Source organism: Salmo salar, chromosome ssa17, assembly GCF_905237065.1.
Source record: "Salmo salar chromosome ssa17, Ssal_v3.1, whole genome shotgun sequence".
In the NCBI taxonomy this organism is placed as follows: Eukaryota; Metazoa; Chordata; class Actinopteri; order Salmoniformes; family Salmonidae; genus Salmo; species Salmo salar.
Window position 1 is genome coordinate 18,714,340 of NC_059458.1, and position 68,468 is coordinate 18,782,807.

At 43.2% G+C, this 68,468-nt stretch overlaps 3 protein-coding genes and 1 long non-coding RNA gene across 7 annotated transcripts; 1 reads left to right on the forward strand and 3 right to left on the reverse strand.

Moving 5' to 3' along the window:
- Positions 1-2,849: 2,849 nt before the first annotated feature.
- On the reverse strand, positions 2,850-11,063 carry LOC106575369 (transcription factor Sp3). 2 transcript variants are annotated; one of them, XM_014151860.2, is made up of 9 exons: positions 10,884-11,063; positions 10,522-10,619; positions 8,417-8,650; positions 6,582-7,145; positions 6,160-6,321; positions 5,863-6,064; positions 5,534-5,723; positions 5,129-5,325; positions 2,850-5,010 (listed from the first exon to the last, which is right to left on the reverse strand). In XM_014151860.2, exons 2-9 carry the CDS (start codon positions 10,588-10,590, stop codon positions 4,754-4,756), a joined length of 1,875 nt encoding a protein of 624 aa, XP_014007335.1. In that variant the 5' UTR covers positions 10,591-10,619; positions 10,884-11,063; the 3' UTR covers positions 2,850-4,753. The 2 variants fall into 2 exon arrangements, with proteins under 2 accessions (XP_014007335.1, XP_014007334.1); XM_014151859.2 differs by having other exon boundaries at positions 6,160-6,354.
- Positions 11,064-11,710: 647 nt separating this feature from the next.
- On the reverse strand, positions 11,711-21,911 carry ola1 (Obg-like ATPase 1). Its single transcript, NM_001165356.1, is given in 11 exon segments — positions 11,711-12,822; positions 14,053-14,175; positions 14,266-14,362; positions 14,455-14,595; positions 14,882-14,979; positions 15,085-15,165; positions 15,418-15,593; positions 15,845-15,972; positions 16,129-16,272; positions 21,040-21,137; positions 21,833-21,911. Coding segments are annotated over 10 exon segments (1,194 nt in total). The 5' UTR covers positions 21,833-21,911; the 3' UTR covers positions 11,711-12,714.
- Positions 21,912-33,985: 12,074 nt separating this feature from the next.
- LOC106575370 (oocyte zinc finger protein XlCOF6) lies at positions 33,986-40,354 on the forward strand. 2 transcript variants are annotated; one of them, XM_014151862.2, is made up of 2 exons: positions 33,986-34,396; positions 37,889-40,354. In XM_014151862.2, exons 1-2 carry the CDS (start codon positions 34,367-34,369, stop codon positions 40,352-40,354), a joined length of 2,496 nt encoding a protein of 831 aa, XP_014007337.1. In that variant the 5' UTR covers positions 33,986-34,366. The 2 variants fall into 2 exon arrangements, with proteins under 2 accessions (XP_014007337.1, XP_014007336.1); XM_014151861.2 differs by having other exon boundaries at positions 33,987-34,358.
- Positions 40,355-40,579: 225 nt separating this feature from the next.
- On the reverse strand, positions 40,580-51,956 carry LOC106575372 (uncharacterized). 2 transcript variants are annotated; one of them, XR_006759992.1, is made up of 5 exons: positions 51,548-51,956; positions 44,724-44,944; positions 44,473-44,579; positions 44,290-44,377; positions 40,580-42,591 (listed from the first exon to the last, which is right to left on the reverse strand). It is a non-coding gene; the product is annotated as an uncharacterized lncRNA (long non-coding RNA). The 2 variants fall into 2 exon arrangements; XR_001321735.2 differs by having other exon boundaries at positions 44,473-44,616.
- Positions 51,957-68,468: the final 16,512 nt, after the last annotated feature.

Below are 68,468 nucleotides of genomic sequence, written 5' to 3' on the forward strand. Positions count from 1 at the left end.
CCGGGTTTGGCCGTCATTGTAAATAAGAATTTGTTCTTAACTGACTTGCCTAGTTAAATAAAAGTTCAAATAAATATATAAAAAAATCTGCAGAGTGTGCCGCATCATCCCATGGGATCCGTCAAGTCTGAACACAGCACACATCACCTTCTATATTCAAACAAAATAGGCCTTTTGTAGGTTAAGTTGATCAGCATCATGCTCATGTCAGTCCTCTAGAACGCAAATGTAGTCTTCCTAGTAGGATTCTGTAATAATGAAGTGGTATGTATGTACAGTGAGGGGGGAAAAAAGTATTTGATACCCTGCTGATTTTGTACGTTTGCCCACTGACAAAGAAATGATCAGTCTATAATTTCAATGGTAGGTTTATTTGAACAGTGAGAGACAGAATAACAACAAAAAAATCCAGAAAAACGCATGTCAAAAATTTTATAAATTGATTTGCATTTTCATGAGGGAAATAAGTATTTGACCCCCTCTCAATCAGAAAGATTTCTGGCTCCCAGGTGTCTTTTATATAGGTAACGAGCTGTGATTAGGAGCACACTCTTAAAGGGAGTGCTCCTAATCTCAGCTTGTTACCTGTATAAAAGACCCCTGTCCACAGAAGCAATCAATCAATCAGATTCCAAACTCTCCACAATGGCCAAGACCAAAGAGCTCTCCAAGGATGTCAGGGACAAGATTGTAGATTGTACACAAGGCTGGAATGGGCTACAAGACCATCGCCAAGCAGCTTGGTGAGAAGGTGACAACAGTTGGTGCGATTATTCGCAAATGGAAGAAACACAAAAGAACTGTCAATCTCCCTCGGCCTGGGGCTCCATGCAAGATCTCACCTCGTGGAGTTGCAATGATCATGAGAACGGTGAGGAATCAGCCCAGAACTACACGGGAGGATCTTGTCAACGATTTCAAGGCAGCTGGGACCATAGTCACCAAGAAAACAATTGTTAACACACTACGCCGTGAAGGACTGAAATCCTGCAGCGCCCGCAAGGTCCCCCTTCTCAAGAAAGCACATATACATGCCCGTCTGAAGTTTGCCAATGAACATCTGAATGATTCAGAGGACAACTGGGTGAAAGTGTTGTGGTCAGATGAGACCAAAATGGAGCTCTTTGGCATCAACTCAACTCGCCGTGTTTGGAGGAGGAATGCTGCCTATGGCCCCAAGAACACCATCTCCACGTCAAACATGGAGGTGGAAACATTATGCTTTGGGGGTGTTTTTCTGCTTAGGGGACAGGACAACTTCACCGCATCAAAGGGACGATGGACGGGGCCATGTACCCTCAAATCTTGGGTGAGAACCTCCTTCCCTCAGCCAGGGCATTGAAAATGGGTCGTGGATGGGTATTCCAGCATGACAATGACCCAAAACACACGGCCAAGGCAACAAAGGAGTGGCTCAAGAAGAAGCACATTAAGGTCCTGGAGTGGCCTAGCCAGTCTCCAGACCTTAATCCCATAGAAAATCTGTGGAGGGAGCTGAAGGTTCGAGTTGCCAAACGTCAGCCTTGAAACCTTAATGACTTGGAGAAGATCTGCAAAGAGGAGTGGGACAAAATCCCTCATTTTTGACATGCGTTTTTCAGGATTTTTTTTGTTATTCTGTCTCTCACTGTTCAAATAAACCTACCATTAAAATTAGAGACTGATAATTTCTTTGTCAGTGGGCAAACGTACAAAATCAGCAGGGGATCAAATACTTTTTTCCCTCACTGTACGTATCTGACGGTAGGCTGTCATTGTAAATAAGAATTTGTTCTTAACTAAATAAAGGTTAAATAAAATACAATCTGTTTCAGTGTTGCAAGAGTCGACTCCAAACAAAAGAGTCGGAGTCGAGCGAGAGTCCGATAGTGCAGATCTAGCGCCTATGCACTATCGGCTGCCTTAGCTATCGAAATGAGAACTGAGTGATTTTCAGCCCAGTCTTGAAATCAATGGTTCGATTTTCGCCAACTCGGGTAAAAAATTAGACTACACTACTGCTAGCTAGCAACTTTTTTTGACTTTAGTAAAAGATTATGATAACTAAACCCCTTTCATCTGTTGAGTCACAGACAGAACAATGAGACAGACATTTCACCGGATGTATAAATGTGAAGCCCAGAGGCCAACAGTGGGAGAAGATGGAGCAAGACGGATTTTGGCCGACATTCTGCTAATTATGTCATTGATCTCCATAGTTTTCTGTTTCCAAAACTTGAATCTCTAACAGAGTGGAGTTTTGTAAACTTTGCCTACTTTTTTTTTTTAATGGCGTTGTTTAGAACGACTGTAAAGGCAAATTGAGTTATTGCACACGCGCACTTCAGAGTAGGTGTTCTCTAACGGAAATATGCAAATAAATGCGTGCGACAACATGAGCACACTAGCTCGTGCTTTTTCTGCCCACTATGATTAATTTGCTACCATTGGAAACGAAAGGTTCTGGTTTATCTTGGGTTAGTTATCTAATTATTTGGCTTAGTCGTATACATGGCTAGGATACTTACGAGCTCTTACTATTGCAATGAAGTGACAGTCAGATAACGTTTCAGTTCTCTAAATGTACTGTCTTTGCCTCTTATTTAAATGACCTATCAAGAACATAATGCAACCAACAGCTAAAGATACCAGAACATAATTATTACAACAAAGCTGCGGTTTCTTCTTCGTAAAAGCCATTGTTGAAAACAAACCGTTCTTCATCGTGGATGTCAACTGACGTAATCCTGCAACAAATGGCTTTGCTGCCACCTACCTTTTTCATAAGTACTGCAACCAAAGATTGCTGTAACCAGGAGAGGAATAATCTTTGCTGTTATCATACAATAACTAGTATGACACACACAGTCTGTCATTGGAAGAATTCAGACTTTAATTATGATCCATTTGAAAAAAGGTTTTACAAAAAGTAACATTCAAATTTTACACTTCTTTTAAAAAAACAATTAAAATAAGCTTTTGATACAACAAAATTATTTATCTAAAGAAAATGGCTTCTATAAACAATGTGAATAGAATATAATAATATACAGGTAAGTGGATGCTAAGACATGCACATACTGACAGGAAAGATTACAATAACATTTAGAAATAATAATGGCATGATTGTTTCCTTTACAATGAGTAGCAACTAGCCCGAGAGCAGTAGAAACATTATAGAATTAGAATGAGTAGAACAGAATATTGCGATTCAGATTCTACCCTTCAACCAGATGTGTGCATTGGATTGGTAGAAAAATGTCTGGAGGAAGTTTCCACCATAATCCACTCCAATACATTCCATTTAAATCCATGCAGGTGAGTGAACGAGTACACTTCAGGAGAAGTGTAGAAAATTGGACTGCAGTAAATGTTTTGCAGTGGGTGCGTGCTCCGGCGGCCATATTTGATGTACAATTTGAAATGTTCAATGTACTGGTCAGTGAACCTCAACTGTTCCAGAAATGCAAAAATGACAAGTTCAAAATGTCACCATTTCGGATGGGCAATTGAGAAATCAAGTCGATTTTCAGACCCGTGTCCTTTAACTCATTTTAATTCCATGGGTAGAAGCCGATCTGAGATGCTTCCTTCTGACAAGTCCCAGACTAAGCCAGTCATAGAAACAGAATATAAAATGTGACTATACAACAAAAAGTAAAAAACAAACAAACAAAAATAAAATAAACTAGTTAATTGAAGACACATTTGACTTGAGCAAGCACTGCAAGTGTGCTCGTATTGGCTAGAGTGATGACCCAAACATTCTGCTGTGTGGTAAAAGTTTCCTTCGGGCACAGATCTAGAATCAGCTTACCCTCTCCAAAACATTAGGGGGGTAAATGCTAAACTGACCCTAGATCAGCATGTATGGACAACTTTTATCACCAAATCAATCTAACCGCTAATAATGCTTCACCTGAAACCACAGGGCATGTCACATGACACACGCTTTAATAGCATGAGGTCACATCACTTTCATGGGGTACACTGGGAAAAAGAATCTACATAGAAATAAGTGTCCACACACAGACATACCTTTATTGGTTAGCAAAGTTTCAATCAACCCAAACATTAATTGATCAGAACGTTGTTAACAAATAAAAGGTATGTGTTGGAGAATCAGTGTGCAAGCCCAACTCTACATTAAAGGTCTGACATTATGAAGATATTGGTTGTTATAAACTGTCATAGTGTTCTATAATAAAAATGTTTTCTTTTTTTTAAGTGTTATATCATGGCTATGACAGTGTTCATAAGGTCTTAAAAGGGTGTTATGCTTGTCGCTTCAGGTGAAGAGTTAATGAAGCCACCTGTAGTCTCTCTCAATACAGACACCCACACTCTCTAGAGAAAGCGATTGATGATTCAATTAATCAATCGCTCTAGAGAGAGAGCTTCTACACTTTTCCTATTCCCTGCATCCTGACACAATTACATGATCTGCAAAAGCTTAAAAAACACATGCATCTCCAGCATTTTATACAACAGTATGATACAAAATAAGGCATTTCGTAGTGAGTATTCATGTTTGCGAGAGTGTGTGTGTACATAGTGACAACATTGAATGTAATTTGTTTGCCTGCCTATAAAAAGACTGCAAATAACAAACAAAGTCATGATAACTCTTACTTAAAATATATATATATATTTGTCATATATATTTACGTATATATATATTCATATATAAAAAAATCAATAAAAAAACAAAAACAAAGGGGGAGAAAAAAGCCCACACGGTCCCTGTTTATTGGCCAGTCTATAAGCCACGCCCTCATTCCATGACCTCACCGGGCGCCACGGTGACCAGCTGCAGAGGGATCTCCTGATTGCCTAGGAGGTCGTGGCCGCCAGCAGCTGATTGAAGGATGAGGGTGGTTCCGTCTGCGGTGATGATGGTGTCGCTGGGGGGCGGAGACGATGAGGAGGAAGCCACACCTTTTTTGTTCTGGTGAGTCTTTATATGTTTGGCCAGATGGTCACTACGCATGAACCTCTTTGAACACTGTGCGCACACAAACTTCTTCTCTCCTGGAAAGAGAAAGAGGGATGAAAGGGAGAAAAAGAGGTAGAGAGTGATGAAAGAATAAGTGTGGTGAGGGTAAAGGTTGTGTTATGTAGTGAAGATGGCGTTAGTGTGTATTCCTACCCGTGTGTGTCCGTCTGTGTCTCTGTAGCTCGTCACTCCTGGTAAACCGCTTGCCACAGAACATCCAGTTGCAGACAAAGGGCCGTTCTCCGCTGTGCCATCTGAGGTGAGCCCTGAGGTGAGAAGTCTTACCATACACCTTCCCACAGCCCACGATGTGACAGATATGCTGCTTCTTCTTACCAAGACTCGACCCTCTGGGGGAAGGGGTGACGAGAGAGAGGGTTGGGGTCACACACAAAGTCAACTTCATGCAGTCATTGGAATTTCAATTGTCGTGGTTGAAACTGACCCTACTGAGTATAGAACCCGGTTCAACCACATTAACCCACTGAGCTAAAGCTTAGGATCCACCCTTTTTATATACATTTGTGTTAATATATTGTGTGTCTCTTTCCAACCCACCTCCCTCCAGCCTCTTTACAGTTGGGACAGGTGCAGGCGACTCTCCTCAGCCTCTTGCCCTCCCCGGTGGACATGTCCATGTCTTCGTCATCCATCTGGACACGCAGGTTGTTGAGGTCACTGGGGTTGAGGGTGGAGTCACCACTCAGCTGCCACTCTTCAGAGTCCGGCTCCTCCTTTATCTGGATGTCTGTGGGGAGAGAGAGTTAGAATGTGAGGGTGAGTGAGAGACAAAGTAAGAAAGAAATAGAAAGATGGAGTTTGTGTGTGTGTGTGTGTGTGTGTGTGTGTGTGTGTGTGTGTGTGTATATATGTATGCATGTTCCTACCTGCAGGACTGCCGGCCTCCTCTCCCTGTGTGTATTGAATCCCTGGCTGTCCTATAGAGTTGACTGTAACAGTCTGGAGGTTAGGCAGGGTGATGGATCCTCCCTGACCCATAGAGAGGCCCTGGACTGGGGCTAGAGTCAGCTGCTGGCCCCCCTGGGCCTGGGGGAGCTGGAGGCCCTGCAGAGACTGGACCCCTTGGACCTGAGAGAGAGCGTTAGAAAGAGTTACACACATGTATGATCCCACACACCTACGTACGGTAGTCAAACAGATAAACACACACCCACACAACCTACCTGGAAGGTCTGCCACTGTATCTGTCCTGAAGCAGTGACTGTCTGGGCCTGGATGAGGAAGGTTCCAGGGTTGACGAGCTGGACACTCTGGAGCGTCTGCCCAGACTGGGATAGATCCTGTCCCTGGGCCCCCTGGTTGTCTCCCGACAGCTGTAGGATGGGCTGGGAGAAGGACGAGGCATTAGAGGTGGACACCTGGATGAAACAGACTTAATTCAGTCATGGTATTTTCTTCAGCCATGCTCTTAGAACAGTGTCCCGAAGAGGACCTACAGCAACGTACATAGTAATATGATCTGCTGAAGACAAGTTAAACAAGACTAGTAACTTTTTTCCTGTATCATGGCTCACCGTAATATGACTGTTGTATGTGGTGTGGGGCGCTGGGGAATAAGCCTAGGGAATTCTGTCATATGACTGACCTGTATTTGCTGCAGGTGGTTGTGGGAGTTGTAGTTCTCTGATGATGGGTCTGAAACCCCGGCAGACACGGCAGTAGCTTGAGTCAGAACCCCCGTCCCGTCGATGGTCTCAGGCAGCTGGGATGAGGTTGTTGGCACGTAGAGGTCTGGGTTACCGTTAGCTTCACTAACTAGGGTCGCTAGCTGTTTGGCTCCACCTTCCTGCCCCTCCAGCGCCTGGCTGCCCATGATCAGCTGACCGTCGGTCGTCGTTGCTATGGGAACCGTCTGAGCGCTGGCAAGCCCTAGTGATTCGAGGTCTATGCTGTTGATAGGGAGGAAAGTTATGTTACCCCCCGACAGCCCCATGGGAACCGTGCTGCTATAGGTCGTGCCCCCGGCCAATGACACGCCCTGAATCTGCTGCATATGCCCAGCCTGCGTTAGGAGGTCAGAGGTTGTCGTTGTGGCGACGCTGATTCCGATATTGCCGTGGCTACCGTCCTGGATGAGCTGGATTTGGCCCGAGCCATCGTCCAATCCCTGCGCAGAGAAGCCTGCCAGAGTTCCATCGGAGTTGTGGATCTGAGGGATGACATAGAAGAGAGAGTTCAGTATTTGTGTGTAGAAAATAGTGTGTAAGGGATACCATGATAATCGACCTGGTAATGGACATTCCGCTAACAGAGGTGTGTGTGTGTGTGTGTGTGTATACCTGCAGATATGTGCATGTATATATACACACACACACACACACACACACTACATGTATGTGGACACCTGCTCGTCGAACATCTCATTCCAAAATCATGGGCATTAATATGGAGTGGGTCCCCCCCTTTGCTGCTACAACAGCCTCCACTCTTCTGGGAAGGCTTTATACTAGATGTTGGAACTTTGCTGCAGTTTTAGCCATAAGAGCATTAGTGAGTCCGGGCACTGATGTTAGGCGATTAGGCCAGGCTCTCAGTCGGCGTTCCAATTCATCACAAAGGTGTTCGATGGGGTTGAGGTCAGGGCTCTGTGCAGGCCAGTCAAGTTCTTCCACACCAATCTCAACAAACTATTTCTGCATGGACCTCACTTTGTGCACGGGGGCATTGTCATGCTGAAACAGGAAAGGGCCTTCCCCAAACTGTTACTACAAAGCTGGAAGCACAGAATTGTCTAGAATGTCATCATATGCTGCAGCGTTGATTTCCCTTCACTGGAACTAAGGGGCCTAGTCCGAACCATGAAAACAGCCCCAGACCATTATTCCTCCTCCTCCAAACTTTACAGTTGGCACTATGCCTTTGGGCAGGTAGCGCTCTCCTGGCATCTGTCAAACCCAGATTCGTCCGTCGGACTGCCAGATGGCAAAGCGTGATTCATCACTCCAGAGAACGTGTTTCTACTGCTCCAAGGTCCAATGGCGATGAGCTGTACACCACTCCAGCTGACGCTTGGCATTGCGCATAGTGATCTTAGGCTTGTGTGCAGCTGCTTGGCCATGGAAACCCATTTCATGAAGCTCCCTATGAACAGATCTTGTGCTGACGTTGCTTCCAAAGTTAGTTTGGAACTCGGTAGTGAGTGTTGCAACCGAGGACAGACGATTTTTACAGTTGACCAGGGCAGCTCTAGCAGGGCAGAAATTTGACGAATTGACTTGTTGGAAAGATGGCATCCTATGATTGTGCCACGTTGAAAGTCACTGAGCTCTTCACTACAGGCCATTCTACTGACAATGTTTGTCTATGGAGATTGCATGGCAGTGTGCTCGATTTTATACACCTGTCAGCAACGAGTGTGGCTGAAATAGCCGAATTCACTCATTTGAAGGGATGTGTGTGTGTGTGTGTACAGTACACTACCTGGTATTGTATGCTGGACACTCCATTGGCTGAGCCGTCGTTTCCAGATGCTGTGACGTAGATGGGCTGACTGTCCATGTTCCCGATAGGGAGAACATACTGGCCGTTAGAGGTCATCATGCCAGAGTTAGGAATGTGGACGACTCCCTGCTGCGCATCCTTCCCAGTAGAGACCGGGGTTAACAACTCCCAACGGTCTGAACCTGTTAGCTGGATGGCGGTCATGTCTGTGGTCTGACAGAGAGAAGACACACACATTCATAAATTATTATTCAGATCCACTGTTGCGGAATGAAAAAAGCTGATCTCGTTACAGATATGTAGAAGGCACTGGTCATAAGTCTTATGCTGTTGCGTTGTATTTCACAAAGAATATGAAGCAAAATATTGATTTGGAAATGACATTTCTGTACTATCTGAGAGGAGAGCTAGAGGTACAGAGACAGATACCAGGGTGTAGGCTCCACACTGTGAATAGGGAAAAATGACATGCAGTATGGTTTGATATCACAATGCAGTGTCAGTAGACAAGACAATTATTGTGGATCTTGTTAAAATAGATATCAAATCCTATATTATAGGTATCTGCAACATTGGACTAGTAATAATACAGTAGTATAAAGACATTTCACTTAATAAGGCAAAAATGTCACAACATGAGAAATCAACCATGAACCTAAATATGTCTGAATCCGCTATACAGACTTTGGCTTAGCTAGGTGGTTTGATAACAAAGGATCCAGACTTCCTCAAACATGTAACGCACCTACCCAATTCAGCGCCTATTGACGAAAGTACAGTATATTCTGACAGGAGAGTTTTGTTAAGAGCCCTAAACATTAACATGCATCGCGGAACGTACAGTATCTTTCATATCAGGAAGCCTTTTTTATTTATGGTTTTAAACAAAAGGTTAAATTACTACACATGTTTTATAGGCTTAGTGTTCCCACACGGCCATATCTCCATGTTACATCGCTTGTTTACCAAGACAGAAGAGACATAGGCGGCCACCTGCGCTAATTAGCGAGCTCCGAACATGTGATACTTGATACTACTGTATTATTACTAGTCCAATGTTGCAGATACCTATAATATAGGATTTGATATCTATTTTAACAAGATCCACAATAATTGTCTTGTCTACTGACACTGCATTGTGATATCAAACCATACTGCATGTCATTTTTCCCTATTCACAGTGTGGAGCCTACACCCTGGTATCTGTCTCTGTACCTCTAGCTCTCCTCTCAGATAGTACAGAAATGTCATTTCCAAATCAATATTTTGCTTCATATTCTTTGTGAAATACAACGCAACAGCATAAGACTTATGACCAGTGCCTTCTACATATCTGTAACGAGATCAGCTTTTTTCATTCCGCAACAGTGAGTAACTGGGGATGAGTAACTGGGGATGAAGTGTAGTTCATCAACTGGAGGCACACAGCTTGTCGATCTGTGCAAAACTGCTACAGTTAATATATTTTTTTTTAAATTTGAAAGATACCTTTCATATCAGCGGAAAATTAAGGCGGATATCAGCACGTTTTGAAAACCACTTTGAAAGCAATGATTGGCGTTTCTAAATGTTAAAACACTGCTTCGGAATTGTGGAGCCAAATGTGGGCGAAAGTAACAGCTGAACAGCCTACATAGGGAGAAGGGTTTTCGAGAGTTAGTCACCACAACTAAACACAAATCATCGAAGACTCCCTTCTATCATCCAACGAATACAGCTAGTATGGTTAGACAAAATACGTAATCGCTACAACATGGGCGTGGGGGAGATATTTTGTAGTCCAGTGCAGATTCTCTGTTCGGTTTCCCCACTCACCCCTCCTTTCCCCACTGTACCCCTTTAGCCCCAGGTAGACGAGCTAAATATCGGCGACCTGACCAAGTGACGGGCTGTGTCCTACCCACTATGGGCGGGTTCTAGAAGGGTAAAGTGGGTGGCCGTTATAGCGGGGAACACAGCGGCGGAAGTATACTAGCTTTACACCCCCTGCAACATTTAAAACGTGTGAACTTCTAGCTAGCTAATAACATCACACAGTAGTAGCTCGGAGGAGTCGAAATACGAGATAGAAAATGTTGGGGTACCTGGTTTTCCGAGGCTCCGCCGTGCTGTAGGAATTCGCTTTGACTGCCTTCCACGTCCGCGGTAGCCATTTCCTCTTGTTTCAAATGTTGCTCTGGCGCTAGCATGGAGAGAAAGAAAATTTAGCAAAACACTAAATTTCTCACAGGTTTCTGCTCTTAAAAGGCTGCAAAGAGACAACAAACTTCAGTCGATGAAGAATTAACGGCAAACCTTAACTTTGCGACAAGGTTTCAATGCGGATTTCGACACAGATTGAATGTTTACTTTTGTTAACTCGCTAACTACCTAGCACAGGGCTCCTGCAAAAGATTAAAAGACGTAGTTAGCCTGCCTTGCTATCGGTTGTAACGTACAAACTCACCGGTTGGTTGATGGGTTAAATGTTATGTACCAGTCATATCGTGAAAGGTAATAATCGAAAGATTATCTGATCAACTAAACTCCGAACATGATTATCTTTTATCAAAGGCGGGCTTGTGTTGATCGGTGAATTCGGGTCGATTTTTTTCTGTTTTGATTGACAGTGAGGGAAACACAAAAAGGGGGGCGCTAGCAACGTAGCAGGAAGTCCCACCGTTCTTCTCAAAATTGATTGGTTAACCCTGGGGTTTGGTGAGACTTCTATGGCCAAGCGATATGTCCGTCATTTTTATTGGATATCTGTTTCCTGTTTGTTTTTAGACAATAACCTCATATCTGGGAATCTATGGTTGAAGTTAAAGAGCAGGAAGTGTTGGGAAAATGGCAAATGTAATTGCAGCAATATTTATTTTCGTATTAATGTATCCGCATATTCACCTTGTTACACTACTAGGTTAGCTGGCTAACATTGTAACTAAGCTCTGTTATATTTAAGTGCAGTGATCGTGAACATCTTGGCTACATTGTTCTGTGACGATGCCAGCAAGATGTTGCTCATTGCCTCTGCTTTTTGTAAGGAACTGCTTCAGTTATGCTGAAAATGTTCAAGTGTATGTGCTGGGAAATAGTCATTGCAACATTGCATGAACCAAGACGCAGACTAGTATGCACAGAACCTGTCACTGTGCATGTCATTTATTTTGCAGTATCAGCATGTTCCCCCAGCCTGTTACAAGCATCCCCATCCACTTCAAAATACATACTCTGGTTCAACACGCACATGAACATCAATTAAGACACATTTGAACACAAACGGAATCTGTTGTCTTGTTTTATTAAGTGTATTGTTGACCCATAGTGGTTGCAGTACATGCGTTTCCATGAAAATGTTTGTCAGGCCCGGGCCCAGTTGCATAAAACATAATTTCTCCTTGCCTAAGGGAATTGGAGCGTTGCATAGAATCCCTCAAACAGTTTCCTTAGGTAAGGGCATACTTAAATGGTTTTATGGTAGTTTGAAGGCATGTACTGTATGGCAGAAATTGTTTGGGTACCATGGAGACAACCTGATTCACTGACAAAGTCTCAGAGATTGCGTTTTTTGGGAGGGAGATTAAACTAGAACTTCTACATTCAATACAGGAAAAATAAATTGATTCAGAAGATAAAACATTTATTTTAGTAACTTTTTTCTCAACTTCTATTAATTTATAGAGTAGGTAGCTTGTTTGCCAGCTAGCTTTGTAGCCATGGATTGTGCACCTTCCATTGTTTAGCTAAGTAGCAAGCTAGCTAGTTGATGTTTTCCTTTTGTAACCAGAGGATATTAAAACAATATTCACCTCCACAAATATGAACGTGGCCTGGGGTGTCAGAAGACTGATTTATATCTTCCTCTTATTCACAATGTGGCTGCAATGTCTTGTGTGAGGTGGGCAAAGATATAGATTTAATATAATAGTGTATGGGACGGTGCGATAATCAGGGTCCCAAGCTAAAAGTCACGTTGGTGGTTTCTGGTCAGGCACGGTCAGAGATGCCTACTTTACTTAAAATAATAATGGTCCCTCAATGTTCCGATCAGACCAGAGTTTTTCCTGACAAAATAACCTGACCAGAAAACACTAGGACCTGGTCAGGACCTCAATGGTTACAGTGTGCACTCGATTTTTATCCTACCATACATAGAATTAAGAATGATTGACTAATTCTATCTTCTATTCATAATACCAGGGAGAAAGGAGAAAAATCAGTAGACACTGCGGCCCTCGAGGACAAATTGAGACGGGACACAAGAACCCTGTGTTATTGTACTGGTCGCATTGGTCCCATCACTTCTTCGCCGCCTTGGGTGCATTGGGTGTGTTGAATTTGAAAAATATAATGTCTCCGTCCTCCACGATGTAGTTCCTGCCCAGCTGCCTGTACTTCCCAGCAGCCTATGGGACAAATCAAACCAGAAAAACTTTATTTACATTATACAAAGTAATTTATCAAGTTAATGTCACGTGCACAAGTACAGTTAAATGCCTTTCTTGTAAACTCTAAACCCAACAATGCAGTGATCAATATCAATGTAGTAGTAAGAAATAAGGTAGAACAAACACACACATACATACAGGGTCAGTTCCAATACCATACTTACAATGTGCAGGGAAACTGGAGCGATATAGGTAGATATGTATATGGGTAAGGTGACTAGGCATCAGGATGTATGATAGAGTAGCAGCAGTGTAAATTAATATTTGAGTGTGTATAGTCAGTATAAAAATGTGTGTGACTGTTGTGTGTTGGAGTGTCAGTGTGCATGAGTGTGTAGAGTCCTGTGAGTGTGCATAGAAATAAATACAAGGGCGCCTACTTCACGACTAAGCATGTGTGTGGACCATTAAGTCCTTAGTGACTTGGACCCTGAGGAACTTGAAGCTCTCGACCCGCTCCACTGCAGCCCTGTCGATGTGGATGGGGGCGTGCTTGCGCTCGAGTCAGAATAACATTTGTTGTTGATGAAGAGGCACACCTCTCCCCCTATCAATTTTCCTGAATCTACTGTCCTGTCCACTCTGTGGAGAGGAGAATTCATCGAGTTGGATAGCCATGGGGGGAATCTTGTTCAAAAGCAATGTTTCAGAAAAGTAGAGAATATTGCAGTTACAAGAGTCTCGTTGGTAGCAAATCCATGATCAAAGGTCATTCATTTTATTATCAAGTGACTGTACATTGGCCAACAGAATAGAGGGAAGAGGTGGCCGCTTTTCCCTTCGCCTTAAATCTCACCAGGATTCCCCCTCTGTAAAGCCGACGTTTCCTCTTGGATACCCGGAAAATTGGGGTGGAATTACATTAAGAGCCCACGGCAGATGAGTCGAAGTTGAAGCCGGAATTGGGCTAAGTAACTGCTGATATGATGTTCAAAAGTTATTGTCGGTTATAAGAAATGATAACAGATACACTTCGTGAAAATAAAGGAAAGATAAATGCCAATAGTCACAAAATAGCAAAGTTGGGTCAGAGCTCGCAAAACAGAGGCCATCCAGTACAGCGCCATCTTTATCAGATGGTCTTATCCAGATAAGATCAGACAAAAAAAACTTTTGATAAGTACTTATGGCATGCCATCACACACACCCATGACAGTAAATCTCTCAGCCTCAGACAAGTACACACACCTTGACAGCATTCTCGGTGCCCTCTTCTTTGAAGTCCTGGAACTTCATGACCTCTGCCATGATGAAACCTTTCTCAAAGTCGGTGTGGATCTTCCCTGCCGCCTGGGGCGCCTTGCTGCCTTTCTGTAAGACAGAGGAGTAATACATAACGCTTTGATAGTCACACCCACACCTCATTGGGGGAGAGAGATAACCAAACTGTGTGTCTCTTACCCTGACAGTCCACGCTCTAACTTCGTCTGGTCCCGCTGTGAAGAAATATTCCAACTGCAGAGCTGCATAGCCCGTCTTAATGATCTTAGTCAGTACACTGCAATACACACACATGTACAGTTATTAAGTTAACCGCTTGCAATAGCATAAAATGTGTTCATTGTGTGTTTGATCTGTCCGTGTGTGTACCTCTGAGTCTTCGCCTCCTCACAGTATTTGTCCTTCTCCTCGTCGGTCATGTCCTGTAGTTTGGCCTCAAGACCTCCACTCACTGGTATGACCATAGCTCCTGGGTCATGGGCATCGACCCACTCCTTAATCTTAATCAGCCTGGGAGAATTAAGAGAAAACAATCTTATGTATATACATAGAGAAAAGATCCTCTACATTAGAAAAACAAAGTTGATTTTTGATTGAAGTTGCTCTTTAATAAACCAAACATTCAGGGTTTTTTGCGCATACAAAAGTGTCAGTGTTTATTTTGCACAAAATAAAGTTCAGACCCTCAACAAGTAGCAGTTCAGCTTTTCAGATAATAGTTACCAGGCATCACAACCCAAATAACATAAGATTTAGAAAGCAGGGAATAAGGAATTAAGAAAGAGAACCCACTGACCACTTGTTCTTTTTCCTGATGTAGTCCTTCTCTGAGAGGTTGACCAGGTAGATCATGGGTTTGGATGTGAGGAACAGGTATTTGTTCAGCACATCTATCTGCATAAACACACACACTGGGTTAGATGTGTGTGCTGGTATACAGGCCCCTGCAACTAATGGTACTCTGCTATCTCTCTTGTGAGCACACACACATAGTCGTACCTCCTTCTCGTTCCAGTCATTGTAGAAGCGGACATGTTTCTTCTCCTCCGAAATCCAGTTCTTTACCTTCAACATGATGTCCTGAGTGAGGGACGAGGGAAGAAGGGAACGAGAGAAGGGAATGAAAGGAGAGAACATGAGTAAACAAATGCTGAATTCTGATTTTATCCGTGACCCCCTTCTCCCTAGGCACGCCTGTGGGTCTCAAACAATCTATGAGGGGGCATGGAAAAGTGTTTCAAGCGCTTGAGTCAAGCACACACACACAGCTTCAGACCTCAGTCTCAGACCCAATAGGGCACTCATCAACCACCCCACACATACTCTACTCACGTATTCAGGTTTGAGTTTCTTGTCTCCACCTCTGACAGCGGTCTTCTCCAACTTATCTATGATTGGTCCAAGAGACTCCTCATCCTTCAGCCGTAGCTCCTCATGGATTATCTCAATGTCCCTCACTGGGTCCACATTACCCTCCACATGGATGATGTCCTCATCCTCAAACGCACCTACACACAGAAACACACATTTATGTCCAGGATACGCAATGATGCTAGACTTCACAAAGCTACTAAAATAGGAATTGAGTATATTGTTGTTGTTCATGCACATCTGAACCGTGCTAGCATTGAGTAGGTGTTGAGTGCCCCATTGATTAGAATGGAAGCTTCCCATGCTTGCAGTTTTAATGCGAAATGTACACCAGGATTACAGTGTGTGTTTGAGTGTATGTGTTTCTGCGAGTGTGTGTTAAACTCACGTGTCATGTGGAAGATGCCATCGCAGGCACTAATGTGAGACAGGAAGGCGTTGCCCAGTCCTTGTCCAGCGTGAGCTCCTTTCACCAGCCCAGCTATGTCCACCACATTCAGAAACGCTGGGACTTTACTGTCCAATGTGAAAGAGATGGAGAAGTTACACACACACAAAAACTTGATGTACAGAGCGTTTACTCATACACACATTTCCAAGGCTTGTGGAAGGTGCAGAAGTAGTTGTAACGTTCTACATGAATGGGCACTCTGCTCACAAACACAACCCTACCTGAGGGGCTTGTGGAAGGTGCAGAGGTAGTCATAGCGTTCGTCAGGGATGGGTACTCTGCTCTCGTTGGGGTCGATGGTGCAGAAGGGAAAATTCTCTGCTGCGGCCTGGCTCTTGGTCAGCACATTGAAGAATGTTGACTTCCTGTAGACAAAAATTACAAGACAAAGTTTGTCACTATTCTACAGCCCAAGACATCTGCATGGTAAGGTCTTCTGAACAACCAAAGCAGATACTGTTGTCTGATTTACACTGTAGTGACATGCAGCCAGCACAGTACAGGTTGGGTTGGCCCTAGGGTTGCAAAGGGTCGGAAACATTCCTGTAAATTTCCTGAATTATTCCGGAAATTGTCCATGGGAAGTTAAGCCTGGGAATGTGGGGAATTTTAACTACATCATCTCCACCCCTCAACCAGCATTCCACAAGAGCACAGACACAAGGGACAACAGACCCACCGGTCTCTACATTGCAGATGAGCTGAAGGCAGTCATCAATGACCTTGGACCACAGAAGGTATTTGCACTGGTGACAGACAATGCTGCGAACATGAAGGCTGCTTGGTCTAAAGTGGAGGAGTCCTACCCTCACATCACACCTATTGGCTGTGCTGCTCATGCATTGAATCTGCTCCTCACGGACATCATGGCACTGAAAACAATGGATACACTCTACAAGAGAGCCAAGGAAATGATTAGGTATGTGAAGGGTCAGCAGGTTAAAGCAGCAACCTACCACACCAAGAATAGTGAGAAGAATAAGAGCACCACATTGAAGCTGCCCAGCAACACCCGTTGGGGTGGTGTTGTCATCATGTTTGACAGTCTCCTGAAGGGGAAGGAGTCTCTCCAAGAAATGGCCACATCACAGTCTGCCGATATGGACAGCCCTATCAAGAGGAACCTCCTGGATGATGTATTTTGGGAGAGAGTGGTAAGCAGCCTGAAACTCCTGAAACCGATAGCAGTAGCCATTGCACGGATTGAGGGAGACGATGCCATTCTGTCTGATGTTCAGACTGCTTGCAGATGTAAGAGAAGAAATCCGTACTGCCCTGCCCACTTCACTGTTGCTCCAAGCAGAGGAAACGGCAGATCTGAAATACATCAAAAAGCATGAAGACTTCTGCCAAGTATGCTGGCAAGAGCATCCTGTCTGGTGCAGAGATGAACAAGGCCTATGGTGTCATCACTACCGTGTCTCGCCACCTTGGCCTGGATGAGAGCAAGGTTCTTGGCAGTCTGGCGAAGTACACTTCCAAGCAAGCGCTTTGGGATGGAGATGCAATTTGGCAGTCGTGACAACATATCTCATCAGCCACCTGGTGGAAGGGACGTTGTGAATCCGAGGCTCTTTCCCCTGTTGCCTCCATCATCCTCCAAATCCCACCAACATCAGCCGCCTCAGAGTGCAACTGGTCATTTTTTGGGAACACACACACCAAATCAGCTGGGCTAGATCATCTGGACCCTCTCTAAAATTATCTGCAGCAATTGTTGCAACCCCTATTACTAGCCTGTTCAACCTCTCTTTCATATCGTCTGATATCCCCAAAGATTGGAAAGCTGCCGTGGTCATCCCCCTCTTCAAAGGGGGAGACACCCTAGACCCAAACTGTTACAGACCTATATCTATCCTACCCAGCCTTTCTAAGGTCTTCGAAAGCCAAGTTAAACAGATTACCGACCATTTCGAATCCCACCATACCTTCTCCGCTATGCAATCTGGTTTCCGAGCTGGTCATGGGTGCACCTCAGCCATGCTCAAGGTCCTAAACGATATCATAACCGCCATCGATAAAAGACAATACTGTGCAGCCGTATTCGTCGAACTGGCCAAGGCTTTCGACTCATTCAATCACCACATTCTTATCAGCAGACTCAACAGCCTTGGTTTCTCAAATGACTGCCTCGCCTGGTTCACCAACTACTTCTCAGACAGAGTTCAGTGTCAAATCGGAGGGCCTGTTGTCCGGACCTCTGGCAGTCTCTATGGGGGTGCCACAGGGTTCAAATCTTGGGCCGACTCTCTTCTCTGTAAACATCAATGATGTCGCTCTTGCTGCTGGTGATTCTCTGATCCACCTCTACGCAGATGACACCATTCTGTATACTTCTGGCCCTTCTTTGGACACTGTTAACTAACCTCCAGATGAGCTTCAATGCCATACAACTCTCCTTCCGTGGCCTCCAACTGCTCTTAAATGCAAGTAAAACTACATGCATGCTCTTCAACCGATCGCTGCCCACACCTGCCCGCCCATCCAGCGTCACTACTCTGGACGGTTCTGACTTAAAATATGTGGACAACAACAAATACCTAGGTGTCTGATTAGACTGTAAACTCTCCTTCCAGACTCACATTAAGCCTCTCCAATCCAAAATTAAATCTAGAATCGGCTTCCTATTTCGCAACAAAGCATCCTTCACTCATGCTGACAAACATACCCTTGTAAAACTGACTATCCTACCGATCCTTGACTTCGGCGATGTAATTTACAAAATAGCCTCCAACACTCTACTCAGCAAATTGGATGCAGTTTATCACAGTGCCATCTGTTTTGTCACCAAAGCCCCATATACTACCCACCACTGCTACCTGTATGCTCTCGTTGGCTGGCCCTCGCTTCATGTTCGCCGCCAAACCTACTGGCTCCAGGCCATCTGTAAGTCTTTGCTAAGTAAAGCCCCGCCTTATCTTAGCTCACTGGTCACCATAGCAGCACCCACCCGTAGCACAAGCTCCAGCAGGTATATTTCACTTGTCACCCCCAATGCCAATTCCTCCTTCGGCCACCTTTCCTTCCAGTTCTCTGCTGCCAATGACTGGAACGAACTGCAAAAATCACTGAAGCCTCATATCTCCCTCACTAGATTTAAGCACCAGCTATCAGAGCAGCTCACAGATCACTGCACCTGTACATAGCCCATCTGTAAATAGCCAATCCAACTACCTCATCCCCATACTGTTATTTATTTTGCTCCTTTGCACCCCAGTATCTCAACTTGCACATTCATCTTCTGCACATCTATCACTCCAGTGTTTAATTTCTAAATTATTATTATTTCGACACTATGGCCTATTTATTGCCTTACCTCCTTACTTAGTTTGCACACACTGTATATAGACTTTTCTATTGTGCTATTGACTGTACGTTTGTTTATTCCATGTCTAACTCTGTGTTGTTGTTTGTGTAGCACTGCTTTGCTTTACCTTGGCCAGGTTGCAGTTGTAAATGACAACTTGTTCTCAACTGGCCTACCTGGTTAAATAAAGGTGAAAAAAACAAAATAAATTAAAAGCACGCAACAGGTCAACAGACCAATACAAGGGTTGAAAAATTGGTGGCCATCCGGGCAAATTTGAGGCTTTTTGAGCCTGACAACGAGCCAACCTCAACAAGGTTGGAAAGTGACAGTGAAGAGGCCTCAGTCTGATGTTCAATAGGTGGACATTGAGGAGGTCCAGGGAGAAGACATGGAAGCCTGAGAGGAAAACCAAAGCTTTAATTTCCAGACTGTCATTTTACAGATGTATGTTGAAAATGTTTTTGGGAGATGTGATGGATCATTGGGGATAATTCAATATTCCCTTCCTTTTGTTGTTCAGTGAAATCATCCCATGTGAAGAGTCAATTCATTTAATTAAAGTTCAATTCATAAGTAACTAGTTTCTTTTATTTCTATTGGAAGGATTTAATCATTTGCAATTATGTCTACTTATGATGTGGTAAAAGGTTTATGTTTCTGTCTCCATATGATATGGTAAATATATCCAATGCAAAAAACATCTACATTTAAATGGTATTAATATTAATTTGCATATATTTCCGTTAATTCCCATACTTAGTCCCCTCATGTATACCCTGTTTACCCACAACTGCGTGGCCAAACACGACTCCAACACCATCATTAAGTTTGCTGATGACACAACAGTGGTAGGCCTGATCCCTGACAACGATGAGACGGCCTATAGGGAGGAGGTCAGAGAACTGGTAGTGTGGCGCCTGGACAACAACCTCTCCCTCAATGTGAGCAAGACAAAGGAGCTGATCGTGGACTACAGGAAAAGGTGGGCCACACAGGCCCCCATTAACATCGACGGGGCTGTAGTGGAGCGGGTGGAGAGTTAAGTTCCTTGTTGTCCACATCACCAACGAACTATCACGGTCCAAAGATAGCAAGACAGTCGTGAAGATCCCCAGATCCTCACAAGGTTCTACAGCTGCACCATCGAGAGCATCCTGACCGGTTGCATCACCGCCTGGTATGACAACTGCTCGGCATCTGACAGTAAGGTGCTTCAGAGGGTAGTGCGAACGGCCCAGTACACAGTACATCACTGAGGCCAAGCTTCCTGCCATCCAGGACCTATAGCGGTGTCAGAGGAAAGCCCATAAAATTGTCAGACTAAAGTCACCCAAGTTATAGACTTTCTCTGCTACCGCATGGCAAGTCTAGGACCAAAAGGCTCCTCAACAGCTACTCGCTGTTTGTTTGTTACCTATTCATAGTCACTTTGCCCCCACCTACATGTACAGATTACCTCAACTAGCCCCACACTGACTCGGTGCCCCCTGTATATAGCCTCATTATTGTAATTCTTAACGCATAACTTTTTATTCTAACAATTTTTTTTGTTACCTACTTGGTAAATATTTTCTTCTTCTTGAACTGCACTGTTGGTTAAGGGCTTGTAAGTAAGCATTTCACAGTAAAGTCCGCACTTGTTGTATTCGGCGCATGTGGCAAATAAAGTTAGATTTGATATTCCCATAGAAAGTCTCCACCTCTGAATATTCCCCAAAATGTGCAATCCTATTTGGCCCTATAGTTTAAATCATGCTAATGATTCTCCAACACCCTACCTTCACAACTATGGGAAACGACTAAATTGTAGTCATGTCCATACCCAACATTCGGCAATCCCACGATCCCAATCTTCAAAGACGTCCCGAAGCGTCCAATCAGCGGTGGTTGTTTTGGTCCTTCTCCCTTCTTTGGAGGCATCTGCAACAGCAACAAAACATTTAGCAACAGAAATTAAACACTTCAATTATGGGTCATGCTAAATATCAACATTACATTTTTACATGGCTGACAACTCTATCAGACTCAGCTCTCACACCCCAGGGGTCAATTTCGGAAACCGTGTGCATATTGTTCCCTTTTACTCTGTCAACAACCTGTCACTAGTTTTTGTACTGATTACAATGGTTTACTACACTAGCAAGGCTGGGTTTGCAATGCCACACAGTTGCCTTGAATTAGACCCCATCGTGTGTAGTTGCGTCTGGAATACTGCTGGCAAAGAATACAGACAGCAATCTATACCCTGCGATGACTTATCACATAGCTACCTAGCTAACAGTCATTTATCTCGGATAACTTCCCGGTTTCATATCGCTGGCTCAACGCCTAGCTAGCTACTCAAGTTCACACAAACAACAACCTAATTTGAAAAGACAGACGTGCCAGTTGGCACAGGTAACCAACTGCATAGCTAGAAGACAGCTAACTAGCAAACAGGCTAAAACACATGTGGAGAAGCTAGCTAGCTAGGAACGGTCCCATTCATTCTGCTTGTCAGCATGCTACCTAGCCAACTAGCTAGCTATGTCAAGTAACGTTATTGTTTACTAAAATACAACGAAACATATCGCAAAGACGAATATATAACCTAACGAGCTATATGTTCATATCACCTTGATTTCGGTCTATTTTTGGTCGGCTATCTACGAAAAAAGATTTGGTTGGAATTTTTTCACACTGCCCCACATCTAGCGAAACTAGAAAAGGGTCGTCACTAGTTACCACAGTCACGAAGTCATAACCCCTTCTAATTGTTCAATTAATTTCCTTAAAATGTGATTTTCAACCTAACCTTAGCAGTGTGGTTAACCTTATGCCTAAAATTAAGACCAAAAATACATTTTTTGTTTTCATTCTTTTTTTTACAATATGACCAATTTTGACTTTGTAGCTGTGCTATATAGTGAAACCCTAGAAAAGAGACAGCATATCGGAAGTGTTTTGCGTCTCAGCATTCTCATTGGACGAAACCCTAACACCTAAAGCGAAAAACGGAGAGAAACGTCTACACGTTTGCAGTATGACGTAATTGATTCAACATCGATCAGCCCGCTTGGTGGCGGTAATGCAATATAATATTGGATGCCAAATCTCCGTTAAACCCCAACGAAGAAGATCAGCCCTAGCGGTTTCCACCATTGACACATAAACGAGGTCAGATATACCTAATCTATTTCACTTGCTTTGGCAACTTAAACATGTTTCCCATGCCAATAAACCCCTTTCAATTGAATTGATCATTTTGAGGAGATGGGGAAATGGGAGTGAATGGCGCTAGCTCAGAAACCCAACATTAGCTTAGCAACCGTGTGACGTGGCATGACAACGTGAACGCGATTGGTCAACAGTCTGTTGGGTGGGGCGTTAAACGTTCCCCCATTAATTGACCAATGACATTCCTATCTCTTCCTTTCTCTAATATTAAATTAAATTCTAAAGGCTTTATTGGCATAGGAAACAAATGTTTACATTGCCAAAGCAAGTGAAATAGACAAACAAAAGTGAAATAAACAAAAAATGAACAGTAAACAGTCACAAAAGTTTAAAAGGTATAGAGACATGTCAAATGTCATATTATGGCTATGTACAGTGTTGTAACGATGTGCAAATAGTTACATTACAAAAGGGAAAATCAATAAACTATATCTGACAAGGCTTTCTGAAGGTTTCGGTGCCTAAAAACGGTTCATTCATCGGAGCGTCATTGTCCGTTCACAATGAACACTAGGGACATCTGCTGGTCAACGATAAATAGCAGCGTGTGATTATCAGATTGACATTTTCTATCTCCACTGTTTTATCAGAACTCCGTTTTGCATCGGTAAATTATTGGCCTTAGTAGCCTAAAATCAGTTGGAATACCAGATTCGCATTTTACATAATGCTTCCCTTTTTGTCTTCAAGTTTACTATACTGAACAAAAATATAAACGCAACATGCAACAATTTCTAATATTTTACTGAGTTACAGGTCATATGAGGAAATCAGTCAATTGAAATAAATGAATTGTGCCCTAATCTATGGATTTCATGACTGGGATACAGATATGCATCTGTTGGTCACAGATACCTTTAAAAAAGGCTGAGGTGGGGATCAGAAAACCAGTCAGTATGTGGTGTGACCTCATGTGGTCAGATGACACAGATGCTACACTACAGGACGGTTTTGCTAGCATAGACTGGAATATGTTCCAGGATTCATCCAATGGCATTAAGGAATACACCACCTCAGTCATCGGCGTCATCAATAAGTGCATCGATGATGATGTCCCCACAGTGACTGTACGTACATATCCCAACCAGAAGCCATGGATTACAGGCAACATCCGCATCGAGCTAAAGGCTAGTGCTGCTGCTTTCAAGGAGCAGGAGACTAATCCAGACGCTTATAAGAAATCCCGCTATGCCCTCAGACAAACCATCAAGCGTCAATACAGGATTAAGATTGAATCCTACTACACCGGCTCTGACGCTCGTCGGACGTGGCAGGGCTTGAAAACTATTACGGACTACAAAGGGAAACCCAGACACGAGCTGCCCAGTGACACGAGCCTACCAGACGAGTGAAATTCCTTTTATGCTCGCTTCGAGGCAAGCAACACTGAAGCATGCACGAGAGCACCAGCTGTTCTGTATGACTGTGGATGACTGTGTGATAACGCTTTCGGTAGCCGTTGAGAACAAAACCTTTAAACAGGTCAACATTCACAAAGCTGCTGGGCCAGATGGATTACCAGGATGTGTATTGCGAGCACGCGCTGACCAACTAGCAAGTGTCTTCACTGACATTTTCAACCTTTCCCTGACTGAGTCTGTAATACCTACCTGTTTCAAGCAGACCACCATAGTCCCTGTGCCCAAGGAAGCGAAGGTAACCTGCCTAAATGATTACCGCCCCGTGGCACTCACGTCGGTAGTCATGAAGTGCTTTGAAAGGCTGTTCATGGCTCACATCAACAGCATTCTCCCAGACACCCTAGACCCACTCCAATATGCATACCACCCCAACAGATCCACAGATGATGCAATCGCACTCCACACTGCCCTTTCTTACCTGGACAAAAGGAACGCCTATGTGAGAATGCTGTTCATTGACTACAGCTCAGCGTTCAACACCATAGTGCCCACGAAGCTCATCACTAAGCTAAGAACTCTGGGACTAAACACCTCCCTCTGCAACTGGATCCTGGACTTCCTGATGGGCCGCCCCCAGGTAGTAGGTGAAGGCAACAAAATGTCTGCCACGCTGATCCTTAACACTGGGGCCCCACATGGGTGTGTACTTAGTCCCCTCCTGTATTTCCTGTTCACCCACGACTACATGGCCAAACACGACTCCAACACCATCATTAAGTTTGCTGACGACACAACAGTGGTAGGCCTGATCACCGACAACGGCCTATAGGGAGGAGGTCAGAGAACTGGCAGTGTGGTGCCAGGACAACAAACTCTCCCTAAATGTGAGCAAGACAAAGGAGCTGATCGTGGACTACAGGAAAAGGTGGGCCGCACAGGCCCCCATTAACATCGGCGGGGCTGTAGTGGAGCGGGTTGATTGTTAAGTTCCTTGGTGTCCACATCACCAACAAACTATCATGGTCCAAACATACCAAGACAGTCGTGAAGAGGGCACCACAAAACCTTTTCCCCCTCAGGAGACTGAAAAGATTTGTCATGGGTCCCGAGATCCTCAAATGTTCTACAGCTGCACCATTGAGAGCATCCTGACCGGTTGCATCACCGCCTGGTATGGCAACTGCTCGGCATCTGACCGTAAGGTGCTACAGAGGGTAGTGCGAATGGCCCAGTACATTATTGGGGCCAAGCTTCCTGCCATCCAGGTCCTATATAATAGGCGGTGTCAGAGGAAAGCCCATAAAATTGTCAGAGACTCCAGTCACCCAAGTTATAGACTGTTTTCTCTGCTACCGCACGGCAAGCCGTACCAGAGCGCCAAGTCTAGTACCAAAAGGCTCCTCAACAGCTTCTACCCCCAAGCCATAAGACTGCTGAACAATTCATAAAATTGCCACCGGACAATTTACATTGTACACTGCTGCTACTCGCTGTTTGTTTGTTACCTATGCATAGTCACTTCGCCCCACCTACATGTACAGATTACCTCAACTAGCCTGTACCCCCACACACTGACTTGGTACCAGTGCCCCATGTATATAGCCTCGTTATTGTAATTCTTATTGTTTTACTTTTTATTTTGGTCTACTTGGTACATTTTTTCTTCCTCTTGAACTACACTGTTGCTTAAGGGCTTGTAAGTAAGCATTTCACGGTGAAGTCTACACTTGTTGTATTTGGTGCATGTGACAAATAAAGTTTGATTTGATTTTGATCTGATGCAGCGCGAAACATTTCCTTTACATAGATTTGATCAGGCTGTTGATTGTGGCCTGTGGAATGTTGGCCCACTCCTCTTCAATTTCTGTGCAAAGTTGCTGGATATTGGCGGGAACTTGAACACGCTGTTGTACACGTTGATCCAGAGCATCCCAAACATGCTCAATGGGTGAAATGTCTGCTGAGTATGCAAGCCATGGAAGAAATGGGACATTTTAAGCTTCCAGGAATTGTGTACAGATAGATCCTTGGCACATGGGGCCGGGCATCATCATGCTGAAACATGAGGTGATGGTGATGAATGTCACGACAATGGGCCTCAGAATCCCGTCAGGATATCTCTGTGCATTCAAATTGCCATCGATAAAATGCAATTGTGTTTGTTGTCCATAGTTTATGCCTGCTCATACCATAACCCCACCGCCACCATGTGGCACTCTTTTCACAATGTTGAACGTTGACGTCAGCAAACCGCTTGTCCACATGACACCATACACATGGTCTACGGTTGTGAGGCCTGTTGGAGGTTCTGCCAAACTCTCTAGAACTACGTTGGAGGTGGCTTATGGTAGAGAAATTAACATTCAATTATCTGTCAACAGCGCTGGTGGACATTCCTGCAGTCAGCATGCCAATTGCAGGCTCTCTCAAAACTTGAGACATCTGTGGCATTGTGTTGTGTGACAAAACGGCACATTTTATAGTGGCCTTTTATTGTTCCCAGCACAAGGTGCACCTGTGTAATGATCATGCTATTTAATCAGCTTATTGATGTGCCACACATGTCAGGTGGATGGATTATCTTGGCAAAGGAGAAATGTTCACTAACAGGGATGTAAACAAATTTGTGAACAAAATGAGAGAAACACTTTTTTTTCATATGGAACATTTCTGGGATCTTTTATTTCAGCTCATGAAGCATGGGACCAACACTTTACATGTTGCGTTTATATTTATGTTCAGTATAATTAAAATGAGTAAAACAGACATTCCCATTCGAAACAGTGTTGGTTTGGGTGAACAGCAAGTATTCTCTTTTCACAACACCTGTTGGGTCCCGTGTGGCTCAGTTGCTAGAGCATGGTGTTTGCAACGCCAGGGTTGTGGGTTTGATTCCCACGGGGGACCAGTACGGGGGGAAAAATGTATGAAATGTATGCATTCACTACTGTAAGTCGCTCTGGATAAGATTGTCTGCTAAATGACTAAAAATGTTTAAAAAATCATTGTATGTGCATTCTGGGATGGAGACCCCACAAAAATGTATTTTTATTTATTTATTTTTATTTCACCTTTATTTAACCAGGTAGGCAAGTTGAGAACAAGTTCTCATTTACAATTGAGACCTGGCCAAGATAAAGCAAAGCAGTTTGACACATACAACAACACAGAGTTCCACATGGAGTAAAACAAACATACAGTCAATAATATAGTATAAAAATAAGTCTATATACAAAGTGAGCAAATGAGGTGAGATAAGGGAGGTAAAGGCAAAAAAGGCCATGGTGGCGAAGTAAATACAATATAGCAAGTAAAACACTGGAATAGTAGATTTGCAGTGGAAGAAAGTGCAAAATAGAAATAATGGGGTGCAAAGGAGCAAAATAAATAAATAAATAAATACAGTAGGGGAAGAGGTAGTTGTTTGGGCTAAATTATAGATGGGCTATGTACAGGTGCAGTAATCTGTGAGCTGCTCTGACAGCTGGTGCTTAAAGCTAGTGAGGGAGATAAGTGTTTCCAGTTTTAGAGATTTTTGTAGTTCGTTCCAGTCATTGGCAGCAGAGAACTGGAAGGAGAGGCGGCCGAAGGAGGAATTGGCTTTGGGGGTGACCAGAGAGATATATCTGCTTGAGCGCGTGCTACAGGTGGGTGCTGCTATGGTGACCAGCGAGCTGAGATAAGGGTGAACTTTACCTAGCAGGGTCTTGTAGATGACCTGGAGTCAGTGAGTTTGGCGATGAGTATGAAGCGAGGGCCAGCCAACGAGAGCGTACAGGTCGCAGTGGTGGGTAGTATATGGGGCTTTGGTGACAAAACGGATGGCACTGTGATAGACTGCATCCAATTTATTGAGTAGGGTATTGGAGGCTATTTTGTAAATGACATCGCTGAAGTCGAGGATCGGTAGGATAGTCAGTTTTACGAGGGTATGTTTGGCAGCATGAGTGAAAGATGCATTGTTGCGAAATAGGAAAACAATTCTAGATTTAACTTTGGATTGGAGATGTTTGATGTGAGCCTGGAAGGAGAGTTTACAGTCTAACCAGACACCTAGGTATTTGTAGTTGTCCACATATTCTAAGTCAGAACCGTCCAGAGTAGTGATGCTGGACGGGCGGGCAGGTGCAGGCAGCGATCGGTTGAAGAGCATGCATTTAGTTTTACTTGTATTTAAGAGCAGTTGGAGGCCACGGAAGGAGAGTTGTATGGCATTGAAGCTCATCAGGAGGGTAGTTAACAGTGTCCAAAGAAGGGCCAGAAGTATACAGAATGGTGTCGTCTGCGTAGAGGTGGATCAGAGACTCACCAGCAGCAAGAGCGACATCAAATTTCAAATCAAATTTATTTATATAGCCCTTCTTACATCAGCTGATATCTCAAAGTGCTGTACAGAAACACAGCCTAAAACCCCAAACAGCAAGCAATGCAGGTGTAGAAGCACGGTGGCTAGGAAAAACTCCCTAGAAAGTCCAAAACCTAGGAAGAAACCTAGAGAGGAACAAGGCTATGAAGGGTGGCCAGTCCTCTTCTGGCTGTGCTGGGTGGAGATTATAACAGCACATGGCCTAGATGTTCAAATGTTCATAAATGACCAACATGGTCAAATAATAATAATCATCATTGATGTATACAGAAAAAAATGTCCCAATGATTTTCTTCGAACTTGGAGACAAAATTATATTGAGCCTGAGAAATCTCCCCCCTCACCCCCAAAGCTGTGCACCTTTTACAGCCATGGTTAAGGGCCTATGCCCCTTCTAGTAATTGTAATTCAATGGTCTATGCAATATCTGTACATACTTTTCAGGGTGCTTTTCAGCAATGTGTCAACATTAAAAGCACCCAACGCAGCGCTCTTGCTATCGCAGTGAAACTGTTGGCCTGGTTGCATGGCCGCCTTCCAGACGTTCTTTGGGACCATAACATTCGAGCCTCTTCAAAACATGAAAAATACAGTCAGATGCTGTAAAATACTAGAAAGTACTGTGAATACATCCTCTGTATTTAAAATATTCATACTAGTTAATACAATGCCTTGTATTTAAACCTTCTCAGTATTTTATCTTAACCTCAGATGAGATAGAAGTTAACATCCATGCACTGTTTAAATAAAAATAAACAAATATAAGGTAGCTTGTTCTATACTTTAAATGGCTAAATTAACCAGTACAGCTGAATCAGTATCTGAGATGTCGACCGAGTATGACTTGTCTGCTAGCCAAGGCCCAGGAAGCTCAGATTCAAACTCCCATTATGGATGGGTCTAAATGTACATAATTGGTACCTGGAGGAAAATGGGAAGGGTCATGCTTTTTCAATTTCAGTCAAGTGGAGGGTTTAGTATATATCATTTTTTAAAATCTAGACCAGGGGATGGTCATGTAATTTGTAATGGATGACATTTTTATATTTCTCAGTGTTTTGGAATGAGTTGCTTATTAGGCTATGTATTGATGGTGTAAATAAAACTAGGCTGCATTACATTTACGTCATTTAGCAGACGCTCTTATCCAGAGCGACTTACAAATTGGTGCATTCACCTTATGATATCCAGTGGAACAACCACTTTACAATAGCACATCTATATCTTTTTTGGGGGGGGAGGGTTGGGGGGGTTACATTTACATTTACATCATTTAGCAGACGCTCTTATCCAGAGCGACTTACAAATTGGTGCATTCACCTTATGATATCCAGTGGAACAACCACTTTACAATAGTACATCTATATCTTTTTTTGGGGGGGGGGGTTAGAAGGATTACTATATCCTATCCCAGGTATTCCTTAAAGAGGTGGGGTTTCAGGTGTCTACGGAAGGTGGTGATTGACTCCGCTGTCCTGGCGTCGTGAGGGAGCTTGTTCCACCATTGGGGTGCCAGGGCAGCGAACAGTTTTGACTGGGCTGAGTGGGAACTGTGCTTCCGCAGAGGTAGGGGGGCCAGCAGGCCAGAGGTGGATGAAGGATTACTTTATCCTATCCCAGGTATTCCTTAAAGAGGTGGGGTTTCAGGTGTCTCCGGAAGGTGGTGATTGACTCCGCTGTCCTGGTGTCGTGAGGGAGCTTGTTCCACCATTGGGGTGCATTACACACTGCAATGGATGTTCCAACACTGAGCCCTGGCCTGCTCAGTTCTTGCTGATCAAAAACTTTTTTGTGTGCTGCCTAGACAATAGCTGTGTTGTGTAGGCCTACGGGGGCAGTTTAGGAGAAGAGTCAAAGGCTTCTTCCCCAAAATAAGCCTATGTTCTGTTCAGTTTGAGAAGGAGAGCATTGAAGATCAGGAGGACCGGAGGTTGATAGCATGATATGATTATAATTTATTTTATTAAAAACAATATGTTTCTTGCTCATGATGTATTTATCAGAGTTATTGGCCTCACAATTAGCCAGATTCGAGTAACTTTCATTGTGGTGCTGAAATTTGAAGCAGCAGCTGCAGCACAATCAATTGGAAATGGACAGCTCATGGTGCTGAAAGTAGGCAAATTCGAGTGGGCATAATTCATCTACTTCATCCAATTCATCTTCACCTCTACAGGATCGGTGGGTCCCCCGCGGGACGGTTGAGCTAACATAGGCAAATGCGATTAGCATGACGTTGTAAGTAACAAGAACATTTTCCAGGACGTAGACATATCTGATATTGGCAGAAAGCTTAAATTCTTGTTAATCTAACTGCACTGTCTAATTTACAGTAGCTATTACAGTGAAATTATACCATGCTATTGTTTGAGGAGAGTGCACAGTTATGAACTTGAAAATGTATTAATAAACCAATTAGGCACATTTGGGCAGTCTTGATACAACATTTTGAACAGAACTGCAATGGTTTATTCGATCTGTCTAAAACTTTGCACATACACTGCTGCCATCTAGTGGCCAAAATCTAAATTGCACCTGGGCTGGAATAATACATCATGGCCTTTCTCTTGCATTTCAAAGATGATGGTCCAAAAAAAAACTGCAAGTTTTTTTTTCTTTGTATTATCTTTTACCAGATCTAATGTGTTATATTATCGTAATTTTTTTTCACATTTCCACAAATTTCTAAGTGTTTCCTTTCAAATGGTATCAAGAATATGCATATCCTTGCTTCAGGTCCTGAGCTACAGTCAATCTTTTTAGGCGAAAATTGAAAAAAAAGGGGAGGTCCTTAACAGACTTAATTTTAATTAATCTTTACTAATAACAAGAGGGCTTTGTGTTGAAGCTTATTTCTTCCTATTTAAGAAATAAGAGGTAGGTATACCTGTTTAACAGACGAAATTAGGCTATAGGCTGCTATATTCATAGATTTGTAGGTCAATTCCTCCACCCACCATGCTTCCTTTAAATAACATCCCACTGACACAGAGGTAGGCTAAATTAAAACAAAGACTCAAATTGAGGGGGTATGAGAGTGTATGCTGTCGTGTCTTTGGGGTACCATTAAACTGAAGACATGTTTATCAATTAACTTCCTGTAATTATTATCACGCGATTAAACTGATTAATCGTTTAATTGTAATTAACTAGGAGATCGGGGCACCAAGGAAAATATTCAGATTACAAAGTTATAATTTTCCTAATATATCTTTCCTACATTATAACATTATATATTATATTCTATTATAGTATAGGCCGATTATCTTCTGGTTTAAATGGTGTATTTTACCTCGCGTCCAGTCTCATTCCAAACGTCGTAAATTGTTGTATCTGCACGAACCCAGTCTTTACTAAGAGTCATCCATACATCAATTGTCTTAAAATCATTTATTTACTAAACTAATTAATTCACAGAAAGTATACAAACAGTAATTATCATCACAAAGATTTGGTAGAGTAATGTGCCCTAGTGGGCTAAAACAGGCATGGCTGGTCTGTTAGACAATGGGTCATAAAGGGCAGCTGAGAAGACCCTACAGAGTTCATTAATATTAACAATTGACAATTGAACGCTCACTCATTTGGGAACAATTGCAATCAATATATATTTACGCTCAGTGTGTCGTCGGGATCCTTGTTGGAGCGTCGTTCTGTGGAGAGTTTTGTCTCTCTCTCTCTCTCTCTCGGTTAGAATGGTTCTTTCAAAGCGACATTCATTAATGTCGTCATAGAATGGATGTTTCGCTGGTCTTCGCGTTCAAAGATATAATTTACTTAGCTGCAGACTAATAATTAATATCAAAGACTTGTTCTTATTCTGTCGGTATCAATAGTCTAAAAGTTAACCACGTGGTATAGTTCACTTTCAGTAGAGTACTTGGATGGTCAAACCTATTGGCCAACTCGCAATGGAGTGGAGGCCGGTCTGAAGAAAGTAGATCAGGCTATGGTTTTATAGTGAACATGTCACATGACACCTGGTCCTGTCTGTGTCCCTGGGGGCGTGCCGATGACTGAGTTAAGCTTGGTACAGAAATATAATTCTATCACATTAACAAAAAAAATTTACAAAAATGTAAATAAAAAAAACCATCAGTACATAGCATCTCAATGTATTACCTATAGCTTTATCCTTATTAATACATTCTATACAACCATGTGAATGCAAGTCTCAAGGCTGAGGCTATTATATAAACTGTTTTATGGTAATATGGCTATATTGTCTCTTCTGAGTATCACAAAATTGTACCAAGCGGACCAGTTCGTAGCTGGATTCTTCACCAGTCTTCCATACCTTCTCCAGAACACAAATGTCATTCGGTTCCCCAATTCTGTGAGTTGGAAGAATTTCCTGTGTCTCTCTATGGGACCCCTCTGTGTCTCAACTGGGCCATGTGGTTGTAAGATTCTCCTCTGGAATTTTACAACCCTTTCACACAGGGCCTGGGTGGGGGGAGGTAGGTTGGGGGATGGTGCAACGGGGGAGGGGGTCAACTGTCCTCCCTGTACTCAAAGAGGCCAACGTCATGACAATGCCATAGGCCTCCCTTTTATTAATGAAAATGTCAAAGCACAGGCCTACCCCTTGTTAGCTTAAGATCGAAGAAAATACAATGGATCCAATTATATACAGTGATCTGTGACAGCGCTTTGGTCCTCAATGCTTTATGTAAAATACACAGGAAAGACGTGACTCCGATGCATATGGAAATATAATTGTTGTGTACCAGTGACATTCAGAGGCTGAGTTGTGGCCTTCTATAGTCACAAAAAATACTTTGATTGGGAAGTGATCAATTGATTAAGCTATTTACTTTCTGTTCAATAGAAGATGTTTAAACCCAGACAGCTTTAACCTGTTTGGGATAGGGGGCAGTATTTTCACGGCCGGATAAAAAACATACCTGATTTAATCTGGTTACTACTCCTGCCCAGAAACTAGAATATGCATATAATTTGTAGATTTGGATTGAAAACACACTAAAGTTTCTAAAACTGTTTGAATGGTGTCTGTGAGTACAACAGAACTCATATGGCAGGCCAAAACCTGAGAAGATTCTATACAGGAAATGCCCTGTCTGACAATTTGTTCTCCTTCTAGGGCATCTCTATCAAAAATACAGCATCTCTGCTGTAACCTGACATTTTCTAAGTCTTCCATTGGCTCTAGGAAGGCGCCAGAAAGTGAAATGAGAGCTCTCCAGTCTCTGGGCGAAAAACAGCAGGGGTTTTTGTGAGTGGTCCTGCTGAGAACAATGACACTGAGGCGCGCGTGCATGAGACGACTCCATTTTTTTCTTTCAGTGTTTGAATGAACACAACGTCGCCCGGTCGGAATATTATCGCTATTTTATGAGAAAAATAGCATAAAAAATTATTTTAAACAGCGTTTGACATGCTTCGAAGTACGGTAATGGAATATTTCGCATTTTTTTGTCACGAAATATGCCGGCTCGTCACCCTTCGGATAGTGACTTGAACGCACAAACAAAACGGAGCTATTTGGATATAACTATGGATTATTTCGAACCAAAACAACATTTGTTGTTGAAGTAGAAGTCCTGGGAGTGCATTCTGACGAAGAACAGCAAAGGTAATCCAATTTTTCTTATAGTAAATCTGAGTTTGGTGAGGGCCAAACTTGGTGGGTGTCAAATTAGCTAGCCGTGTTGTCCGGGCTATGTACTCAGAATATTGAAAAATGTGCTTTCACCGAAAAGCTATTAAGATAACATATAACATTTCAACCTTGCTTAGCATTATGTTGTCCAATTATGGCATGTTTTCTAAATGTTTATCAGTTTGCATCGGTTTCAATGAGGGACTGATATTTTGAAAACGAACCGCGGATGACACTATTGTTGCTCACGCTAATGTTGTTCACGACACACACGTGGAGAGATGAATAGCTAACCAGACAGCAGATAGACGTGCTGCAGCAAGGATCTTGTGAGATAAGCTTTTTATTTTTATTTCACTTTGAATAGAACTCTAACCAAAAGCTTAAATTACTACCAGCAAAAACTATTGCGTATAGATTAGCATAGCAGACTTCAGTGGTTTGCAGCCTCTGGTTTTACCCGAACCCCTTCTGTTGTCATTCAAAACACGTCAGAGAAAATGGCGGAACTTGAGAAAGACGCAGGACGACCAATGCAGGATAACGGAGATGAAGAGGAGCCGGGCAATTCCATGGTAACAGAATGACGCGGAGACTCCTATTCACTTTAAAAGTATGCCAAACAATAACTATTGATTGCAAAGTTAAACAAACCAGCTCTATGCACAAGGACTACTTTTAATAGTACCCAGAAAATTGTACAAAAACACATTTACTCGAAGAACAGTGCAGATGTAAAGGTTAGTAACAGAATGATGGTAAAATCTCCCAGCGTTTTTTTGTGACAGCATTTTCCAAAAGCTGAAATATCTACTCCAAAGTAAGATTAAAAGATGTCTGCAGAAAGACTGCGTGTTTTTGAACTACAGTAAGTCAAGTGGATTAACACCCAGTAACATAATGATATCATGGCTGCTGAATAGAAACAAAGGTAGACAAATGTAATATCCTCCTTTGCATGTTTGGGTATTATTTTACATACTGGCTATTATTCTAATAAGCTTACAAACAAAAGGACATTTGGTTGGTCTGGACCAAATCAATCAATTGTATTTTATAAAGTGCTTTAAAAAAAAATCTGTACCAATCATAGACATCTATGTTTCACAAGTTTGGACATTAAAGTATAGCACAGAAGAGTAAAATACAGTACATTTTAAATGTACTCTACTCTAGTGTACGCTACTGTACTTAATTATTGTAGAGTACCATACTGTACTGTCCTATACTCTACTTTTCTTTACTGTACTGTCCAAACTTGTGAAACAGAAGTCTATGATTGGTTCAGATTTGGACTGACCAAATTTAACTACTTTGCAAATGTCCATGGATGTCCGGTGTTGGAAGGTGCTCAGTGGGTGAGAGGGCTGGTTACAGTCATTTGAAAGAAAGGGGGCTCATGGGTAGGTGTCATTAAGAGCTGGGAGCAGTGACATTAACTGGAGAGAGAAGAGAGAGGGAGGGGTTGTCCAGATTCTCTCACACTTGCTTTAACCACCAGGTGACAGAAAGAGAAGGTAAACAGTTATGAGCTGAACATAACAGTATGCCAGCGGAAGGGAGGACAGATTGTGACTACTATGAATTCCCATTGTAGCTAATTCAGTTGCAGTCATTCACTTAGATTTTTTTTGGGGTCATTCTTTTACCGATTTGGCAACATAATGATGCACTTTAACACTTAATAAATTGTAAAAAAATATTTTAAAGATGTGGGTTTTTGGTAACAGAATGCCAAGACACTAGGCAATATTTCTTAAACTTACAGAAGGGAAATAGTTTCTGCAAGTCTAAATGTTAATATTAGTTGGCAGGGGTCTTCAACATTAATGTTTGGATGTACAGTACCAGTCAAAAGTTTGGACACACCTACTCATTCAAAGGTTTTTCTTTATTTTTACTATTTTCTACATTGTAGAATAATAGCAAAGACATCAAACTATGAAATAACACACATGGAATCATGTAGTAACCAAAAAGAAGTGTTAAATAAAAATATTGTATATTTTAGATTCTTCAAAGTAGCCATCCTTTGCCTTGATGACAGCATTGCACACGCTTGGCATTCTCTCAACCAGCTTCATGCGGTAGTCACCTGGAATGCATTTCAATTAACAGGTGTGCCTTGATCAAAGTTAATTTGTGGAATTTGTTTCCTTGGACATCAAATCAAATCAGTTGTGTTGTGACAAGGTAGGTAGACCATGTCCATATTATGGCAAGAACAGCTCAAATAAGCAAAGATTAACGACAGTCCATCATTACTTTAAAACATGATGGTCAGTCAATCCGGAAAATGTTTAGAACTTTGAAAGTTTCTTCTAGTGCAGTCGCAAAAACCATCAAGTGCAATGATGAAACTGGCTCTCACGAGGACCGCCACAGGAAAGGAAGACCCAGTTACCTCTACTGCAGAGGATAAGTTCATTAGAATTACCAGCCTCAGAAATTGCAGCCCAAATAAATGCTTCAGAGTTCAAGTAACAGTCATCTCAACATCATCTGTTCAGAGGAGACTGCGTGAAATCAGGCTTTCATGGTTGAATTGCTGCAAAGAAACCACTACTAAAGGACACCAATAAGAAGAGACTTGCTTGGGCCAAGAAACATGAGCAATGGACATTAGACCGGTGGAAATCTGTCCTTTGGTCTGATGAGTATAAATTTGAGATATTTGGTTCCAACTGCCGTGTCTTTGTGAGACGCAGAGTGGGTGAACGGATGATCTCCGCATGTGTGGTTCCAACCATGAAGCATTGAGGTGTGATGGTACTTTGCTAGCGACACTGTCTGTGATTTATTTAGAATTCAAGGCACACTTAACCAGCATGGCTACAACAGCATTCTGCAGCGATACGCCATCCCATCTGGTTTGCGCTTAGTGGGACTATCATTTGTTTTTCAACAGGACAAAGACCCCAGGCTGTGTAAGGGCTATTTGACGAAGGAGAGTGATGGAGGGCTGCATCAGATGACCCGACCTCAACCCAATTGAGATGGTTTGGGATGAGTTGGACCGCAGAGTGAAGGAAAAGCAGCCAACAAGTGCTCAGCATATGTGGTAACTCCTTCAAGACTGTTGAAAAAGCATTCCAGGTGAAGCTGGTTGAGAGAATACCAAGAGAGTGCAGAGCTGTCAAGGCAAAGGGTGGCTACTTTGAAGAATCTAAAATATATTTTGATTTGTTTAACATTATTTTGGTTACTAGATGATTCCATATGTTATTTCATAGTTTGTCTTCACTATTATTCTACAATGTCGAAAATAGTTAAAAAAAAAAGAAAAACCCTTGAATGACTAGTTGTGTCCAAACTTTTGACTGGTGCTGTATTTCTAATACCTTTTAAGACTTGTTCGGCTAGATGTTTTCTTTGTGTGCAGTATGTCATCACGCACTGATTTGTATCTGCAACAAGTCCATTTGGTGGAAACATACCACTGATGAGAAAATGCGCATATGTTTTATGCGGATTCTAGAATATTCACATTAAAATCTGTCACCAATTGGAATGGAAACCTAGCTACTGTCACGTTTCCTAGAAATAGCATGAATTGTCAAATTTAATTGGTGTCGGTGCATATTTACCTCCCCAACTTTACTCTTTTTTTTTGGACCAGAAATCAAAGCCGTGGCTTATTCCAAATGTTAGGATGGAAAAAATGGTTGAAAAATGTGTTTGAAAAAACCCCAGCATTCATTGGCACCAAATTTGATGTGCTCCCATGAACTTCACATGCTAGTGATCATGGGGCTTTTTACATGGAAATGTCCACTACTAATACTACCTCAATGAACCTTCTCTAGCCTAGATCAATAGCATATGCTATCAATATGCTCTATCATGAGGATCTCTAGACCTAATGACAAATCATCATTATCATGTTGATACTGCTAGGTATTTCACATGATTAGACCTAGCTACTACTGTAAAGATGTGAAGACCCTAAGTTATTTGTTTAGCTATTTATTGTATATGCCATCTATTCTAATTTGGACTTTAACCATAATGAAAAGTAAGATATATTATCACAAAATGAATGTTGTTTGAGAGAACAGAGACGATAGGCCTACTAGTAATTATGCTATTTTAAATGTATTTCCAGGCAGAGGAGATGGACACCTCAGAAGACCTGCAAGATGACAACCTGATCAAGCAGGAACACTTCCACAGTTCTAATAATGAACAGCAAGATGGACATTTGGCAGTTAGGAGGAATGTAATACTAGAACGAACTAAATTCAACCAAAGACAACAAGAAGCAGGAGAGACAGCTGATGATTTTATCACTGCACTTCATTGTTTGTCAGAACATTGTGGTTATGGAGCTCTGCTCAGTGAGATGATAAGAGACAGACTAGTCATGGGCTTACTTGACAGAAGACTGTCCAAGCAATTACAAATGGACCCAGAAATAACACTGGATAAAGCTGTCACACGCATTCGTCAAACTGAACTTGTGAAAAAGCAACAGGACCTGCCGGAGAATACCTTCGAAGTTTCAAGCAACACTGCAAATATAAACAGTGTCCTGTCACATAGCAAACAGCAATGCCCAGCCAATACCCAGTGCCAATTAGAGAAGAATCAAAACTCAGAAAGACCACAACAACCCCAAACCACACAGGAGAATGAAGAGGAGCCCCTAGATACTGATGACTTCCTTGAGGATTTCAGTCCTGGAGGAGAGAAGCCTCACTACTGTGCCTGCTGCGGGAGGAGCTTTCAAAAAGTGAGGGACCTTACAAGACACCAGCGAACACATACTGGAGAGAAGCCTCACAACTGCTCTGATTGCAACAGAAGTTTTGCTCGATTAGATAATCTCAAGTCACACCAAAAAATACACGCGAAAGACAAACGTCATTTTCACTCCACTAAATGTGTGGAAAGCTTTGTCCTATTGGAGAAGCTTGAAAAACACCAGCTGGAGAATACCTTCAAAGCTACCAGCAGTGCAGAAAATGTAGACAGTGTGCCTGAACTTGGGAAAAATCAGCACCCAGAAAGACAACTGCCCCAAACAACTCTGGAGAACAGAGAGAAGCCTCATCATGATACTTCCGATGACCCTATTGTGAGTTCTAATGGAGGTGAGAGGCGTCACCACTGCTCTGACTGTGGGAAAAGCTTTACACGAGTTTATCATCTTAAAAGACACCAACGAACACATACGGGAGAGAAGCCTCATCGCTGCTCTGATTGTGGCAAAAGTTATTCTCAGTCATATGATCTGAAAATACACCACCAGCAAAAGCATATGAAAGGGAAATACTTCCACTGCAATCATTGTGCAGAACGTTTCTCCAAACCAGAAGATCTGAACAGACACATGCATGTACATGCTGGAGAAAAGCCATACCTTTGCCCAGACTGTGGGAAGAGATTCCAGTTGTTAAATGCATTTGAAATGCACCAACAAAAACATACTTTGGGGCTTCTTGAGTGCTCTTATTGTGGTAAAAGTTTTTCTAAAGTGGATAAACTTAAACTACACCAGCGAACGCATACGGGAGAGAAACATTTTCACTGCCCTGACTGTGGGAAAAGTTTTACCCGCTCGGATCTTCTGAAAAGTCACCAGAGGACACATAAGAAAGGGGGTGATTGTCCTTACTGTGATAAAAGTTTTTCTGAACCGGGAGAACTAAAAATACACATGGAAGTACATAGTCAAGAAAGGCCTCACCTTTGCCCCGACTGTGGGAAGAGATTCAAACTGTTATGGTCGTTGAAAAAGCACCAGCGAAAACACACAGAGAAGATCTCACCAAGGGAAAAGCGTCACCACTGTTCTGACTGCGATAAGAGTTTTACTCGTGGATATCATCTTAAAAGACATCGGGAAACACACACAGGAGAAAAGCCTTACCACTGCTCTAATTGTGACAAAAGCTTTGCAGGAAAGGAGAGGCTTAAACAACATCAACTAACACACAAGGAAAAGAAACGTTACCGCTGTTCAAGGTGTGATAAAAGATTTCCTGACATGGCAAAACTACGATCACACCTTCCAGTACATTCCATAGAACTGGCACTCCACTGTTCTGACTGTGGAAAGTGTTTCTTAAACAAGGCAAAGTTTGAAAGACACCAAAAAATACACACTGGAAGTGGAAAAATACCATTCCTCTGCACTGACTGCGGGGAGGGTTTTACAAATTTGCGACAGTTGGAAGACCACCAGCGAACACACACTGGAGAGAAACCGTACTACTGCATTGATTGCGGGAAGAGTTTTGCACATGAAAAAACATTTAAGTGTCACAAGCAAGCACACAAGTTCAAACTTTCTGGAGAAAGAGCAGCCTATCCTTGCTTGGAATGTGGAAATACTTTTTCTCGTTCATGTGATGTGATGAGTCATTTGAGAAGGGTGCATAATAAAGAGAGACCTTTCCAGTGCTCCTGCTGTGGAAAAAGATTTTTCCAAAAGAACTCACTCACAATACACATGAGAATGCACACTGGAGAGAAACCGTACCACTGCTCAGAATGTGGACAAAGCTTCTCCCAAATGAACGACAGAAAACGCCACCAGAAGAGGCAACACTCTGGAGAGGAGACTTGATCTCTATACTACAGTGTGGAAGGCACAGTCAGAGACACTCATAAGAAAGGACTACAACAGAAACACACAAATACAATATTGTAACAGTATCACTGTCTTTATTCCAGGTTTATTTTTGTCATATCCTTGAAATAATCTTGTATCAATAGTAAAGTTTATTTCACAAATGACTGTGCTGTGTTTTTGTTTGGTTATCTCGTCACTCTCCTAGTTTCTACCCTGCATAAATGGTATTTGTTAATCCTTCCCTGCACCCATAAGGCCAGACAACCTAATAGTTAAGGCTATTTCAAAGAAAAGTGTAGTTAATATATGGACTTGTCTATTAGAATAAAAGTCTAACTGGACAATGAATATTAGGGATGTGATCATCACAGTATAGAAATAATTTACATGCCAAGATTATGGAATAATTTTGGAAATCCACACACAAAAAAAACCCCGGTGTCTTTCAGCATTCAGACTCATACACACCTGACTCAAGTTATTAGATATCCAAGTTATTGAGATTGCAACATCATGGCATGTAATCCTCATTTCTTACTTCTGAAAGTGCGATCAGAAGATTTGCGTTAGCTACTGACGCAGTTGTGCTTTTTGAAGTGTCTTGAATCAGAAAAGCCTCTTCCACATCTCTTGCAGGAGTATGGCCTGATTCCTGTGTGCACTTGCATGTGGGTTTTGACATGATTGGCTTGTCTGATTCGTGTCCCACAGACATCACAGCTGAAAGGCTTCTCTCCCGTGTGGACTCGCTCATGTCTTTTGAGATTACCGATAAATCCAAAAGTCTTCCCACAATCACTGCACTTATGTGGTTTCTCACCTGTATGGATCAGCTCATGTATCTTAAGAGATTGTTTAGTAATACATCTCTTTCCACAACAACCACAAGTATTGGGCTTCTCTCCAGTGTGTAATTTCGGGTGATAGTCAAAAGTAACTTTATGGAGAAAAGTCTTTCCGCATGTGGAACAAGTGTATATGTTTTCTCCTGTGTGAATTCTTCCATGTGTTTTCAGAGAACCGATGGAGCTGAAGCCCTTCAAACATATCTCACAGCTGAAGGGTTTTGGTTGGTCAGTTTGTTTTTGTTGGTTGGCCTTGTTCTTTCTGGTTCTTGAGTGCCCCTCTCCATCAGCCACGTGTGATAGCTTGTGAATTCTCAGTTGATAATTGTAAAGGTAAGTCTTTCCACAAACGTCACACATAAATGGTTTTAATGCCCCATGAACTAGCATGTGAGCTTTTAAGTTGGTGGACTGAATGTATGTCTTTCCACACGCCTAACATGTGTACGGCCTCTTCTTCGTGTGAATTCGATGGTGTCTCGTAAGGTTCTCCTTAAAGCTGAAAGTAGCTTCACATATTTCACATCTAAATGGCTTCTCCCCTGTGTGAACTACCTGGTGCTCCTGCAATTCGACAGGACGCCAAAAGGTCTTGTCACACTGGGAGCATGGGTGTGGGCGTTCTGTACGTTCTGTATGTACAGATCTAATATGCGTTTTCAGGTTTTGAGATATACTCTTTCCACACGTAGTACAGCTGTATGGTTTTCACCTGTGTGAACTCGCTGGTGTACGTCAAGCATGTACTTTGAGGCGAAACCTCATCCACAAGTGAGGCAGGTGAACGGTTTCACCTCTGCATGAACAAACTCATGTGATTTCAGATTTGTCTTACTACTGAATTTCTTTCCGCAAACTTTGCAACTGAAAGGTTTCTCTTTTGAGTGAGTTTGCATATCATGAGTCAGGATACAGTTCAGGCGGAAGGTTTTCGCACAAATGTCACACTTAAAGGGCCCCTTCGGTTTATTGTGAACTGCTATATGGCGTTTCAACAGACAGTTTGCGTGGAAGGTCTTCTCACATATGTCACACTTGAAGGGTTTCCTCAGCTTGGAAATGCTCTGCTGTATTCCGTGGCTGTATTCTGTGGAAATGCTCCGCTGTATTCCGTAGCTGTATTCTGTGGAAATGCTCCGCTGTATTCCATGGCTGTATTCTGTGGAAATGCTCTGCTGTATTCTGTAGATCCTGTCCCAGTACGGCTGCTTGTTTCCTTTTCATGACTGCCTCTCCCGCTGTCTGTCTCCTCTGGAACAACAGCTCTCATAGGTTCACCCTTGGATTCAGTGTCTCTAAATGAGGGCTTTGTATTCAGTCCACGTGAGTCTCCCACAGAGGGAAGAGAAGAAGTCTCTGTCGGTTTACTGTAAGCCTCTGCAGCACCTACAGATGAGACGAATATACAGGCATTATGTTACAGTAAGTGACTGGTTTGACAGCCATCTTTCAATACAAAACAAAATTGTACCAGCAACAACTGTATGGCTGTGTCCCAAATGGCACCCCTATATAGTGAATAGGGTGAAGGGCTCGACTTACAGGGCTGCCCACTGGTCCCGGGAGGTTTTGGAAACCCTCCGGGCCAGTCAATCATCCATGTCAGTGGCCCGCTTGGGCCAGTGAAAAAATATATATAATGCCATTTTCAATCTAGGCTAACTGCTGAAAAAAAATTCCTGAAGCTGTTAGCTCGTTATGAAGATGATTTAGCACACTGTGCCACAAACTGCCTACTTTGAGCGGAATATCACCGGGCAGCGAGAGCGTGCAGCTTTCAAACAACTGCTTGTGGAGCAGTGTGGAGCAGCTCACAGAAGAGCGGTAGGCATAGGAAAGCAGTAGAAAATACATTTCAAGTTATGATATCTAGCCTACCAGTGAATGTGAAGGCAAGAATCGGTGGACAAACCTGGTGTATAAAAAGTTGTCTGATGTCTGAGCGGTGTTTTTTTAAATCAGTGATTTTTAAATCTGTCCGACAGATTTAAAAAAAAATCATGTATTGAATTTATTCAAAAATGTGTTTTAATTGCACTAGTTTCTCATAATTCATGAACAGAAAAGAATGCATCAGTGATTTGTATTTCCTGGAACTTTCTGAAGTAATGCCTGTATGTTCTTTTGCCAGTTAGCATGCCGAAACTGTCCTTTAAAGGCTTTCCCAAAATACCTTCCCAATTAAAATGTTGACTACAAACTAGGGTTACCTGGCAGAATGATAATGATGATTTGTATCAACCAGGTGGGCATTTGTCTAGCAAACTTTGCAATCACATGTACACCACAGGAGGCTGGTGAGCGGAGGACGGCTCATAATCATGGCCAGAACGGAGTGAATGAAATGGCATCAAACACATGAAAACCACGTATTTGATATCATTCCAGTCTTCCACTCCAGCCATTACCACAAGCCCGTCCTCCCCAATTAAGGTGCCACCAACCACCAGTGATGCACACTATACATTGTACGGTAGGCTACAGAAACACCGCTAGCCAAACACAAAGGTCTCTTGCCAGGGTGCACAATTAAATTAAAGGGAAACTACACGCTCCCCCAATAAAATATCATTTAAAAAAAATGTTTATTCCAGACCTCAAAAGTGGTCTATTGTTGTGGTTTAAGCATGGTTGTGTACTTGGAACATCCAATTTGGTTGTTTTTCCACAAAGAAAAGTGTGATTTTGAGAGTGAAAACTAAGAAAAAAACCTCAAGCCTGAAAACAAAACCTGGAAAACTGAATGACAAATTAAGGATTTTACAGGGCCCTACAACAGCCTGCTGACTGCTAAAAATCATTAAGAATAACACGCTTTTTAAATGTTTTCCCTCTAAACGATCAACGTAAATATGACATGGTAAAGTTAAAATGTAATTGTTTTGGTATGGAGGGTAGGTTATAATAAGCTCAGCCCGCAAATGAAAAATAAAATCACGTGCTATTGAAATTATGCGTGCATCATCCACTTTTCCTGTAAGATCTTGCCCGGGCCATTAGCTTTCAGTTGGCACTGACAAATGCCTGAATGTCAAGACCTGGGGTGCCATTTAGAACTGAACCCAGGTTTCTTTGGGATATTACCTTCAATGACTGACGTTTTAGTTCCTGATTTCACCTCACTCCTCTCCTTCACAGGGTCGGTGCTAGAGCCTGTATTTCTCGCAGTAGTCTGGAATGCAGGAGTCATTATTTTAATATACACACACATTTGACAGATTTGTTAAAATCATACACAGAAAATGAACATAAGCTACAAGGACATACCTCTTCCCGTACGATGACAGTGTTTACTTGACTGACATCTCCAATGCTGAGCAATGCTGAGACCACGGTGTTTGTCTTCACATTGTTAACAGACATCATTGGGAGATCTTCAATAACAATCAGATAAAACTTGACAACATTTCCCTTTACAAACAGGTGGAAGACAAACTATCAGTACAAGCAAACCATATAAAACAGCTTTCCTTTGCTATATTCAATAGACAGTGATGAGTTGCTGGGCCAAACCTCACCAACTGGCTTAATTTTAAAGATCTTTCCATTGTGCAGAATATGGGTTGGTCTTTTCGGTTCTTCTCGCCCCTCACCCATCGCCTTTAGATCTTTATCCATCTGCTCCACCTTGATCTTCAGTTTCTCATTTTCATTTTGTAAAGCCACAGAGACCTCTAGGAATAGTCTGCAGATTGTACGAACAGCCTCCTTAGTCAACAGATGCATAATGGTGCTGTTTCTAGAGAGAGATTGAAGTATATTAGAATGAGGCTAACAAAGTTACTCCCAATTTTTTTTACTTTGCTAGTTTCCTTAACCAGTTATACTTAACTGGCCCAGATACTAGACTTTAAATATGCCTGTATTGCAGGGCTGATTAACTACGACAAACGTGTGAAACACAGACAGGTGTATGCGCAAAGTGAGAACATTACACGTAATACATTTTTGATTTTGGGAGGGAGTAGCAGCTAACAACTGGATTTAATACTTTCTTTTCCACTGTTCGTCACGACAGACCCTGATTCGATCCTGGGCTGTATCACAACCGACCGAGGGGCGGCGCACAATTGGCCCAGCGTTGTCCGGGTTAGGGTTTGGCCGCGGTAGGCCGTCATTGTAAATAAGAATTTGTTCTTAACTGACTGGCCTAGTTAAATAAAGGTTCATTTAAAAATGTGTTATTTCATAGTTTTGATTCACCGTAAATTCCGGACTATAAGCCGCAACTTTTTTCCCACGCTTTGAACCCCGCGGCTTAAACAATGACGCGGCTAATATATGGATTTTTCCCGCTTTCAATTTTTTTCTCTCCAAAAAAAACACATTCTGTGACGTGCTCAGTTTTTTGGCGGCATGAAGCTTTCATTAGACCAATGAAGTTGCCGAACGGGTTAAGGTCAAACAACTTTTTTGTTTACTGTTTAGATTAAATTGAGCGCTCTCAAACTTCCCATCATTCTGATTACGGTAGTCATTTTGTCATCCTCATCATGGCAAAGACACGGAGAAATGCATATGATGCAGCTTTCAAGTTGAAGGCGATTGATCTGGCTGTTGGAAAAGGAAATAGAGCTGCTGCACGGGAGCTTGGTCTTAATGAGTCGATGATAAGACGTTGGAAACAGCAGCGTGAGGAATTGACTCAGTGCAAAAAGACAACTAAAGCATACTGCTAATTTTTAATTTTTTGTTACAAGCCGTGTTTCGTTAAAGCCTATTTATTTTTGTTACAAGCCGTGTTTCGTTAAAGCCTATTTATTTTTGTTACAAGCCGTGTTTCGTTAAAGCCTGTGTAAAGTTTATTTGTTTCAATGTACCGGTAGGCACCTGCGGCTTATAGACATGTGCGGCTTATTTATGTTCAAAATAATATATTTTTTTAAATTCAGTGGGTGCGGCTTATATTCAGGTGCGCTTAATAGTCCGGAAATTACGGTATTCACTATTATTCTACAATGTGGAAAATAGTAAAAATATAGAAAAACCCTGGAATGAGTAGGTGTGTCCAAACTTTTGACTGGTACTGTATGTTCATTACAACTAGAAGGAGAGAATTCATTCTAAAACGTAATGTTATGGCTAGGTTGATGGCTGACCCATTGGTCTGACCAGGTAATGCCTGGGGTGTATTCATGAGTCGCAGACCGTAGCAACAAACGGTTTGCAATGGAGATGGTTTACTACCAACAGTCTTACAATGAAAACAGTTTCTATTGATCAAATTTGGGTAGGTCCCGCCACGTTTGGTTATACTTGCTTCGGTTTGGCTCCTAGAGTAAACGTTTTCCGTTTGCAACAGGCCAAATGTTTTGCTATGGTCGGCAACCAATGAATACCTCCCTAGTGTGTATTTACTAGAGACCAAACAAACCAAATGGGAGCCAACAGAAGAAAATAGTACGAAACGGGACCAATTATGTATTAAACCCTGGATAGCTGACGATATGTCTTGGCCAATAAGAGCGTTTGAAGTGAATCAGGGGAAAAAATTGAAATAGCCAATTTGTCAACAATGCCACGATGTGTGGATATGGATATAGCCAGTACCAATTCAAGGGATGTGGGAAGACATTTCATATGTAGCATCTAAATTATTGGTGTAGAAAATGTACTTTTTGGTCTATTTTGACAGCTTGTGGTACTGTGCAACCACAGCAACGCATGTACGCAAATGTCTGCTTATGCTAGCTGGCTTACAAAACAATAACCCATTGTTGTTGATGTTATTAAGCATGGATGAAGTGGTGATACATGTGTACAATTTAACTGCTGTTCTTATGGATTTTCTAAAAGTCCTTTCACAACTGTTGAACAAATATTGTGCATTGACAATGAATGTAGTTAACATTAGCAGCCAACTAATACTACATGACATATACAAAAAGGCCACCAGTGAACCCAGAGTTTTAACAGTCTATGAGTGCACCAGCTCCTAGGTTTATTGTAGTAAGAGACATTTATTAATCTTGACTATTGCAATTTCTTTGTACTGACCTAATGGGGGTGTAACTTTACATCAGATTGAACTTAAATTGGTTAGCAATATTGAAAACATGGGATCCTGCATTAACTTCTCCAGCTTTACATTATAGTCATCAACACTGTGTTGCTTTATCCCGTAGAGAGGTGAGCTACGTTTCAATTTCAACAGCTACGTTTTGGAAGATAAATACTTTCCCCCCCATTACAGACACTGTAATACATACTTCTAAAAAAACAATACATAATATTGTATGAACTGAAGAGAAGCCAATCATCTCTCAATAAAAATGGAAAATATAAAAACAAGTATTTTTTTTAATAGAGTTCTTATGTTGCAATACCCACTAAATAAATAGTTCAATGAATGTATATTTGTCCTTGAAACATTACATTGAAATACAGTATCATAATGTCGGATGGGTACTTTAGAACGGCACCCACTATAATATATTATTGGGCGGGACCAACCTGAATTTGTCCAATAAAAACTCGTTATGTTTCACTATATTGGATCACTCCAATATATTGGTATCACTCCGCGGCGGAGGGATACATCCGAGGTGAGGATTTACAGATTTACTCCCGTGTACACCTGTATCACGGCGGGGGTCCGCCCCTATATATAGACCCCATGGCAGTGACACGTTTTCTTTCATTTTCTCGGCGGACGTCCGTATGTTTAAGGTACAAACGTTTGGAAGTTCGCTTGGTAAGTGTAATATCTTGCGTGGAAGTATACTCACTGGCTGTTTGCAGCCTGGAGCAACCCCTCCTCTTGAGTGCTCCACTCGCTGCGCGCGCTTGATCTGTATCTTCCGCTGGTGGTTTGTCGTGCTTGTTTCTCGTTAGCGTTACACTACGACTCCCTGTGCATTAATATATTGGTGGCTCTTGCTGCCACAAACTGTAATTTACCTTACACAACTTGCCGACTGGCTTGTTCTATGCGTGTGTTGTTTAACATGCTGCTCCCCGGGTTCTCTGTTAATTATCTTGCAGGGATATTTCTTGTTCGTTCCCCTGCAGAGTGTGAGTATCATGGAAAACTAAGTTGAGACATTAACTTTGGGGTTCCTTAACGGGCATTACACCATATGGTGCTGTTTTTACTCCTTGGATATTAAACCGGTAGGTAATATTGCAGTTACCTGGTCGCTGTTTTTTTGTCTGCCTGTTTTTCCCACAAGGGTCTTCCTCTGTAGAGGTACTGGGTAATTTATCCCTCACCGGGTTCTTATTCCTCCAAGCGGGTCATGACATAGCTCTCCCAGGGCGTCGGACCCCTGCTGTGGCCTTGTTGGCTTGGCTGAGTTTTTGGCTTCCCTTTGACAGGTGTGATCGTTGCATCCCCTGTGGATTCGCATACCTTGTGTATGTACTGCCTGGGTTTGAGCCACGCGCAGAGGGCGGTGGAGCGCCCTACTGGGTGCCTGTTTTGTGTGGTGTTCTCAGAACGCCTGCACCTGGCGCGATTGGAGGCCATGCGCGAGTGTGTCGGCCAGGCTCGGGCTCCCTCAGGAGTGGTGTGGCAGCGAGCTGTTAGTCCCTCTACTGGGCCCAGTACCCCTCCCAGGAAGCGTGGCCAGAGCCACTGCAGGCAGAGCTGGGACCACCTTGAAAGGAGGGTGCATGCCCTGGGTCAGGAGGTTGATAGCTTCGATGGCGACAACAGCTGTTCCCTGTTGGCCAGTGATAGGCTGTTCCTGGGGGACGACGCTGGCACTGTTCACCACCGTGAGCGGGGCTACCAGGCTGACAGGCCATCAGAAGCCGCCAGCGGTGCGTCATCGCCCCCCGGCGGCTTGAGAGGCTATGAGGAGCCTACTCACTTGGGTAGCCACTGCACTGGACATCAACTGGTGGACAGTGATGACTCCATCTGTCCCCATCTCTGCTGGGCCTCTGCCAGGGCGGAACCCACGACTGAAGGCGGGACCCCCGCAGAGTCTTTGATGCGGACTTGAAAGCCACAAATGGGTCCCTCTACTCTCTTGGCCGCCTTACCAACGCGGCCATGCTGCTGCAGGCCTACCTGCAGACTCTGTTTTCCTGGCTGCAGGAGGGCACATAGGAGCTCCGCCGGGAAGTGATGGAGGTGTCTCGCCTACTTTCCCTGCTCCAGAGGGATGTGGCTGGCGCCAACGGACGGGCCATGGTGCAGGTGGTTACCTCCCGGCGCCATCTCTGGCTGGCGCAATCCCGTCTGCCACCGAGCACATTTGCCACTTACCCCATCAACCCAGGGCTGACGTTTGGCCGAGGGGTTGATGACATTCTAGAGCAGACCGATAAGGTTTGTAGGGACTAGGAGACCCTGAGGCGGTTCATGCCGCCTCCTCAGGCCCCGGGTCCAAGGCAGACGGACCATAGCCACCTACCTGCACCCGAACGACGGTGGGGTCCTTCTCCTGCCCCATCGCATCCTGCTATGGGACGACAGCAGCAAGGGGCACAGCGTGCGGTGAAGCAACAGCCTGTTTTCTCAGACGGGTCTTCCCCGGTTCTGGGTAATTTATCCTTCACCGGGTTCCTATTCCTCCCAGGGGGTCACGACATAAGTTCTCCCAGGGCGTCGGACCCCTGCTCCGTGGCCTTGTTGGCTTGGTTGAGCTTATGGCTTCCCTTTGTGACAGGTGTGATGGTGTCAACCGTTACCGCCATAGGGACATGCCTGGGAGACCCAGGTGCTCGGGGCGCCAGAGGAGAGACAGGCCCTGACAGGACCCCTGACACACCCTTCCCCGGCCTCGGCGCTTCTCCAGGTCTCAAAGGGCAAAGTGGGAGGAGGGTGTGGAGTCCCCCTGGGTGTTATCCACAATGCTCGAGGGGTACCGACTCCAATTCCACTTATTTTGTGGTTCCAAAAAGAGAGAGGGTTTCGACTGATTCTGGACCTCCATAACCTCAATGGGTACTTGAAAGTACTGAGGTTCCACATGTTGTCCCCAGCCTCGTGTTGCAGGCCGTGTCCAGGGACCAGTGGTTTGTGGCGCTGGACCTGAGAGATGCGTACTTCCATGTTCCTGTTCACCCAGCTCATTGGTAGTACCTCCGATTCACTTTTGAAGGGATGGCTTACGAATTCATGGTTCTTCCCTTCGGCCTCTCCTTGGCACCCTGCACTGTCACAAAGTGCATGGACGCTGTCCTGGCACCTCTCACGCCCCGAGGATTGTTGATCCTCAATTACCTGGACGATTGGCTGATTTGTGCTCCGACCAGGACTCAGGTCCTGTCAGACACAGACATGCTCCTGACCCACATCGGTGGGCTGAGCATTACTGTAAATGACAAGAGTCATCTGACGCCCACCCAGAGGATGGTCTTCATTGGCATGGAACTGGACTCAGTCCACATGAGAGCACGCCTGCCCACCAGAAGGGTTCAGGCGATCCATCTTGCCTCAACCACTTTTGGCAGAGGCGGGTGGTATCCGCCCTGACAACGCCTGTTGGGCTTGCTGACGGCGTCTGGGCCTCCCTCTGGCATGCTGTGCCCTGTGAGGGCACTGGCTGCCTATGTGGAGCGGACAGTCAGTGAGAACAACAGAGCAGCTCTTTGTCTATGGTGAGAGCGTCCTGGGGGCTGGGCTATCAAAGCAGAGGCTCTCTCACTGGATCGTGGACACGATTACGACAGCATACTGCCTGGCTGGCATGCCAGTGCTGGGATCTGTGGTGGCACATTCAACACGAGGTGTGGCTGCGTCCTGGGCTCTACTGAGAGGAGTGCCCCTCGCTGAGATCTGTGCTGCGGCAGCTGGGCTTCCTCTTGCACCTTTGCTAGGTACTATCAGGTATATGTGTCACCCTCTGTGGTTGGTTCAGCGGTCCTGGGGCTCGCCTCCCCTTCCGGGGACAGGGCCGGGACCCCCTTCCACATTGACGGCCCCTGCCTCTCGGTCCCACGTTGGGACTTCGCCGCTGGCTGGCCAGGTCCCTCTAGCACTGACTAATCTGGTACCTGTTTTCCAATATAGTGAAACATAACGAAGGTTACCTATGTAACCACAGTTATGTGAGCTATATGGATCACTCCAATCATCTAAATTATGTAAAGAACTTGTCAGGGCCATGGGGTCTATATATAGGGGCAGACCCCAGCCGTGACACAGGTGTACAAGGGAGTAAATCCTCACCTCGGACCAATATTGGAGTGATCCATATAGCTCACATAAGCGTGGTTACATAGGTAACCTTCGTTTTGGTCGCAAAACGTTCTCCGTTTGGAGAAATTGTAACCCCGGTTATAAGAATGATAGTCAATATTTTGCTACGGTCTTGGTCTAATGACCCACAAGATCCAAACTAACGCATGCTGTTTAAACAATAACAATCTTTGTAACAACGTTGCTCACCTTTTTCCCCCTGGTTAACGTTACTTGGTATTGGCGCCACGATTGATTCGTTGTCTAAAAACAGTTGGCTAATTTCTGCTACTGCCGTCTCAATGATAAAAGCTATAATCGATGTTTCTTTCTCGAAAATATTGCGACTGTTAAGACTAGACATGTTGTCCATGTTAAGTAACTTCATGCATATATTTTGTTTCGTAACCTAGCTATCTTAGTATACAATCGTCGCACGACCTTTTTTTTCGTTCAACCTTAAAAAATAAACAAATAACCGTCTTCTGTGTGGATTCAAAGGATAAACACGGTATAATTTGTCCTGTATAAAGATGTTTAATTCAGCTTTAGCATTTTGTAGGACAATGCTCTCTGATATGGCCACGATAACAACGCGTGTGTCGTGAACAACATTATTAGCGTGAGCAACAATAGTGGAATCAGCGGTTCGCCTTCAAAATAAAAGTACTCCATTGAAACTGATGCAAATTGATAAAAATAGTGAAAACATGCCACAATTGGACTAGATAATGCTTAACAAGGTTGGAATGTTGTCATAAAAATTCATCGAAAGACTATTGATTAATTTTAATCAATTGAATTCGCACTGTGATTGTATTTGAATTCAGAATGGCATTGGTGGCATACGTATATGCAGTGTACAGCCTAGCCTATGGATTGTATACACATGAAATGGGTATCAGCCTACTCTCAGTGACACCTACAGAAAATAACTATGTAAAGTTTACACAAATGTTAGCGTCGTGCAGGACTTTGACTGTGTGAAATCCCCTTCCCAGTCAGTCAATTGTGTGTATTGGACACTCATATTGTACTGCCTAGCTACCTATGGATTGTGCACCCATGACATGGGGTGTCAACCTACTCAATGACATCTACAGAACACAACTATGTGGAGTTTACACATGATCATGATAGGCACTTGTGGTTTCTAGCTAGCATTACACAAGTCAAAGCAGTACTGAAGCAAAACTTTTTGTGGTCAAAACCATTTATCTTGGTTCGACAGCGGGTTTGCAAAATACTACCATAATATATATATTTTTTATACAGACTAGCTCAAAAATAAGTAAACATTTACAAATTATCCAATGGATTATGATAATTTTTTGGTAAACAAAGTGGAGGTGCAAAAACATAAGTTTGCACACTTAATTTTTATTTGCTTCATGGCTCAGGCGGACAAGAGGACACAAGGCTGTTTGGCTAATCTCAGTCATGAAGAATAATAATTTTGCAGCTGTTTCTAATCCAATGGGCTGCTCTAGCATTAGCCAGCCTAGCATGAGGATGAAAAAGGCAGTTTAAATAAGAACTTGCAGTATTTCAATCTTCTCGATTTGCCGTAAATTGTTGTGGGATTATTAGGAGTACAGCGACACCTGCCTGGATTGAGGAACGTTTTCAAACCATTTCACTCGAAGTTCACCGAGGTGCACATGTGTTGGCATGTAATACAGTGGAATTATTGTATCTCTTGATAAAGATGAGCAAAAAATACTCTATTGTATGCAACAAAAAAAAGAATATATATATATTATTTTATACAAATAAAATAGCTTAGAGAAAAACATTTTGTTTAACAAGCAATTTTTCAAAAAATCTAAAAGATAGGGGTCAAAATGATTGGGTCGTCTGTTTTCAATACTGCAGCAGCCTCCTTGCGAGGATATCGACACTGAGCCTTTTTCTAAAATGTTTCATGAGATTGGAGAACATATTGGGAGGGAGTTTAGACCATTCCTCCATACAGAATCTTTCCAGATGCTTGATATCCTTTGTCTGCGCTTATGGACTGCCCTCTCAAATTCAAACCAAAGGTTTTCAATGGTGTTCATCTCCGGAGACTGATTTTGTGGTCAATTAACCATTTATTTGTGGAATTTGATGTGTGCTTGGGGTATTTGTATTTTGGCTCCCAAGTGGCGTAGCATCACTACAGTCCCTGGTTCGAATCCAGGCTGTATCACATCCGGCTGTGATTGGGAGTCCCATAGGGTGGTGCACAATTGGCCCAGCGTCGTCTGGGGTTGGCCGTCATTGTAAATAAAAATGTGTTCTTAACTGACTTGCCTAGTTTTTTTTCTCTTGCTGGAAGGAAGATACACTTTCAGGCAGGTTTCAGCCTCCTGGCAGAGGTAACCAGGTTTTTGTCTACAATGTCCTGGTACTTGGTAAAGTTTATGATACCGTTGACCTTAACAAGGGTCCCAGGACCAGTGGAAGCAAAAAATAGCCCCATAACATCAAAGATCCACCACCTTATTTACAGTAGGGACGAGATACTTTCTGCATATGCATTGTTCTTTTGAAGGCCAAACCCACTGCTGGTGTGCATGGCCAAAGAGCTCTATTTTCATTTCATATGACTATAGCATGCACCAGTTCCAAACCATTTACACAAGTATTCACACCCCTGAGTTAATACTTTGTAGAAGCACCTTTGGCAGCGATTAAAGCTGTGAGTCTTTCTGGGTAAATCTCTAAGAGCTTTCCACACATCTGCCTGTTATTCTTTTCAAAATTCTTCAAGCTCTGTCAAATTGGTTGTTCATAAAAACCTGGTTACTATGCTTTGTATTCTGTACAGGCTTCCTTCTTTTCACTCTGCCAATTAGGTTAGTATTGTGGAGTAACTACAATGTTGTTGATCCATCCTCAGTTTTCTTCCATCACAGCCATTAAACTCTGTAACTGTTTCAAAGTCACCATTGGCCTCATCCCTGAGCGGTTTCCTTCCTCTCCTGCAACTGAGTTAGGAAGGACGCCTGTATCTTTGTAGTGACTGGGTGTATTGATACACCATCCATAGCATAATTCATAACTTCACCATGCTCAAAGGGATATGCAATGTCTGCTTTTTTTTATTTGTACCCATCTACCAATAGGTGCCCTTCTTTGCGAGGCATTGGAAAACCTGGTCTTTGTGGTTGAATTTGTGTTTGACATTCACTGCTCGACTGAAGGGCCTTACAGACAATTGTATGTGTGGGGTACAGACATGATGTAGTCATTCAAAAAGGATGTTAAACACTATTATTGCACACAGTGAGTCCATGCAACTTATTAAGCACATTTTTACTCTTGAACTTATTTAGGCTTGCCACAACACAGGTTTAATACTTTTTGATTCAAGGCATTTCAGCTTTTCATTTTTAATTAATTTGTAAACATTTCGAAAAGTATAATTCCACTTTGGCATTATGGGGTATTATGTGTAGACCAGTGACAACAAAATCCCAATGTAATCCATTTTAAATTCAGTCTGTAACACAATAAAATGTAGACAAAGTCAAGGGGAGTAAATACTTTCTGAAGGCTCCCAATAATTTATTGTGTTAACCACCAACGTCTCAGCATCACTGTGCCTTCTTCAGGGTGATGTCATGAATGCATGAACCAGGTTATGTAGACAAACTGTGTAATTAGTGCAACCAATGACAATAGTGAGGGGTGTGTCATAGCAATTACAGTGATGACGATGAAAAAGGGAAACTGTTAAAGCAAAAAGTTTACAGCAGGTTGAATATATTATGGTATTGTTTTCATTATCATATTGCCACATGATTAGATATTTTACATAGTATTAACATCACAATTCATTATTTCATATACTTATTTCATTGTTTCCATTTGATCTTTGTTACATGTAATTTTTTGGTTCAAACGTAACATCTTGGGTGCACGCTGATAAGCTCTGGAAAGAATATGTTCATTTGACAGACTTGTTCATAAAAAAGGGGACTTGTTCATAAAAAGGGCCTGAGAACAAAGTCAGTATTCAGACCAGTAGGGGTCAGTGTTTCTAGATAGGAAATCCAGTAGGTCTCCCTCAAAAGTAGGGTCTCCACTCCTTGGTAGAGTAATGTGCTCGATACCTGTGTATTTCAGGTAGGAGATAGAATGGTTAGCTTCAACAAAGTGAGCTGCTACCAAGTAGTCAGTGTTCTTACACCTGATTGCGCTGCGTTGTTCAGCTATGCGTTGCTTTAATTGTCTTTTCAATTATCCTACGTAGGCTATTCCACAGGTGATGAGATTACTCCTTTTGTCTTACATGAAATGACATCGCTAACAGGGATTTTTCGACCTCTGTGTGGGTGTCTGAAGAAGGATGTTTTTCGTAGTGCTGTAGCACTGTGCACATGGGCCACATTTGCAATTCCCATTTTGAATGGGTGCCAAGAGTGTCTGAGTGGGCTCAGGGGGCAGGTCAGATCTCACTAGGCTGTCCCCAATATTGTGGCCACGCTTGTAGACCACTAGTGAAGGTTCCTTAAAGAGGTGTGCAATGTTTTGGTCTGATTGCAGAATATGCCAGTCACAGGAGGTTGGTGGCACCTTAATTGGGGAGGACAGGCTTGTGATAATTGCTGGAGCAGAATAAGTGGAATGGTATCAAATACCAAATGCCATTCCATTCACTTCGTTCCAGCCATTATTATGAGCTGTCCTCCCCTCAGCAGCCTCCACTGCTGCCAGTGCTTTTTCAGGATTGCTCTCATTTTCTCTGAACACTTGGTATACTTTGTGCAGAAGACTGTTGCGTTGGGTTTCTTCTTTGGTTTAGTTTGAGCAGTTCCTCTCTTAGTGTTTGGGATATTTTTATCATTGTATCATCAAGAGTTAATTTTGAATTTGTGTGTAATTTTCTTAGCGTTGGTGTCAAAATATGACCGTTGGCCACAGATGCATTTAATCCTCCAAAACTGGCCATATGATAAACCATTCTTGAGGGGAAGGGGATGCATACTGTCCACACGTAGCAGGCTGTTGCGGTCTCTGGGCTTTGTGTATAAGTCTGTGTGTAATACGTCATTCTTTTTAATGATCCAACTCTCTTGGCTAAGACTTGAGGAGAGACTGTCTGCATTACTTCTTATTTTTCTAAGAAATATTAATGTGTTGAAAATCCCAAATTATTTGCATAGTCAACTTACACACAGCTCTGACACACACACTTATCCCACCAGACATGCCACCAGGGGTCTTTTCACAGTCCACAAATTCAAGAAAGTGTACAGTATTATATAGAGCCATTATTGTATGGAACTCCATTCCATCTCATATTGCTCAAATAAACAGCAAACCTGGTTTAAAAAAAAAGATAAAGCAAAACCTCACGACACAACTTCTCTCCCCTATTTGACCGAGATCATTTCTGCACTGATATGTAGGCTACGTGTGCCTTTTAAAAAATGCATGTAGTTCTGTCCTTGAGCTGTTCTAGTCTATTAATGTTCTGTATTATGTCATGTTTCATGTTCTGTGTGAACCCCTGGAAGAGTAGCTGCTGCTTTCGCAACAGCTAATGGGGATCCAACTAAAAATAAATAAACTTCCTTCCCAGAGCACAAAGACATCATCTTTGTACCTCTTCCATAGGAGGATTTTAGACAGGAGGGGGTGTGTCTCTGTTTGGTAAATGAGTGCTTCCTCAAATTGTCCACATACAGATTCACATAGTTAGGAGCAAAGGGGAGCCCATGGCCACACCCTGAATTTGAAGGAAAAAATCTGACTCAAAGACAAAGTAGTTGTTGGATAATATCATTTCAGTCAGTTGCAAGATGCATTCAGTGGATGGAGCAAGGGTAGGGTCTCTCTGCTGGAGAGGTGTTGCAGCGCCCTCAAGCCTTCTGTGTGTGGGATGTTAGTGTACAAACTCTCCACATCAAAAGTGGCCAGCAGGGTGCCTTCTGGTAGGCCCTCTATCAATGAGATCATGTGACTGGTGTCTTTGTCATAAGATGGGAGATTCTCAACCATTGGTTTGATGTGGTAGTCCACAAAAATGCAATTCTTCCTCCTTTGTCACATTTTTTTCATTATAATCAGGCAATCTGATTCTAAATCTGATTCTAAGTCTACTCAGGTTATCATAGGATTTGTGTTTCTGGTTGTCTTTCAGTAAGTCACCAACATCACTTTCAACAATCCTGTAGAAGGTAAATATGATACTAACTGATGGTGTAGGGGTTTACTAACATCTGGCTGAACTTACTGAACTAAAATCCACAAATAGCAGTTGAGCATAGGCCTTGGGGTTCTCCAGATGTTGCGGGATGAGATGCACTATAATGAGGATTGCATCATCAGTGCCACATTGGAGCTCGTTTTTTCGCTGAGTTCCCAGTTGACTTGAAAGCCCTGAAGTCAGACATCGGAGATTTCCGAGTTCTGATGGGGCTTTCAAGAGAACTCGGAAACTCGGAACCTCCGAATTAAAAATTGCATACGTTTTTTGCATAGAGCTTCCTACTGGTTGATTCTGATATTTTCCAATTCGGAAACTGGAGCTCATCTTTCTACAAGTTTCCATGTCAAAAATGTCTGTGTTTCCGAGTTGTCTTGAACATGGCACAACTTCCGAGTTGTCTTGAACACATCATATAAACTCAGCAAAAAAAGAAACGTCCCTTTTTCAGGACCCTGTCTTTCAAAGAGAATTGGTAAAAATCCGAATAACTTCACAGATCTTCATTGTAAAGGGTTTCAACACTGTTTCCCATGCTTGTTCAATGAACCATAAACAATTAATGAACATGCACCTGTGGAACAGTCGTTAAGACACTAGCAGCTTACAGACGGTAGGCAATTAAGGTCAGTTATGAAAACTTAGGACACAAAAGAGGCCTCTCTACTGACTCTGAAAAACACCAAAAGAAAGATGCCCAGGGTCCTTGCTCATCTGCGTGAACGTGCCTTAGGCATGCTGCAAGGAGGCATGAGGACTGCAGATGTGGCCAGGGAAATAAATTGCAATGTCCGCACTGTGAAATGCCTAAGACAGCGCTACAGCGAGACAGGACGGATAGCTGATCGTCCTCGCAGTGGCAGACCATGTGTAACAACACCTGCACAGGATCGGTACATCCGAACATCACACCTGCGGGACAGGCACAGGATGGCAACAACAATTGCCTGAGTTACACCAGGAAAGCACAATCCCTCCATCAGTGCTCAGACTGTCCGCAATAGGCTGAGAGAGACTGGACTGAGGGCTTGTAGGCCTGTTGTAAGGCAGGTCCTCACCAGACATCACCGGCAACAACGTCACGTTTGGGCACAAACCCACTGTCGCTGGACCAGACAGGACTGGAAAAAGTGCTCTTCACTGACGAGTCGCGTTTTTGTCTCACCAGGGGTGATGGTCGGATTCGCGTTTATCGTCGAAGGAATGAGCGTTTCACCGAGGCCTGTACTCTGGAGCGGGATCAATTTGGAGGTGGAGGGTTCGTCATGGTCTGGGGCGGTGTGTCACAGCATCATCGGACTGAGCTTGTTGTCATTGCAGGCAGGCAATCTCAACGCTGTGCGTTACAGGAAAGACATCCTCCTCCCTCATGTGGTACCCTTCATGCAGGCTCATCCTGACATGACTCTCCAGCATGACAATGCCACCAGCCATACTGCTCGTTCTATGTGTGATTTCCTGCAAGACAGGAATGTCAATGTTCTGCCATGGCCAGCAAAGAGGCCGGATCTCAATCCCATTGAGCATGTCGGGACCTGTTGGATCCGAGGGTGAGGGCTAGGACCACCCCCCCACCCCCAGAAATGTCCAAGAACTTGCAGGTGCCTCCTTGGTGGAAGAGTGGGGTAACATCTCACAGCAAGAACTGGCAAATACTTTCCAGGTCTATGCCCAAACAGTTCGAGCTTCTATAGTATCTCTCCAGAAATAAGTCTCTCACTGTTGCCATCTGTTATAGACCCCCCTTGCCCTGGACACCATATGTGAATTGATTGCCCCCCATCTATCTTCAGAGTTCGTTCTGTTAGGTGACCTAAACTGGGATATGCTTAACACCCCGGCCGTCCTACAATCTAAGCTAGATTCCCTCAATCTCACACAAATTATCTAAGTACAACCCTAAATCTGTAAACATGGGCACCCTCATAGATATTATCCTGACCAACTTGCCCTCCAAATACACCTCTGCTGTTTTCAATCAGGATCTCAGCCATCACTGCCTCATTGCCTGCATCCGTTATGGGTCCGCGGTCAAACGCGGACCCATAGCACCGAATAGTCCCCGCAATATGCAACGTTTTAGGGAAGTCAGGAACCAATACACACAGTCAGTTAGGAAAGCAAACGCTAGCTTTTTCAAACAGAAATTTGCATCATGTTGCTCTAACTCCAAAAAGTTTTGGGACACTGTAAAGTCCACGGAGAATAAGAGCACCTCCTCCCAGCTGCCCGCTGCACTGAGGCTAGGAAACAGAATTTCAATAAGCTACCGGCTGGCCATGCTTTCCTCTCAGCTCCGTACCCCCCGCAACTACTTGCCCAAGCCTCCCCAGCTTCTCCTTCACCCAAATCCAGATAGCAGATGTTCTGAAAGAGCTGCAAAACCTGGACCCGTACAAATCAGCTGGGTTAGACAATCTGGACCCTCTCTTTCTAAAATTATCTGCCGCTATTGTTGCAACCCCTATTACTAGTCTATTCAACCTCTCTTTCGTATCGTCTGAGATTCCTAAAGATTGGAAAGCTGCCGCGGTCATCCCCCTCTTCAAAGGGGGTGACACTGTAGACCCAAACTGTTACAGACCTATATCCATCCTGCCCTGCCTTTCTAAAGTCTTCGAAAGCTAAGTTAACAAACAGATCACTGACCATTTCGAATCCCACTGTACCTTCTCCGCTGTGCAATCCGGTTTCCGAGCTGGTCACGGGTGCACCACAGCCACTCTCAAGGTCCTAAACGATATCATAACCGCCATCGATAAAAGACAGTACTGTGCAGCCGTCTTCATTGACCTGGCCAAGGCTTTCGACTCTGTCAATCACCACATTCTTATTGGCAGACTCAACAGCCTTGGTTTCTCAAATGACTGCCTCGCCTTGTTCTGAGGGCCTGTTGTCCGGACCTCTTGCAGTCTCTATGGGGGTACCACAGGGTTCAATTCCTGGGCCGACTCTTTTCTCTGTATATATCAACGATGTCGCTCTTGCTGCAGATGATTCCTTGATCCACCTCTACGCAGACGACACCATTCTGTATACATCTGGCCCTTCTTTGGACACTGTGTTAACAAACCTACAAACAAGCTTCAATGCCATACATCACTCCTTCTGTGGCCTCCAACTGCTCTTAAATGCTAGTAAAACTAAATGCATGCTCTTCAACTGATTGCTGCCCGCACCCTCCCGCCCGACTAGCATGACTACTCTGGTCAGTTCTGACTTAGAATATGTGGATAACTACAAATACCTAGGTGTCTGGTTAGACTGTAAACTCTCCTTCCAGACTCATATTAAGCATCTCCAATCCAAAATTAAATCTAGAATCAGCTTCCTATTTCGCAACAAAGCCTCCTTCACTCATGCTGCCAAACATACCCTCGTAAAACTGACTATCCTACCGATCCTTGACTTCGGCGATGTCATTTACAAAATAGCCTCCAACACTCAGCAAATTGGATGCAGTCTATCACAGTGCCATCTGTTTTGTCTCCAAAGCCCCATATACCACCCACCACTGTGACCTGTATGCTCTCGTCGGCTGGCCCTCGCTACATATTCGTTGCCAAACCCACTGGCTCCAGGTCATCTACAAGTCTTTGCTAGGTAAAGCTCCGCCTTATCTCAACTCACTGGTCACCATAACAACACCCACCCGTTGCACGTGCTCCAGCAGGTATATCTCACTGGTGATCCTCAAAGCCAACACCTGCTTTGGCCGCCTTTCCTTCCAGTTCTCTGCTGCCAATGACTGGAACGAATTGCAAAAATCGCTGAAGTTGGAGACCGATATCTCCCTCACTAACTTTAAGCATCAGCTATCTGAGCAGCTTACTGATCGCTGCAGCTGTAGACAGCCCATCTGTAAATAGCCCATCCGATCTACCTACCTCATCCCCATATTGTTTTTATTGACTTTTTTGTTATTTTGCACACCAGTATTTGTACTTGCACATCATCATCTGCACATCTATCACTCCAGTGTTAATTTGCTAAATTGTAATTACTTCGCTACTATGGCCTATTGATTGCCTTCACCTTACTCCATTTGCACACACTGTATATCGATTTTTTTTCTATTGTGTTATTGACTGTACTTTTTGTTTAACCCACGTGTAACTCTGTGTTGTTTTTTTGTCGCACTGCTTTGCTTTATCTTGGCACGGTCACAGTTGTAAATGACAACTTGTTCTCAACTGGCCTACCTGGTTAAATAAAGGTGAAAAAATATATAAATACAGTACAGTGCCGGTCATTCCTCAGTGGGTGAGAGGGCTGGTTACAGTAAATGGAAAGAGGGGGCTCATGGGTAGGTGTCAGTAAGAGCCGGGAGAGGTGACATTAAATGAAGAGAGAGAAGAGACTGAGAAAGAGAGGGCGGGTTTGTCCAGACGGTTTTCACACTTGCACCACGTGACAGAAAGTGAATGAAAAACAGTATTTTAGTGGGAGGACAGTAGCAGGTGACCCAACTGTGGTTTGTGACTACTATGAATTCCCATTGCAGTCAATTTAGTTGCAGTCATTCTGTGCCTTAATTTTTTTTTAAATAGATGAAAAATAGACAAAATGAACGTTGTTTTAGAGAACAGAGACGATAGGCCTACTAGTAATTATGACATTTTAAATGTATTTCCAGGGAGAGGAGATGGACACCTCAGAAGACCTGCAAGATGACAACCTGATCAAGCAGGAACACTTCCACAGTTCTAATAATGAACAGCAAGATGGACATTTGGCAGTTAGGAGGAATGTAATACTAGAACGAACTAAATTCAACCAAAGACAACAAGAAGCAGGAGAGACAGCTGATGATTTTATCACTGCACTTCATTGTTTGTCAGAACATTGTGGTTATGGAGCTCTGCTCAGTGAGAAAATAAGAAACAGACTAGTCATGGGCTTACGTGACAAAAGACTGGCCGAGCAATTACAAATGCACCCAGAACTAACACTGGTTGAAGCTGTCACATGTATTCGTCAAAAGCAACAGGACCTGCCGGAGAATACTTTCAAAGCTTCCAGCAATGCGGCAGATGTAGACAGTGTGCTTTCACATAGCAAACAGCAATGCCCAGCCAATACCCAGTGCCAATCAGAGAAGAATCAACACTCAGAAAGACCACAACAACCCCAAACAACGCAGGAGAATGAAGAGGAGCCCCTAGATACTGATGACTTTATTGGAGGTTTCAGACCTGGAGGAGAGAAGCCTCACTACTGCGCCTACTGCGGTCAGAACTTTCAAAAAGTAAGGGATCTTATAAGACACCATCGAACACATACAGGAGTGGAAGAAATGTTCTGCCCTGATTGTGGGAAAAGTTTTACCTGCTCGGATAATCTGAAAAGTCACCAGAGGACACATAAGAAAAAGGGGGATTGTCCTTACTGTGATAAAAGCTTTTCTGAACCGGGAGAAGTAAAAATACACATGGAAGTACATAGTCAAGAAAGGCCTCATCTTTGCCCCGACTGTGGGAAGCAATTCAAACAGTTATGGGTGTTTGAAAAATCACCAGCTAAAACATACAGAGAAGATTACACCACAGGAAAGGCATCACCACTGCTCCGACTGTGGGAAGAGCTTTACAGGAAGGCATAGTCTTAGAAGACATCAGCAAGAAACGCATACAGATGAGAAGCCTTACCACTGCTCTAATTGCGACAAAAGTTTTGCGGGACGTGAGCGACTTAAAAAACATCAACTAACACACAAGGAAAAGAAACATATACATTACCACTGTTCAAGGTGTGATAAAAGATTTCCTGACATGGCAAAACTAAGATCACACCTTCCAGTACATTCTGTAGACCTGGCACTCCAGTGCTTGGACTGTGGAAAGTGTTTCTTAAACAAGACAAAGTTAGAAAGACACCTAAGAATACACACTGCAAGTGGAAAAAAAGCCATTCCTCTGCACTGACTGCGGGGATGGTTTTACAAATTTACGACAGTTGGAAGAGCACCAGCGAACACACACCGGAGCGAAACCATACCACTGCACTAAATGCGAAAAGCGTTTTGCACGTGAATTGACATTAGAGTCACAAGCAAGTGCACAAGTTAAAACACTCAGGAGAAAGAGCAGCCTATCCTTGCTCTGAATGTGGAAAGTCCTTCTCCCGTTCACTTGATGTGGTGACTCATGTAAGAAGGGTGCATAATAAAGAAAGACCTTTCCAGTGCTTCTGCAGTGAAAAACGTTTCGTCTAAAAGATCTTCCTTACAGTACACATGAGAATTCACACTGGAGAGAAACCGTACCACTCCTCAGACTGTGGACAAAGCTTCTCCCAAATTGGCAACCGAAAATTCCACCAGAAGAAGCAATACTTTGGAGAGGAGTCTTGACCTCTATTCAACAGTTTGGAAGGCCCCCTAATTTAAGAAAAGGTTGATGACTCCGTCCTCCTCCGTGACCCGGAAACTGATGAGTGGTCACCATACGTAGGAGATTGCCTCCTTTGTCAGAGGAACATCAGGGAAGAATCTCAATTGCATACTCCTCGCATCCTCTCCCCTTGCCGCCGCCTCAAAACCCATTGGAGGAGAAGGTCATAGGGGAGGGTCCTATGGCTTTCTCATCCAATGGGTTTTGAGAAGGAGTTGAGGAGTACGCAATTGAGATTCTCCCCCTGTGTATCCTATTGGTTCCCGATGACACAACTAATATTTACCCTCTAGAGTGCCTTGCCATTGGAGGCCGAGCAGTTGCCATACCAGGTGGTGATGCAACCAGTCAGGATGCTTTCGTTGGTGGATTACCGCCACCTACTGTGCTGGAGTGTGGGCCAGAGACACCACTAGCAGCCGCAATGGCAATGGGCGCGGCTTGTAGTAAGTGACTCGTAGTGGGTGCGACATGTAATAACCGCGGTCTGGAGATATACAATTGAAGTCGCAAGTTCACATACACCTTAGCCAAACACATTTAAACTGTTTTTCACAATTCCTGACATTTTATCCTAGTAAAGATTCCCTGTCTCAGGTCAGTTAGGATCACCACTTTATTTTAAGAATGTGAAATGTCAGAAAAGTAGTGTAGAGATGATTTATTTCAGCTTTTATTTCTTTCATCACATTCCCAGTGGGTCAGAAGTTTACATACACTCAATTAGTATTTGGTAGCATTGCCTTTAAATTGTTTAACTTGGGTCAAACATTTTGGGTAGCTTTCCACAAGCTTCCCACGATAAGTTGGGTGAATTTTGGCCCATTCCTCCTGACAGAGCTGGTGTAACTGAGTCAGGTTTGTTGGCCTCCTTGCACGCACATGCTTTTTCAGTTCTGCCAACAAATTTTCAATGGGATTGAGGTCAGGGCTTTGTGATGGCTACTCCAATACCTTGACTTTGTTGTCCTTAAGCCATTTTGCCACAACTTTGGAAGTATGCTTGGGGTCATTGTCCATTTGGAAGACTCATTTGTGACCAAGCTTTAACTTCCTGACTGATGTCTTGAGATGTTACTTCAATATATCCACATAATTTTCCTGCCTCATGATGCCATCTATTTTGTGAAGTGCACCAGTCCCTCCTGCAGCAAAGCACCCCCACAACATGATGCTGCCACCCCGTACTTCACGGTTGGGATGGTGTTCTTCGGCTTGCAAGCCTCCGCCTTTTCTCCAAAAAGTACGATCTTTGTCCCCATGTGCAGTTGCAAACCATAGTCTGGCTCTTTTATGGCGGTTTTGGAGCAGTGGCTTCTTCTTCCTTGCTGAGCGGCTTTTCAGGTTATGTCGATATAGGACTCGTTTTACTGTGGATATAGATATTTTTGTACATGTTTCCTCCAGCATCTTCACAAGGTCCTTTGCTGCTGATCTTGGATTGATTTGCACTTTTCGCGCCAAAGTACGTTCATCTCTAGGAGACAGAACGTGTCTCCTTCCTGAGTGGCATGACGGCTGCGTGTTCCCATGGTGTTTATACTTGCGTACTATTGTTTGTACAGATGAACGTGGTACCTTCAGGTGTTTGGAAATTGATCCCAAGGATGAACCAGACTTGTGGAGGGTCTACAATTTTTTTCTGAGGTCTTTGCTGATTTCTTTTGATTTTCCCATGATGTCAAGCAAAGAGGCACTGAGTTTGAAGGTAGGCCTTGAAATACATCCACAGGTACACCTCCAATTGACTCAAATGATGTCAATTAGCCTATCAGAAGCTTCTAAAGCCATTACATAATTTTCTGTAATTTTCCAAGCTGTTTAAAGGCACAGTCAACTTAGTGTATGTGAACTTCTGACATACTGGAATTGTGATATAGTGAAATAATCTGTCTGAAACAATTGTTGGAAAAATTACGTGTCATGCACAAAGTAGATGTCCTAACCGACTTGCCAAAACTATAGTTTGTTAACATGAAATTGGTTGAAAAGTGAGTTTTAATGACTCCAGCCTAAGTGTATGTAAACGTCCGACTTCAACTGTACATTATTGAGGGGTTTGGGTAACAAGGCAATCTAAATTGACAAGAAAATTGAGTTGACTGTTCTAACAATGATTGAAGGCAGGCGAGATCAGGTGGGACCATTCCAATGAGACAGGGGGGTCACCATTGAGACCAGGGTCTCATTCTCAAGGGAGCCCTGTGAACATGAACACACAATTCAGTACAATATAAAGCAAAATAACAACAACACAATACAATAAATACAACAAGATTAATCCAAACAAACACAATGATCACATCTCCCACAATTGATCTAAACTCTCCAATGGTGTCCAGCAAGTCCAGCTTCAAGGTGGCCTGAAGGCTATTCCATGAGCTGGGGGCATAAAAACTACAAGTATTTTTCCCCAGATCAGTGGAGACCTGTGGGCCTTCCAGAACCAGCCAGTCCAGAGAACGGGTTGAACATCTCTGGATCTCCAATTAATATGTGAGCTGAGGTAGTGGGGGAGTCTCTGAAGAACAGCTTTATATTCAAAAAGTTGCCAATGCTGGGCCCTTCTGGTAGTCAGAGACTCCCAGCCAACAGAACTATACAAAATGCAGTGATGTGTATGAAAATTGTCCCCAGTGATGATACACAGTACTGAGTCAAAAGATTTTAAAACAGAGGCTGCTGCATGTCACCATAATCAAGTACTGGGAGAAGCGTTGCTTAAACAATCTTCTTTCTACTTTCCAAAGTGAGGCAGTATTTATTTCTATAAAAGAAACCAATCTTAATTCTCAGCTTTTTTGTCCGTTTTTCAATATGTGTTTTAAAAAAGAGCTTATTTCAGTCAAAATACCCAAGTACTTATAATGGGGAACTTGCTCAATTTGGGCTCCCTTTAAAATAAATCAGATTTGACAGTTTAGACACAAGTTGCATAGCCAGCAATTGGATTTGTATCTGATTTCAACCAAATCCAATTTTTTTATTTGTGTAACGGCTCTCATTGGTGGTAGGAAGAGTAGACCAAAGCGCAGCGTGGAAAGTGTTCATGATTCCTTTATTCACAAAACACTTAAAACAAAAATACCAAAAGGCGAAAACGAAAGCGCACAGTTCTGTCAGGCACAAACACTAAACAGAAAACAAGATCCCACAAAAACCCAAAAGGAAAATTACAACTTATATATGATCCCCAATCAGAGACAGCGATAGACGGCTGCCTCTGATTGGGAACCACACTCGGCCAAAAACAAAGAAATAGAAAACATAGACTTTCCCACCCGAGTCACACCTTGACCTAACCAAACATAGAGAATAATAAGGATCTCTAAGGTCAGGGCGTGACAATTTGTTACATGCGCTAAATACAACAGGTGTAGACCTTACTGTGAAATGCTTACTTACAAGCCCTTAACCAACAATGCAGTTCCAAGAATGTAAGAGTTATGAAAGTATTTACTAAATAAACTGAAGTTAAAAAAATGTACCCAAAATAGCAATAACAAGGCTATATACAGGGGGTACCAGTACCGAGCGGGGGTACAGGTTAGTTGAGGTAATATGGGGTAAAGTGACTATGCATAGATAATAAACAGCGATTTAAAAGGGGGGGGGTCATTGCAAATAGTCTGGGTAGCCATTAGATTAATTGTTCAGCAGTCTTATGGCTTGGGGGGGTAGAAGCTGTCAAGGAGCCTTTTGGGTGGCTGGAGTCTTTGACAATTCTTTGGGCGTTCCTCTGACACCGCCTAGTATAGAGGTCCTGGATGGCATGAAACATGGCTCCAGTGATGTACTGGTCAGACGCCGAGCAGTTGCCATACCAGGCGTTGATGCAACCAGTCAGGATCCTCTCCATGGTGCAGCTGTAGAACTTTTGGAGGATCTGGGGACCAATGCCAAGGCTTTTCAGTCTCCTGAGGGGGAATAGGCGTTGTTCCCTCTTCACGACTGTCTTGGTGTGTTTGGACCAGGATAGTTTGTTGGTGATGTGGACACCAAGGAACATGAAGCTCTTGACCCGCTCCACTACAGCCCTGTCGATGTGAATGGGGGTGTGTTCGGCCCTTCTGTAGTCCACGATCAGCTCCTTTGTCTTGCTCAGGTTGAGGGAGAGGTTGTTGTCTCTGGCCTCCTCCCTATAGGCTGTCTCATCATTGTTGGTGATCAGGCCTACCACCGTTGTGTCATCGGCAAACTTAACGATGGTATTGGAGTCGTGCTTAGCCACGCAGTCGTGGGTGAACAGGGAGTACAGGAGGGGACTAATCACGCACCCTTGAGGAGCCCCTGTGTTGAGGATCAGCGTGGCAGATGTGTTGTTGCCTACCCTTACCCCCTGGGGGTGGCCTGTCAGATGTCCAGGATCCAGTTGCAGAGGGAGGTGTTTAGTCCCAGGGTCCTTAGCTTAGTGATGAGCCTTGAGGGCACTATGGTGTTGACTACAGCTCAGCGTTCAATGAACAGCATTCTCACATAGGTGTTCCCAGTGGCGACCCATCATTCAGAGCAGGTCCTGTTTAAACAAATATATATATGT

Excerpts from the sequence above, each read along its gene's own strand:
- LOC106575370 (XM_014151861.2), top strand. The coding sequence starts at position 34,284 with ATGGCGGAACTTGAGAAAGACGCAGGACGACCAATGCAGGATAACGGA. Across the intron at positions 34,359-37,888 it reads AGGAGCCGGGCAATTCCATG|GCAGAGGAGATGGACACCTC; the intron begins GTAACAGAATGA and ends ATGTATTTCCAG.
- LOC106575369 (XM_014151859.2), bottom strand. The coding sequence starts at position 10,590 with ATGGCTACCGCGGACGTGGAAGGCAGTCAAAGCGAATTCCTACAGCAC. Across the intron at positions 6,355-6,581 it reads ACCACCTGCAGCAAATACAG|GTGTCCACCTCTAATGCCTC; the intron begins GTCAGTCATATG and ends TGTTTCATCCAG. Across the intron at positions 6,065-6,159 it reads TACAGTGGCAGACCTTCCAG|GTCCAAGGGGTCCAGTCTCT; the intron begins GTAGGTTGTGTG and ends GCTCTCTCTCAG.